The sequence below is a fragment of the Enhydra lutris genome, unplaced genomic scaffold, assembly GCF_002288905.1.
Source record: "Enhydra lutris kenyoni isolate GAN:26980312 unplaced genomic scaffold, ASM228890v2 scaffoldscaffold22, whole genome shotgun sequence".
NCBI lineage: Eukaryota > Metazoa > Chordata > Mammalia > Carnivora > Mustelidae > Enhydra > Enhydra lutris.
In genome coordinates, this window is record NW_019154106.1 from 6,900,893 (window position 1) to 6,965,236 (window position 64,344).

Consider the following 64,344-nt stretch of genomic DNA (forward strand, 5'->3'; position numbering starts at 1 on the left):
AGACCCCACACGCAGAGTGGGCAGTGGGCTGGAGAACAGGAGGGCAGCCAGCAGGGACAGAGGCCCCAGGCTGTAAGCCAAACAGGGAGCCCTCTAAGGCCCCTGGGACAAAGCCTCAATCACAGCACGGCGCTCCCCGAGGTGCAGGGAGCCCACCATTAAAACTACACCACGTGAGACAAAATTAAGATTCATCCGAGATAAAGCTTGGCAAACCAGGAACAGAAGGGAACTTCCTCGACCTGATGACGGTGTCTCTGAAAAACCTGCAGCCAATATACTAACTTAGAGCAAGAATGAATGTAATTCCTTCCGAGGTCAGGAGCACATCCAGATGTCTGCCCACACCTGCGCAGCACAGTGTTAGAAGCCCAAGAGAGTGCAATTAGGCCAGACAGACACAGGCACACAGACTGGAAAGCCAGAACACGACTGTCCCTGTTCAGTGATGACACAACTGTCTACAGAGAAAACCCCAAAGAATCTGCAGCAAAACTGTTAGAATCAGTGAGTGAGTTTAACAAAGTGACAGGACGTATCAGTATGTAGGTAACAAAATCAGCGGCATGTCTACATATCACAACGAACAACTGAAAATTGAAATGAGAAGTCACGGTGTTCCTCGCTTCCTGTTGTCTAGCATGTAGATGTGATGGCTGGAGTTGAAGCAGCTATCCTGGACCATGAGGTGAATTTTTTTTTTTTTTTTAAGATTTTATTTATTTGACAGAGAGAGACAGCCAGAGAGGGAACACAAGCAGGGGGGTGGGAGAGGGAGAAGCAGGCTTGCCCCAGAACTGGGATCCCGACATGAGTTCAATCCTATGACCCTGGGATCATACGACCTGAGCTGAAAGCAGACTCTTCAACGACTGAGCCACCCAGGCAGCCCCATGAGGTGAATTTAAGAGTAAGAGAATATGCATTGCAGGCAATAAGATTAAAGGATTCTGAGGTCACAATAACAGATCTGGACTAGACCGCCTACCCATAATGTTATGTGAGAGAAGAATACAGTTTTATGTCACTAAAAAACAAATAAATAAAAATAAATTTTAAAAAGTGCCATCTATGGTAGCACCACAAAGAGAAAGAAAGCAAAGCAAAGCAATACTTAGGGGTAAGTAAAATAGAAGACATTCAGTATCTGTATGCTGACAACTATAAAATGTTAGTGAAAAAAATCAAAGACAAATGGAGACACACAAATCAATGGCCTAGAAGACTTACGATGTCAGCTGTCTCCAAATTAATCTACAGATTCAATGTAATCTTAATCTAAATCCCGGGAGGCTTTTTCCGGGAATGGTAAAAATCAAGACGTTTATCTTAAAATTTAAATGGAAATGCAAAGGAATGAGAATAGTCAAAAACAATTTGAAAAAGAACAAAGTTCTGGAAATCATACTACCTGATTTCAAGACTTACTATGAAGTTTCAGTGATCAATACAGTAGTATTAGGGAAAAACAAACACAGAGATCAAGGGCACAGAACGGATAGTCCAGAGACAGACCCACACACCTCAGCCAACTGAACTGCAACAGAGACACAAGGGCGATTTAATGAAGAGAGGGTAGGCTTTTCAACAAACAACACTGGAACAGAAAGAGAAAAGAGAAAGAATCTTGAGCACCTATCACGCTTCACATAGAAAAGCAACTTGAAATGGACCACAGACTTAAAATTATAAAACATCTAGTTTCTGAAATTTTATTAAGAATTATGAGGGCATCAGTTAAGCATCTGCCTTCAGCTCAGTTAATGATCTCCAGATCCTGGGATCGAGCCCCATGTCAGGCTTCTTGCTCAGTAGGGAGTTTGCTTTTCTCTCTCTCTCTGCCTCTGCCCCTTCCCACCGCTTGTGCGCCATGTGCACACGCGTGCGCTCTCTCTCTCTCAAATAAATAAAATCTTTTTATTTATTAAGTATTAATAGTATAAATTAATATTAATATTTTTTAATATTTGTAATAGTACTGTATTATTCTTATTAATTTAAAAGATCCTTTTATCTTATTAAAAAGATTTTACTTATTTATTAGAGAGACAAAGTGAGCGCATGAGAGAACACAAGCAGGGGGAGAGGGAGAGGGAAAAGCAGGCTCCCTACTGAGCAGGGAGCCCAATGCAGGGCTTAATCCCAGGACCCCAGGATCATGACCTGAGCTGGAGGCAGACACTTAACCAACTGAGCCACCCAGGTGCCCCAAATCTTTTTTTTTAAAGATTTTATTTATTTATTTGACAGAGCTCGAGAGAGCGAGAGCACAAGCAGGGGGAGCAGCAGAGGCAGAGGGAGAAGCAGACTCCCTACTGAGCAGGGAGCCGGATGCAGGACTGGACCCCAGGACCCTGGGATCATGACCTGAGCCAAAAGCAGAGTAACCGACTGAGGCACCCAGCTGCCCATAAATTAAAAAAAAAAAAAAAAAAAAAAACTAAAAAACTTCTAGAAAAAAACAAAGAGTATCTTTGTGACTTGGGGTTAGGCAAAGGCTTCCGAGGAAGCCAAAAGCACAAACCCTAAGAGGGAAAAAAAAAAACAACAACAACTGATAAAATGGACTCCATCATAATTAAAAACAGCTCTTCAAAAAAATTAAGAAAATGAAAAGTCGAATCGCAGACTGAAAGATTTGCAAAACGTATCTGATAAAGGATGCCAGATACAGAATGAGCGCTCCCAACTCGGGAAGAAAAGCACCCAGTGAAAACACGGCCCGGTGCCCTGAGCAGACGCTCTGCTGGAGACGATGTCTGGACGGTGAATAAGCTCACGGAAAGGTGCTCGACATCATGGGTCACGAGGACAAGGGCATGGAAGTGGCAGTGGCAGGTCACCTCCTGGCATCTGTGGGACTGGCAGACCAGACTGGCACAGACCACGTGCTGGGCAAGGGTGCGGAGCGCCTGGAGCTCCCGGGGTTGGGGTGGTGGGGAAATGCCAACAAAAGCCATGCAGACACTGGGGGGCAATGCAAGTAACCCCAATAAAAAACTGACAAAAGGTGTGAACAGACACGTCGCGGCTGGGAAGATATTAGCAAATCCGCTGTTCTCCGCCCGACTGTGCCACAGGCATGTTAATGCATCAGAACAGACTCTTAACATGGCTGTAAATTACACCTCAATGAAACGGGCTGAAAAATAAAGGACAAAAACATGAGGTGGCACGACTCTCCCTTCAGAGCGGCTACAATGGGCCAGGCTGGGGAGCGGACACGGGGCAGGGCGCTCGCATCCGCATGACTGCTGGGGACAGCTGGCCGTGTCTGCCCCAGTGAGCACGTGCTGACCTGCTGGCCCGGCCCTTCCACTCCCGGGTGTCCACCCACGCACGCGCACCCAGGACACGCGTGACCGTGATCGTGGCAGCATTGCTGGCAACGGTCCCACACCGGAAACCCAAGTGTCCCTCAGTGATGGGATGCGAGAGCGGTGAATTGGATGCTGGCACACCAGAGAGCACCTCAAAAGGTCGAGCTGCTACTACCTGCGGCGAGGATGGAGCAGAACGGAGCAGACAGAAGAGAACACATTGCGGCTAGAACCTGCTGCTAGAAGGTTCAAACCAGGTGGAACAACTCAAGAGTGAAACAAGGATGTTTCAGGATGGGGTGTCCCTTGGCGGGGAGGCCTGGGAGGGGGCTCAAGAGGTTTCTGGGGTCCTGGTTCTATTTTGCAACCTGAAAGGTGTTACATGGGTTTATTTTGGGAAAACTTGATTTGGAAGACTTAGGATTTGGCCACTTGCCTCTATGTATAATTCAATAAAACATTTACTTTTAAAAAGGGATCTAGGGCACCTGGGCGGCTTGGTTAATTGTCTGCCTTTGACTCAGGTCATGATCTCAGGGTCCTGGGGTCGAGCCCCGCATCGGGCTCCCAGCTCAGTGGGGAGCCTGCTTCTCTCTCTCCCTTACCACCCTGCTCATTCCTTCTCTCTCTCTCAAATAAATAAATTAAATATTAAAAATAAAAATAAAAAAGAGGTCTAGCCTAGTGATGTAGAAGTTAAGGAGTCATCAGCAGAAAGGTGGAACCAGCCAAGGATCAGAGCTGAGAGAGGGAAGAGCTCAGGGACGCTAGGGCAGTGGGTCACAGGAGCCATGGCAGGGGACAGGAGGGTCCAAGAGCTCATGGTCAAGCTGAGAGGGGATGGAGGACAGAGGCGTGTGCACTCTGACAAAGCAGGGGCCACTGGGCTTACGGCTGGGAGGTGCAGGGGTGCGGACTGGCTGCAGAGGGGTGCCGAGGGGGAGGGGAGGGTCCAGAGACCCCAGATGGCGGCTGGGGCGGAGGTGTGTTTTTGGGGACAGGAGTCCCGACCCATGTCAGTGCCGAGATGAAAGGACGAAGTGTGGGAGGGAGGCCTGTGCCATGAACGGGGCTGGGAGCAGGAGGGGCAGGGGCGAGGGTTGGGTGAGCGGAGTGAAACACAGGCACAGTGGGGCCTTCGCCCTGCCATGCCCGCTCCTCCTCCCAACTCCCAGGGGGCCTTGAGGACAGGAAGCCAGTGCGAGCTGGTCACATAGCACCGGGAAGCCCAGGCCTTCTGACTCTCAACAGTGGCCCCAGCTCAGCGGATGTCAGCTCCCCGGGTCCCCAGGCCCTCAGCAGCTGGCTCACCCGCTGTGGGCCAGCCTGGAGCCTCCAACAGTCTGGGGCGCCCTGAGCCCCGGCCACCCAACCCCTACCCGTGCAGGCGACACCCACTACCTGCTTGGAGTAGATCTTGAGCAGCTTGTTGACCGGTGTGCCCTCGTTGTCCCCATCGAACTCCAGCCACAGGACAGACTCCTCCTCCTCGGGGGACGTGTGGTCCCAGGACAGCTCCTGGAAGCGCAGGCCCAGCAGGACGTGCTGCCCAGAGGGAGACGCAGGGCTTGGATTCAGCTGAGCAGAATCCCCTCCTCTCCCCATCCTGCTCAGGGGCCACCAGGAGGGGACAACCGGCCAGGCTATTTACCTCTGAGGCTGACTCTAAATTCCTATATGAGTTTCTCGAGGTGCCCGTGCTCTCATCAGACCCTCACGGGGTAGGGGGATTGCGGTCTGGGGAGGCCTAACCCACAGCACTTCTCACCCATGGGCCAAGGCCAAGCCCAGGGACAGCTGGGAGGGTCAAGTGCAGGAAGATGTGGGTGGGAGGGGCGACCTTTTCCAGGAGCCCAGCTGGGTAGCATCTCAGCAGGAGGCCGAGCTGGGCTCTGGGCCCAGCACCAGCATAGAGAGGTGCTGGGGTCCCATTGTGGAGACAAGCAGCAGTCACCCCACACCTTCCTGCTGGTTTGGAGACTCCTGCCCGAGTACAAAGAAATCACCCCACGGGGTGGGATGCTGACACGACCTATGCAGGGAACCAAGAGACAGCCTGTGCCAAACACGGAGGGTGGGGGGTGGCGGGGAGAAGCGGGACTCAGGAGAGCTTCTGGTCCTGAGGCTCTTCTGGAAAACCCAAACTAGTCTCCAGCCACTGGTCCAACAGAGCGGCCAGACCATGCCGGACTCCCTCCACTCAGAGGTTTAATCCAAGCCGCAGCCTCCCCCCTCCCGCTAGCCAGAGAGGCTGATCTAGAGCAGACCCCAAGGAAGCTCCCGGATGCCCCCAAAAGCCCCAGGTACATCGGAGGACAGGAGGCCAGGCCAACCATGGGCCCAGGGGAACCGCGAAGGCCTGGGTAAAGGCCCCACTCCCTCTCCAGGGAGGCCCCTTGCCCCCCAACCCAGTTCCCACCCTGGGTGAGCTAGAGGTACCTTCTCCCTGCTGTCAATGACGTGCACGCCCTCCAGGCTGATGGCCACGTCCACTGGTTTCCGCCCGCCCCGGTGCAAAAAGCCCTGGGCCGGCTTGTCAACCTCACCGTGGAAGAAGGCGCACCTGGGGAGGGGAACCGCTGTTAGCCTGTCACCTCAGGCACCAGGAAAAGACGGTCCAGGGTCTGGGCTCTGCTGCCATGGTACTCTGGCCAGGCCCATGTCCCGGGCACATGAGACGTTTAAGCTGTTTTGGTAACTGAAGTTTCAGTGAAAACAGTGTGCGGCGGGAGGGAGGCTTCCTGGAGGTGGCGGCATCGGAGCTGGTCATGCAGGACAGAAAGGTGTGAATGGGCAGGGGAGGAACTGCGGGGCACAGGGGAGGGTGCGTGCCGCAGACAGAAGGAAGAGCGTGAATGTGGATGTGGGGTAGCCAGTTATGTCCGGGGCACGGCCAGGAGCCCCGGGACTCGGGCTGAGGCTGCAGGAGGCGGCCAGGCCATGGTAGGGTGGGGAGAGCCCTGCGGCCCACTGTCAGGCCAAGACCCTTCAGCAGCAGTGGGGTCCGGCTGCACCGGTGTGGGGGGCCCATGAGGGGACAGCAGCCACCCTGGGAGGCCTTGGGGCTCAACACTGGGAAGGGTACGGTGTAGGGGCCCTGACATGCCATCTCACCAAGCTGTCGCCCTCTCCCCGGTCCTGTCATGTCCTTCACCCTCCCACGGCTGCCTGGCCCGTTGCCCCCTTGCACCAGGCTCAGCCAGAGCCCTCGCCGAGTCCCGCTGTCTGACTGCCTGCACCCCTGCACCCAGGCGGGCCTGGACACAAGCACGTGCCGCCTCTGATTCCCCTGAAGAGCCTCACTCCTGTCCCTGCTCCTGCAACACCTCAACAAGGTCCGCAAATGGCCGAGATGCCGACATCACAGATCACTGAACTGGCCCAGAGCAGCCGCTCGCCTGCCCTCGTCTACCCCACTCTCACCCGCCATCGCTGTCTGCACACATGCATCTCACCCACCATAAAAACTAAAGACCTTCTCTCCCACTCCAGCCACAAACGCTGTATCTCTTGCCTCCATTCCATGGCGCTGACCCCTGAAGGCGCTGGTCACACTTGCTGTCTCCGGTCTGTTCTCACTCTTCCTCCACCCCCTGCTACCCCGTGATGCTGGAGCCAAGGTCCACTACTGGCCGCACAGGGGATGTTGAACTTGACAGGGAAGCAGCAGCACGGGACGCCTGGTCACTTCCTCCTGCCCTGCCATTCCCCTTGGCCTGGCTTATAGAGACCCGCCTGCCCGCCTCGCTGGCCCGGGACCTCCTTGTGCCTGGTTCACACCCACCTCCTCGGTCAAATCCTGGGGCTCTGGGTTTAAAGCACCCAGATGCTGATACCCAGCAATTATGACCCGACTCTAGACTCAGAAACCTAACGTCCGCTCAGAATGGCCACCGAGTATGTAGCGAGCATCTCCAGATCAACACATCCACAACCAAACCCGCGACCTTCCCCAGCCTGTGCCCTGGCCCAGGCCATCTCAGCTGGCGACACCATCCTCTAGTTGCACAAACTAGACCCCCCTGGAGTCCCGTCTCCTTGTCTTCATTCGTTCCACCGCATGTCTGTCCAGCAAATTCTGCCTACTCTGCCCGCAGCGTTTTTGGCACCTGACCGTGTCTCCCCGCCGACGTCCCCGCCGCCTGGCCTGAGCCGCAGCTCCCTAGTGGAGTACTGTCACGCTGTCCTCACCGGTCACCCGGCTGTGGCCCCTGCCATCCTGTAGTCTGTTCCTACCTCTGCTGCCGTCTCCTGTCCCACCGGAACGTCAGCCTCACCAGACACGAGCCAGGCCTCTCTGCTACTGAGTTACTGGTAGCGCCGAGAAGGCCACCAGTAGGTACACGAAAGCCACCGAGCCACTGTGGACAGCGTGAGGGCAGAACTGGCTCAACGGAAGGTCAGCAGGTCCGCCCACCCTGCGGCTGTGGCAGGTGGAGGCAGAGGACCTGTCTGGGGGCCTGGCCTGCGATGGGAGTGAGGGGAGGACAGGCGTCCAGCTTGGTACCCGCGGGGCCCAAGGTGCTGGCATGAAGACACACCTCACGTGACAACAGAGCTTGGATGGCACAGGGACAGGCACCCTGGCAGGCTGTGCTGGCCCAGGCCAAGAGAGCATGCTGGGCTGTCAAGGGAAGGGGACAGCAGAAGCCCAGGGCTGCGGTGGCCTGTGACAACGTGAGAGGGAGTCGCTCACCCATAAAAGGGCAGCTCGTGGCTCTTGAGGAGGTAAGCGCGGTAGTGGGGGCTCAGGGAGGCCCCGTGCTCGCCGTCACTGCCGGCCGCCTCCTTCACTTGGCAGTAGGCGCTCAGCAGTCCCTGCTCGCCTGTGCCCGCCTTGGCCCCTCGGCCCCGGAGGGCAGCAAAGAGCCCGTGGCCCCGCTTGCAGAGGTGGGCGGGGAGGAAGGAGTCCAGCTTCTCCCTGCAGAGGAAGGAAGATGGGTGCCCGGCATGAGGAGGGGCTCCGGGGCTGAGGGCCTCAGGGTGGCCTGCTCCTGGGCAAGGGCAAGCGAGGCCCCGGATCAGGACCGCCCCGGACCAGCACCTCCGCCCAGCAAGCACGCCCGGTGGGTTACCGGCCTAAAGGGAAGGCCAGGAGACCAAAAGGGGAGCTGCAACCAGCCCCCCTGCCCAGACAGCCTGTGGCTGGAGGGTTTCAGCACAGCGCCCGGCCACTGAGTCAGGAAGGTTTAGATTTCTGAGTTAGTGGAACTTTGACAAAGAAAAAACCGTAAGGCAAGTGACCTACAGCTTTCCACGTATTTTCTGCCAAACACGGATATATTAAAAACAAAACCAAAACCCACCACCAACTCACAATCTGTCAGCACAGGTTTGAGAAGGAAAAGAGGTTTCCGGTAACGCAACCGTGAAGCAGGCAGCCTGGGGTAACCGCGCGGCTCCCAGGCAGGCGGTGCGGGTGGTGCGCTGGCCACGAGGCCGACTCAGCCAGAGCTCTGTCTTGGAGCAGCGAGCACCTTCTCGGAGGTTCTCCATGGATCAAATAAGGATGCTAACCGCTACTTGCATGGAAGGGCACTGGCCTGGGCCTGGCACCGAGTGTCGCGGAAGATGCCATTCTCACCTCCGAGGGGAGGGGGCTCTGCTGTGCCTTCTGGATAACCAAACGCCCCAGGCCACCAGCAAAGGCGGCTGGGCCGGAGGAAGGGTTGAGGTAGGGCGGTATGAGGAGGGGTGTCTAGGGGGCCATCACCCTTCTCGGGGCTCCCGGGAGCACTTTTGTTGCTTGTGCCCCCACATCCCTTCTTCCAGCAACAACTCTCACCTGTCATCTAGAAACCCAGCCTTCCCCACTCCCATCCACGGGTCTGTGAGGCTCAGGGCCCGCCCATCACCATTCTGGCCACGGTGTCCCCTTTGGGTGGACCTGAGGCTCAGCCAGGGGAAGAGGACGTAGGAGTGAGTCTGAGGAGTCTGGTGTGTGAGGGGACAGACCTCTCCCGCCAATACGTAATTGCTGTGGCTCCCTGGCCTGCCTGAGCGCGAGCCGGCCCTGAGTGCATGGGGCTGTGCCACGGGAACAAGGCATCTGGGGACCCAACTGGAGCCCACTACACCTGGACCACCTCTGGACCTTTCCGTTACTCAGGTTGACAAAGTCCCTCAAATAGACACACGTTGGGCTGCGTTGGCCATCAGGGGCAATAGCAGCAGACACGCCCCAGGGTTAGGCTTCCTCTGGCCACAGGCCCCTGCCTGGGAGCCCTCAGGCTCGGTGAGCAGGGTGGTCCGTGCAGGGCCCCGGCTGCCAGTCCCCTGGCACAGGGCCCTGTCTCTGCACATCACCTTCTCCAACACTGTTCCCTGCAGTGCTGGGGGTGGGGGGAGCCTAGGAGCAGACTGTGCTGAAGTTCCTCTCCACTGGGCTTATCTGTGACCCTCAGGATCATGGTTCACGGAGATCTGAGAACGGCCTGGTCTGCTCCCAGGGCATCGTCAATTTGCACAGTAAGGAGCGTGGCTGAGGGAGGGGGAAGCGCAGAGCCAGCGTGCTGGTGTCTGAGGAATGGAGCCTCTTCCCTGGAGTTTGGGATGAAGCTGGCAAAGAGGCTCAGAGAGGTGGGGTGACTTGCCCAAGGCCACACAGTGTCAGGGCCAGCCCTAGGGCCGAGGTCTCCTGACTCCGGATCTTGGAAGATCACCTGGAAGTAGGGTTCCAGGGCAGCCCTCCCCGCCACGGGCCCCTGCCTCGGGTCACACCAGCCCTCACCTCAGGGCGCAGGCCGTGGGCTGGCCCGGCTGGTAGGGCCCGAGCTGCACGCGGCACACCAGGGCGCCCAGGGCCTCACAGTCCTCCACGTCGCACGGGTACCGTGCGGCCAGCACGTTGCCTTTGGCCTCCTCATAGAGCAGCCGCAGGACCTCCTCATCGTGGATCTGTGGGCCGGTGGGGTGGGGAGGGGCCGCTCAGCTGGGCCGCCGCACCCGTGTCCAGGGGTCTAGGGACACAGGGCCCCGGAGACGGGTGGTCCCACCTGGGGCTCACGGCCTCACCTGGAGCTCCCGCCGCTTTGGGAAAAACACGTTCCTTCGGAACTGCAGGGAAGGCTCATCTGAGGAGAGAGGCTGGGGGTCACTGCCTGGCCCCCCAGTCCGGCCCAGCCCTCTCCCCGCACAGACCCAGTGCCACCCTCCCGCACCATGACTGCCAGAACCTGAGGGCCATCCCGAGAGTGGGAAACCTGGCTTATCTCGACGTGCTTGCTGTCATCCCACGCCACCCTCCCCTGGCTTCCCCCCAAGGAACCCGTAAAAGCTGGTAACTGAGGCCCAGGGGCCCGAGGGGCTGCCCTCTCCCCGCCCCTGGCAGAGCCTGGGCCTCCCCGCTCCCCGGGCCCGATCTCAGGCATCAAGGAGCCTCGGGTGCCCAGAGCGGCTGTGGCTGCCGGGGGAGGCCCAGGTGGGCCCAGCACTAACCTGCAGCCACGTCGTCGTCGGGTGCGTCAGTGAAGCGCAACAGCAACTCAGGCCACTGGCGGCCCAGCTTGTAGGGCCGGTGCCGGGGCTTCAGCTGCACCTCTGCGGAGAGGGAGGAAGCGGCTCGTCTGTGCCTCCATGCGGGACGACGGCCACAGGAGGACACAGCAACGTGGTGGTGGCAGTCGTGGTCGGTGGCTTTCTTTTGTTTTAAGATTTATTTATCTACTATTTGAGTGACAGAGAGAGGGGGAAAGAGCCTGTGCGCGCACATGTAGGGGGTGCGGGGAGGGTCAGAGGGAGAGAGAGAATCTCAAGCAGATCGCCCCCCACCACCACTTGCCACTGAGTACGGAGCCCGATGCGGGGCTCGATCTCACGACCTGAGCCGAAACCAAGTGTGGGTCACTCAACTGACTAAACCCCCCTGCCCCGGTGCCCCAGTCATGACCAGCATTAACTGAGCAGGTAGAAGCTTCCAGAAGGACTTCAAGTAGATGACGTGCATCTGCCCTGTGGTAACACTATCCTCATTTCATGCGTAGGGAGAAATGAGGCTCAGAGAGGTTAAGTTACTTGTCCGAAGTCACACAAGGGAGAGAGGGTCAGGCTCCAGGCAGCGCCAGCCTCTGACCGTTCCCTCCGGCACAGAGGGTCAGCTGGAGCGGAGAGGCTATGGCTGACGGAAGGTGCCAGGGATGGAGGTACAGATGAACCCCCCTGGGCCATTAGGAAGCAGAACACAAAGCTGGTAACCAAGGCCCCGGGGGGCCACTCTCCCTTGCCCCTGGCAGAGCCTGGGCTTCCCCCTCAGCAGGCCCCACGTCCAGCATCTCCCCCCGGAGCTCCAGATGTCCATTCCATGCCATCCAGCTCTCCAGCTCATCTCCTTCTCGTTCTCTCTCCCACTCTGCTCCTGTCATATAGGCCTCCCTTCAGTCACCTGAACCTTCCCAGTTCGTCGGTGCCTCAGGGCCTTCGCACTTGCTGTTCCTCCTGCCTCAGACTCTCTTCCCCCTAGACCCACATGTGGCTGGCTGGCTTAGGTCTTGGTTCTAGTGTCTCCTTCTCCAGACCCTTTACCAAGGCAGCCCCCCCCCATCACCTTCCACGCCAAGTGCACACTGATTTGGTTAATTTTACGGTATTTACCACTATCTGATGTCACCCCCCGTCACTGCCCCACTAGCCAGTGAATCCTCAGGTCACTTCAACAAGAGTGGCTCTGTCCCATTCACTGCTGTACCCCTGGCCCGTCACAGGCCCTCATGGAGGTGGGCAGAATGGCCAAGTGCACCCAGCCCCTTGACTCTGGGCAGCCAGCTGGCCCAAGACTCAACGGTAACAAGAAAGGGCTTTCATCTCCTCTCCCAGTGACCATGGCCTTTGAGAAGTCAGAGGTCATTTCCAAGCTATCAGTGATGAATGAGCATGGCTTCCGGAGGTCAAGGAGCAGAGAATGGCAACATCTATGCCATCACTGATTTCCCCTGCCTTCCGACCTCGCTTCTGACCCCTAGCTCCCCTCTTGACCCCCCAGCAGAGGGCCCAGTGCCTTATCCCACCAGCTTAAAGCCAAGAGTCCCCATCTCTGTTCTTTGGACTTCCATCTGGTCCCTGATGTTAACCCAAAACAAGAGCCACAACCCCCACACTGGCCTCCCTCCTGCCCGTAGCCTCTCCCACCCACCCCTGCAATCAGCTTCCTCACATCCCTTTCTCCGTTTCTTCCATTCAGACTCCCCAGTGGCTCCTCAACTCTCATTTCCAACGTGGATCCTTGACCACAACCACGTGTCCCCACCCCTGCCTCACCCCTCCCCAGAAGGGGCACTGGCCAAGCACCCCCAGCAGCAGCGTCCTCTCCCCTCCAGGAGAGGCTCCCTCTGCAATCCCACTGACCCGGTCACTCAGTGGGGCCGCCGTAGGCTCTCTGCCTGGACGCTCCCAGGACACCAGAGCTGGACGGCACAGAGACCATCCAAGGACAGGTGGAAAACTGAAAGCCAAAGAGGGACAGTGCCCACCCAAGCCCCCAAGAGTCAGCGGCTAAACCAGGACCCGAGCTCCTGTACCAGACTTTAGACTGCGAGGACCCTGAGAGTGGGACACCTTTAGTCCTGCTCCCAGTGTCCCCAGCGCTTAGAGTGCCAGCCAGCGTGATGGTGGTGGTGGTGGTGGTGGTGGTGGTGGTGTGTGTGTGTGTGTGTGTGTCTGTGTGGTTCTACACATACTTGTGAAGTGAACAGGGTACTTGACCAGCTGGGACCCCTGAAGACACTGAGGAGGGGAGTGGACCCGGGATGACGGTGCCCTTCCTTCTGCCCATGGCCCAGCACTGACCCCAACCCCAGCAGCTCAGAGCACTCCCAGGATCACAGCACGACACTGGCCCCGCGGTACCACATGCTTTCCGATGGGGCCTTCCCATCTGGAGACGTTCACCCAAAGGAAACTGATGGTCCCTAGAACCGGTTCCATACAGAGCGACGAGGGCACGGAGAAGGACAAACTCCCGGAACGTCCAGCTTGCGGTGCGGCTCCAGCCAACAGCGCCTGCCCCTGCCCTAGAGCCCTGGGCCATCTGTCACTGCTTACCCCACTGAGTCAGGGGCAGCCAAGGGTTCCGAGGGACCTGAGTCAGCGCTGAAATGGCCTCTCGGCCTTCCTGAAACCCAGCCTGGGAACCAAGTGGGCGCTGACTTCATGCCGGGGCCTCTAGCCACCCTCATCCCCAACAGGGCGGTGGCCCAGAGTGACCCTGCTGGCCACACAGGCAGCCCATTCATGTTCTTGCGGGGTGGGGGGAGCAGGAATGCGATGAGGAGGGAGTAGACAAGAGGCCCAGCTGCGGGGACAGGGAGCCTGAGGCAGCACAGGGGCGAGCCACCCCCGGCTTCCCAAAGATACAAATCAAGGGGCCCACCGTTTGGGCCAAGACTGGGAGGCTGAGAAAGGGGCAGCTGAGCTGGGTGCGGAAGGGATGGAGAAGACGTGTCAGCAGGAAGAGGGTGGGTGAGAGCAGCAGCTGTACAGGAAGCTTCCATGGTGTGGGGGCACGGACAGGATGGAGACACATGGGAGGGGCATTCTCTCCCCGACTAGGCTGGGAGAGATCCTCCCTGTAGGGCAGAGACACAAATCCCATTGGTCTCAAGAAAGAAGTAACCGCTCGGGGCCCTGAGGGACCAGTCACCCACTTCCAGCCCCTGTTCCTCTATAAGAAAGGAGAGGATTTCAGCTCAGCAGACATGCGCGGCCCTGGCGCCTCCTGGGGCATCCTCTCTTCTGTCCCCAGGGACCTCCCCTGCCCCCCACTCCTGCTCCACCACCCCCCGCCCCGCCTTGGGATGTCAGCCTGAAAGGCAGGGACACAGGTGGTCCTGGACCAGAAGCCAAGCAGGGCTGCAGAAAAGCCGGGTTCTTGCCTGTCCCGCCCTCCCCACCTACGGGGGTGGCTGCTTCCTGGACCAGGTCCCACCTTCCTCCCTGCCCTCAAGCAGAATTCAGTTCAAAGAGGCTGGCCGAGGGGGGCCAACCAGGCTTCCACTCTGATCTGAGTCCTACTACTCACGGAAGCCATCACTCCAAACCACACCTTCTTCATCTGCAGCACAGAGCAGGGCCATGAGGATAAGGAGGGATTTCGCTCAAGAAATGCCCACTCAGGCTGTGGCACAGACCACATGCTCCACGAACACAGATCCCTTCCCTCCCTGTCCCCTAGTCCTGCTCCGCCTGATGTCCCAGGCTCCAGCACCACGGAGGCTGAGGGCCAGGATTGACCCTTCCTCGGCCACCAGCAGAGAGAAAGAAGGGGGGGCGCAGAAGAGCCAGGCGTCCTCTCAGGGATCTGGGGCCTAAAAGTGGGGGCTAGCTGTAGGTCCCACCTAGGTCCCACCTTCTCCTGATGCACAGCGGCCGGAGGTTTCGGAAGCGGCCCCCTCCCCAGCCCCTGGTCACTGCCCTTCTGACCCTCCAGCCTGGGCTTCTCATTGCCAAGCCTTACCCAGCAGAGGGGACACAAGCCAGAGGGCGAAGACATCCAGGGCGATGTCCGGGAGCTGCAGAACCTCACGGACAGCCCGGTGCAGCTCGTGGGCACTGAGCGAGGGCAGGTTGTCCGCGGCCAGGGGCAGCACTGTGTCATCCGCCAGGTACACAAGCACGTCAGCTGCTGCAATGGAGGCTAGGTGGGTTCAGCCGGGCCTGCTCCCTAGGTGGAACCCCTATATCCCTCACTGGGGCTGGAGGCCTCTCCCTGCACCTTGGGGTGACCAAGGCTACACCCAGAGACACAGCCCCAGCAGCCCCAAAGGACCCTGTGAAGAGTGCTGTTAGGACTTACTTGAGACCCTCAAACCACCCAGAAACCCTGCAACTCTGGCCCAGGAACCAACCTAGCCCCACCCTAACTCCCAAAGGTTCAAACGAAGGCTGGCCACTGCACTCTCACACACTCTCCTGGCAGCCCCAAGGACTCTGCTGGGCTCCTTTCTTGACAGAGAACATTCCACAGGTGGGGACTGAGGCAGAGACAGGCTGAACCCATCCTAAGATTATAGGAGTTGGCATATCAGGCTGGGAAGCAGGAGAGCTGCCAACCCACTGTTATCCTTAGGCGAGTGGCTGTCTCTCTCTGGCTCAGCCTTAGATGGAATTGAGGATTCCTAAGGCTGCCCTGGGGTAAAGCAATTTCCAGGGCTCAGCTTCCACAGGATTCTTCATGCCTCAGGATTCAATACCATAGCCTTTCAGGACTGTCTAAAGAGGCCAGGAGAGGGGCGCCTGGGTGGCTCAGTGGGTTGAGCCTCTGCCTTCGGCTCAGGTCATGATCTCGGGGTCCTGGGATCGAGCCCCGCATCGGGATCTGTGCTCAGCGGGAAGCCTGCTTCCCCCCAACCCACCCTGCCTGCTGCTCTGCCTACTTGTGATCTCTCTCTGTCAAATAAATACATAAAATCTTAAAAAAAAAAAAAAAAAGAGGCCAGGGCAAATACAGTCTAAAAAGTTGGGTTTTACTTGTGACAGCCCATAGCATTCTTATTCGGAAGCTGGTGCCAAAGGGAGATCCTTGGAAGAGCAGCCAGATTCAAATTCCCCATCCTTGGAGCTGAGGGACTGTGGGAGAGACGGAGCTTGGAGGCCTATACACTTGGGTCCCAGTCCTAGCCTGGGCCCTGGCTAGCAGGCTGACTTCAGCAATGTCAGTTGTCTCATCTGTAAAGCAGGGCGAACACCCCTCTCTCAAAGGATGGCTGTGGGTCAAATGGGGGTGAAGCCTATGAAAGGCAAAGGTATAGTTTATCATTGACACAAGTGAAAGTGTATTTTGGATTTCCAGTCTGTTCCAGCCATAACCGCTACTTTCTTGACGGACCATAAAGTCATCTCGAGGAGGCTGTGATTCAGACTCACTTTTCAGGTAGGGACAACTGAGGCAGGACAGGCTCCAGGACCTAGTGACTTAATAACCTCTCTAGGGCCCAATTTCCTTCCTTATAAAATGAAAATAATGATCCCTGCTTTCAAACCGCTGTTTGCGAGAAAGAAATCAAAGAACCTGAACGCATCCCTTTCCATTCATGAGATTTCGTTTGAATTTCACAGCTCGGCAAGACTTGCTCCTTTTACAAATGAGAAACGGGAATTTCAAGAACAGAACCCACCTTGGCCAACAGCCTAGTGACAAAGCCTGGCAGCTCTGACTGTCTTCTATCACTTCTCCACACCTCCGTAGACCTTATTTGTTAATGAATACATAAAATTCTCTCTAATGAAAGAGATGACAAGCCAGGGCCACTTCCCCAAGGCTAGGGCCCCAGCTCCATATAGATGGGAGGGGATGGGGACAGGGACCCACCTCGGGTTCCCACGGAGGACACGCTGCTACGATGGGACCGCTCAGCGGGGCCCGGCTGCCCAGCATTGCCTTCTGTTCCGTCCATCTGCAGAGAGAAAGAGAAAGAACGGTTACTTGGGGGTCCAGGGATTGAGGGTTGGGGAGCTCCTCAAGCTCCCACTGAAGAAGGGCGGAGTCCCGGCTGATCTGCGAAGGTGAACAGCATTAGCTAGAGGCACCGGTGGGCAGAGCAGTGGGTCTTCAGCCCCCTCGAGGTCGAGGCTGGTGGGAGGAGTCAGGGCGCTGATGGTCAGGAGTGGGGTCGAAGCTCGGCCGGCCGGGACGCCGGCTCAGGCAGGGCACGGCGCCCTCCCTCCCACCTGGGGCGGGAACCTGCGCAGGGCGCCGCCGTAAACTCACCTCGCGGGGAGTCAGTGCCCGCCGCTTCAGCCCACGCTCCGGGTCTGAGCCCGACCCCCAGCTCTGGCTCCCGCCCCGAAGTGGGCGAAGACTCCGGGACCCGATCCGGCACCAGCTCCCGGGGCTGCGACGCGGAAACTGGGGCGGAGGAAGCGCGACGCGCACGGCCCCGCCTCCCAATCCGCAGGAGCCAATGGGAGCCCGGGGCTGCGGCGCACGCGCCCTGCGCGGCGCCCGCGCGCTCACTCCTCCCACCGGCGCCGGCAAGCCTGGGTGCCCCCGCTAGGTGGCTTCACGGGTTTGCTCACGCCCGTGGTCAACAGGTGGCCTCCCACAGAGCTGCCCGCTGGCCCGTAACAAGGTGTAGCGAAGGTTCGAGGAAATCGAGAACGGAGACTCACTCGCGTGTGGTGTGGGGCCGGTCCCCTCACCGGTGAAAGGGAGATGCTTCCTGGGACTTGTCAGGGATCCCCCTCGTTTCGGGTAGTGGGTAGAGGTGGCTCAGGCAGCAGCTGTACTGCAGCGCCCCTGGGCCATGACGGGTGATGGACTCTTCGCTGGGGTCAGAAGACTGGATCCCTGGCCCGGCTCAGCCTGGACAAGCCCCTTCTCCTCCGGGCCCCAGTTTCCTATCCTGTAAAATGAAGAAGTTGAACTCAACGACCTCCAGTGACTCTCAAATTATATGCTAGAAACTCAGGCCAAGCACACTTGATTTTCCAAGAAGCAGTCACATGAGTCCTCTCTATCTTAGTCTGGAGACCTTGAGCTCTTCCCAGGCTGGAAAGAGACAGACAGGAAAACCACCTATTCCAAGGTCACATCACCAACATGTCCTGGCAACACCAGCATGTGTACCCAACATGTCCTGGCAACACCAGCATGTGTACGTGCTGCTTCCACCCCTGCCCCCTTTCTCTTGCAGCTGACTTGTTTGTGCCTCACTCTTCTCCTGTGTGCCATCGGGAAGCGGCATGTATGTCTGATGTGTAGATCTCAGGGAGAAAAACAGGTCCATGGGGCACCTTCCTGAGCCAGAAGAACCAGAAGTCATTCTAGCCACAACAATGGGCTGGATGACTAGGGATGGGGGTGCAGAGCAAAAGGGGGAGTGGGCTCACTCTGCCCGCGTTCCGCGGCATTGGAAGGCAGCCCCATCTCCTAACCCAGCCCAAGTTTCCTTAGTATAAACGGCTCTTTCCCTGCCCTCCAGGATCCACGCTACCCCATACTTGAACCCATTGCAACATGTCTTCCTTGCGTGAACTAAGGACTCAAGGAAGTTCGATGTGAGCTGGAGAGAAGAGTGAGCAATAATCAGCATCTCCTCCAGGGGCACCTGGGTGGCTCAGCCAGTTAAGTGTCTGCCTTTGGCTCAGGTCATGATCCCAGAGTCCTGGGACCGAGCCCCACATTGGGCTCCCTGCTCAGCAGGGTGGAGGGAGTCTGCTTCTCCCTCTCCCTTGCAGATCCCTGGGTTTGCGTGCCCCCCCACCCCACTCTCTCCCTTTCTCTCTCAAAAAAACAAACAAGCATCTCTTTCCAGGTTCTAAGCTCTGAGACCCTCAGACCAGGACACGATGGCTTGGTGGGCTCCCTTAACCAGCCAGATCACAGTGGGAGCACAGTTCAGTGTCACTGAGTGCTTACTGGGTGTGGGGTCTGGGCTAGGGCAGGAGGTGAGGCACTGCCTTGCCCTCAGCAAGCTCAATTATGGTTTAATTAGAGGTAGAGAGGGGGAAGAAGGAAGCCCAGGAGAGATGCGTATTTCTTTTCTTTAAGTAATTTCTTTTATTTTTTAAAAAGATTTTATTTGTTTATTTGACAGAGAGAGAGAGAGATCACAAGTAGGCAGAGCAGCAGGCAGAGATAGAGGGGGGAAGAAGGCTCCCTGCTAAGCAGAGAGCCCGATGTGGGGCTCAATCCCAGGACCCTGAGATCATGACCTGAGCCGAAGGCAGAGGCTTAATCCACTGAGCCACCCAGGTGCTCCAAGTAATTTCTTTTAAAGATTTTATTTATTTATTTGAGAGAAAGAGAGACACAGAATGAGTGGGAGGAACAAAGCGGGAGGAAAGAGAGAACCTCAAGCAGACTTCACCCTGAGCGTGGATGCAGGACTCGATCCCAGGACCCTGAGATCATGACCTGAGCCAAAACCAAGAGCCAGTTGCTTACCTGACTGTGCCACCCAGGTGCCCTGAGAAACATGTGTTTACAACTACGTACGATGACAGAATTGCCTTCAACGCTACGGAAAACTATAAGCAAGCAGAGATGGGTCCTCACTTCTGGAGCCCTACTGAGTGCCAGACCCTTTCGTTTCCTCAGGTCATCCTCGGGGCCCCTGTGGGTAGAAGTGAGAGTAATAGTAGCTGCTGTTCGTGGTGTGGGTACAATGCACCAGACTCTTTTCTAAGTGCTTTAATTCTTGTATCACACCAGGAGGTGCGTAGTCGAGAAAACAGGATCAGAAAAGGCAAACCACAAAGCCGACGTCTGGCAGTGTGCACAGTGCAGTAAGGAGCCTGGAACAGGTCCAGTGCGGGGAAGGAGGGCACTGAAGGGATTCCCGAAGGCGTTCCCAGTTGCAGGAACTGTGGGAGCGTGGTGAGGACCCCAGGGAAGCCCGGGGTAGTCAGAGCACAGCAGGCAAGGCTGGAAGATGGGGTGGCACCTGGGGGCGGGGGTTTGTGTGTGGTGGGTTTGGCAGGTGATGAGGAGTTTTGGGCGGTTGTGAGCTAGAGTGGGACGAAGTCAGAGCTCTGCCTGGCCAGGAAGAAGACAGGCCTGGTTGGATTTCCAGGAGAAGAGTCCAGCCAGGGCTGGGGCTGCCCTTTGGCAAGGCTCCAGAGAGGGGTCATGGGTCTGCCTTGAACTGGGGGGGTGGGGTGGGATGGAAGAAGAGAGCGGGGCCCATTCTGATGTGAAGGCTGCCAGTCCTTTAGAGCCAAGTGGCCTGAGACTCCGCAATCAGCTGGGCTGCTTTCCTGCTTTTATAAGCAGGAAAAGACCCCCCCCCCCTCCACCCACCAAGGGCCACAGAAGGGATTGCCCACTTGGGAGAGCGCGACCAGCAGAATGAGGACAGCAGCCCAGTCCTCGGCAAGGAAGGGCACTGGGGCAGCCCAAAGAACCCCGGGCAGCTCTAGGTGGAGGACGTCAGAGATGAGCCCTGCTTCCTAAAACCCGTCTACCCGTGAGGAAGTAGCGGTGAGTGGGTTCTACTTTGGCCACAGCGGGAAGGCAGAAGGGTGAGTGGGACTGGTTCTTGGGTATCTGACAGGGAACAAAGAGTTGCATGATCTGGAGGGGCAGGTAGGGATACTGTTGGGGCTTCGCATTCTTTGGGGCCCTTTGGAGATGGGGAGAGAAGTGGAGACCCAGGGCAGGCTGCGGGGCTGCCCACTAATGCTGTCCCCCCCTCCTCGCCGTTCACTCCTTCATTCTTGTGCCAAATATGTATTAAGCACCTGTCCTCTGCTACGTGCTGTGCTGAGCCTTCGGGATAACATCAGTGAACAAACAGCCAGAGGTCCCAGCCCAGACAGACAACAAGTTAATCACTGGTGCATCAGAAAGTCACGGGTGCCGTGGAAGAACGAAGAGGAAGAGCCAGGGAAGGGGCACCAGGAGTGCCCGGCAGGTGATAAGTCTGAGTCCAGGCTAGACCAGGCCAACAGGGAGAGGGAACAGCCAGTGCCAAAGGCCTGGAGGCAGGAGCCCATTGGATGAAGAGAAGGAGGCCTGGGAGGCTGGGACAGAGTGACCAGGGCGTGGCCAGAGATGAGGTTGAAGGAATGTGGGGCTGAATGTTGAGGGGTCCTAGAGCCTAGGAAGGACTTCCGTTTTCAGTCTGAGCAGGAAGGGACCCTTGCAAGGTATGGAGCAAAGCGCAGACACGGTCTGATTTAAATTTCAGCTGAATCCCTTTGGCTACTAGGCAGAGAACAGACTGGAAGTGGGCAGGGGAGGAGGCAGGGAGACCAGGAGACCATGTGGAGGCCTTGGTGGCTTTGGGCCAGGGCGCTAGCAGAGGAGGAGGAGAGGAAGGGTGGGATTTGGGTCCTGCTTTGAAGGCAATATTAACACAATTTCCTTATGGGATGGTGGGGGGTTGTGAGACAGAGGGAGGAGGCAAGGGGGACTCCAAAATTTGGCACCCACATTTGGAGACTTCACGGATTTCTATGGGTGGTGACTCCAGCGCCTTGGATCTGTGTGCCCTGAAAAGAGGACCTTGCCCTGGCCCCACTTCTCAACAGACCTACGAATAGGATCTGACAATATCCCATGGCCCAGGATGTGAACAATACGTTACATCAGCACCCCCCACCCTGTAAACTCTGTTCATGTCAGACACTCATGCTCGACAGCAGCCTCAGCACTTGGGTTGTCCATGTCCCTGGGTCTGCCCTGATGCTCTGCCCTCTGCCCTGACCCCCACCATGTGCATCCACGTCCATCTGTGTCCTGCCTCCAGGTCCGCGGGACTGCCGCTGCCTCCCTCGCCCTGCTGACAGAAATAACTGAAATGTCAGGGAGCCGCGATCCTGAACGTGACCACCACCACCCCCCCCGCCCCACCCTGGAAGCCCCCCTTGGATGACCTCCAGAGCATCCCAAAGGACATGGGAGACAGAGCCTCAGGAAGCATGGGCCTTGCCACAGATCAGCTGAGACGGGAACCCCAGTCTGGATGACATGGAAGCCCCTGCTGCACCCCCCTCAGGCAGAGAGAGAGGATGGGAGCAGGAAAAATAAAGGTACCAGGCAGGCATGGGAAACACAAGGCGGGAGCCATCATCTGATTGGTAAAGAGATGCAACGAATTTTTAAGTGATGTAAAATATCGCTTTCAAAACAACAGCGAGGGGCATCTCGGTGACTCAGTGGGTGAAGCCTTTGCCTTCGGCTCAGGTCATGATCTCAGGGTCTTGGGATTGAGTCCCGCACCGGGCTCTCTGCTTAGGAGGGAGCCTGCTTCCCCCTCTCTCTCTGTCTGCCTCTCTGCCTACTTGTCATCTCGCTCTCTTTGTCAAATAAATAAATAAAATCTTTAAAAAAACCCCAAAAACATGGGGCGCCTGGGTGGCTCAGTGGGTTAAGCCTCTGCCTTCAGCTCAGGTCATGATCCCAGGGTCCTGGGATCGAACCCCGCATCAGGCTCTCTGCTTAGTGGAGAGCCTGCTTCCTCCTCTCTCTCACTGCCTGCCTCTCTGCCTACTTGTGATCTCTCTCTGTCAAATAAATAAATAAAATCTTTAAAAAAAGTAAACAAGAACAAAAACAAAAACAGCGAGGAGTGAGCGTGTTTAAGCAGACCCACCTTGTAAGAAGCCGGCGGGGGAGCGGAATCCAAAGCGTGCTAGAACGTGCTTGGTGTATTGGCCGCAGGGAGGGTTGGAAGGAAGGAAGCAGAGAGGAGGAGAGAGGGATGCAGGTCTCCCTGCGTGTCACTTTAGATTGTTGTCCAAAGAAAAATGGGCATTCATAACCCCAGCGCTGAGACACCAGCCACCCTTGATAACACCCGAATCCCCAGCTTGCCCCCCGGGAGGGAGGCCCGGAGAAGAGAAGGATGTGTACGAGGGAGGCTGTGTATGACTCAGGCAAGGGAGCCGGGGAAGCCGCACACCTCCCTGGGAGGAGGTAGGGCTTCAGGCTAGGGAGTCACTCCTCTCCGGGTTGTGCCCACCCTGTCCGCTCTGGGGTTCCCAGGGCACTGGGACCGAGCTGGGCCTGCCCCATGGTGGCCATGCTCTATCTCCGCCGGCCTGGCCACCGGTTCCCAGGGTGTTGGGCTGGCTAGGCCAGGCCGGGCAGGCAGGGCCTTGCCCTGGACAGGCTCATTGAGGCCTTGCAGGCTGGGGCAGCCCTGGAGGCTGCGGCCTGGCTGCCGTGCCTGGTCCCGCAGCAAGGCTGCGAGGCCATCGTGGGCCGGCAGGGGGCGGGCCACCGCCACGATCCCTGCTCTGAGATTTCACACTCCGCACAGGCCTTCTCCACCGTCAGGGCCACCCAAGGTGGCTTCCTCCCCTCCTGGTGCAGAGGTCTGGGCGCTGGGCCACCGCTCACCCTCCCGGCTGAGTTAAACATTAGTGGGAGGTTATCGGGCGGGCAACGGGGAGGGAGATCAGGGACGGCCAGACGCTCCTTAGCGTCTCCTGTCTGGAGCCACCGGTTCCCGCCCCTGCCAGACAATGCCTGTGGAGGAGTTTGTGGCCGGATGGATCTCTGGTGAGACGTTTTTCTTCCTTCTGCTACATTCCCCCTAGCGGTCCGTCACTGCCAGGGGACATAGAAGGAACAGAGACCAAAGTCTTGGTGGCTTTGGAGCCCGGGGACCAGCTCCCAGAGCCTCCCGGCAGCTGCCTTGGGGGCGCGGGGAGGGAGGTGCGGGTCTCTAAGCTACAAAGCCCTCACCTCCAGGGCCGCGGTGAGCCCCCTCCCAGACACACCTGCAGACCTTCACCGAGAACCCCACTCTCTAGGCCCACCCTGTGGGGCTCAGAAAGGAATTTCACCTTTCACCCCAGCAGCTGTCCTGCCTTCCCCTCTGGGCCTCTGCCCTAGTTTCCGGCACCGAGGCCAGCTGTGTCGAGGGCCCAGCCCAGCTTCTGGGTGTCCCTCAGCAGAAAGAGAGGGACATTCCGAACCTGCCTCCGGGGGCTGTGACCTCGCCCAAGAATCCAGGGCCAGCATCTGCTCTGGGGGGCAAGATCGGAACGTGGGGAGGTGGCCTGGGGGCTGGGCTCTCCTCCCCCCGGGGGGGGCAGCAAGACGCCGTAGGGTCTGGACCAAGACCCCGTACTCCACAGCAGGCGTGAGTGGAAGGGAAAAAGGGGTCAGTCTGGCAGGGACGTGGGGCCCTGGAGAATCTGTCCTGTGGCCCCACAGTTAGATAAGCAAGCAGGACGGTCAGTGTTGGACACTGTGAGGACACGGTGTCTGTGGCGGGCTCCTCCCTTCTGCCTGGGTGTCCTCTGGGAACGGCATTGCCCCTGGTCCCCACACCTCCCTAGCCCAGAGCTTGGCTTGGAGGAGGAGGCAAAGGGGACTGTGGGAGTTCTTTTGGAGTCTGGCCGGAAGGCCTGGCCCCATCTTCTCCTGCCCGAGCTCCCCTCCCCTTGGTTAGGTGCAAGGGGCCCCCCCTCATAGCATCTTCTTATCATGCAGGAGCTCTGGGCTTGGTCCTGGGATACCCTTTTGACACGGTAAAGGTGAGTCGAGGGGAGGCATCTCAGGAATGAAGGCTGTCACCAGAACCAGATGTCACCATGCCTTGAGAGCAGGGCCTGGCTGATGGGGAGCTTTCCTATCAGTGCTGCGCTGCTGGCATCCTGCCGGGCAGAGCGGGAGGAGCGGGGGGCTGGAGCCATCCCTGCCCAGCCCTCCTGGGCTGCCTGCTCTGTCCTCCTCGCACAGGTGCGGCTGCAGACCCAGACCACATACCGGGGCATCTTCGACTGCTTGGTTAAGACTTACCGCCATGAGTCGGTGGGTGTCTCGCCTCTCTGGGGCTTCGGCAGGGGGAGGCCTCTGGGTGGTCGGCAGTAGCTTTCTTCTGCCCCTGAAAGAGAGGAGACCAAAGTTGGGGGTTCCTGGGAGCTGGCTGTGCCCCAAGACTGTTCCCAGCCTCAGCCAGCCTCAGCCTCTCTTCGGCAGGACTCAGGACTGGTTTCTGGCCAGAGGGGACCCTGTCAGAGTGGGAAGGGCAAAGAGGAGACCCCCCCTTCCCCCACTTGGTCCTAATGTCGCCTTGTCTTTCTACAGCTTCTGGGCTTTTTCAAGGGAATGAGCTTCCCCATTGCGAGCATAGCCGTGGTCAACTCCGTGCTGTTCGGGGTCTACAGCAACACGCTGCTGGCGCTCACAGCGACTTCCCACCAGGAGCGGCGGGCCCAGCCTCCCAGCTACGCGCATGTCTTCCTAGCTGGCTGCACGGGAGGTTTCGTGCAGGTGAGAGGGAGGGGAGGGGCACGTACACACAGGTGCTTGCAAGCACGCACGCGCAGGTGTGAGCGTGCACACGTGTACCTCCAGAGCCGTCTGCCGGGCTCAGTGCTGTGGGAAGACCTCTCTCCCGGGGGGATCCCTTGCCCTGGAGAACTGATAGCCTTGCCAGAGCCCCGAGCCCAACTCCTCCAGCCCCGGCGTGGTCCTGGCAGCCCTCCAGCCCATGCCCCGCTCAGCCCTTTTGCCTGAAGCTTCAACCAGGCCCCAGTCCATAGATCTCGCTGGAAGAGGCCTGGGTATTAATCATTAAAGAGCTCCCATCATTTAGTTTTGGTCTTTGTTCTCAGCATTTAAGGATTAGGCTTTTGATTAGTGGGGTGGAGGAAAGAGGGGCCTCCAGACATGGGGGCGGGGGCAGCTGGTTGGGGGTGTGAGCATAGAGGCAGAGGGACCCGTGCCTGACTCTACCCCACACCCCAGCCTGAGGCGCCTGAGGTCACCATCTATTCGGCACCTGCCCTCATGCCCCTAACACACTTTCTGGGGCAGAGACCGAGGACAAAGGATAGAATTAGGTGGCTCAAGCCAGTGAATTAATGATTCATGAGATGCCCGCAGGTCCTGGCTTTCCTTCTGTCCCTTCTTGTGCGGAGCACGTGCCTGCATATTTCCCAAGCCCTGAGACCGGCACGCCACCAAAACAAGGAAGAGAAGCGAGACTCCACGCTAGCGGCTAACCCAGCCAGGCCTAGCTCCTAAGTCGCCCTCCTCTCCAGCTCTTTGCAAAGCCGAGTGGATAGCAGAACTGGGGACTGTAGGCTCATGGATGGGGACCGGGTTCAAGGTCCAACAGGAACCCTGTTTGCCATCAAGCCCATGGATTCAGCTTCCCTGGGTCTTGGAGTAGAAACTAGATTTTAGCGTGGCCTGGGATGGGGAGCAGAGGGGCCCTAACCGGCCCCTACTCACTACCCTACCTTTGGCTCAGCCATTTCCGCACCGTCAGGAGCCCAGGACTCAGGGGCGCATCCCCTGGAGAAGCCCTGAGCTTGGCACTGCCCGCAGGCTCTGAAAGGATGACATCAGGGTCCCGCCTTAGGGAGAGGGAGTCCAGTCTACCTTCCTGTACGGGAGGAAGTGAACAAAGTCGGTCTGGCATTGTCCGAACAGCGCTGCCAGAACCCCCTTCCAGGGCTGAGGAACCAAGCTCATGTACTTTCCACGAAAGAAACAAAACCCACAGAAACCCCTCATGACATGCTAACCTCAGCCTGACCTCAGATCTCATCTGGACTTTTTTTTTTTTTTAAAGATTTTTATTTATTTATTTGACAGAGAGAGAGAGATCACAAGTAGGCAGAGCAGCAGGCAGAGAGAGAGGGGGAGGCAGGCTCCCTGCTAAGCAGAGAGCCCGATGCGGGACTCGATCCCAGGATCCTGAGACCATGACCTGAACCGAAGACAGAGGCTTTAACCCACTGAGCCACCCAGGCACATCTCATCTGGACTTTAACAGCTGACCTTGACCTACTGCATCCTTGACCCTCACATTAGCCCCCGGCCCCAGCTTCCCTCCATATTCACCCAGAAGTCCTAACAGTGCCCCAAATGTTTGTCCCTTCTGCCTCTGCCGGGTGATGAGAGTCCTAGGACCTACAGAGCCCACCATCGCCCAGCTTCTGTTGGGACCCTAGTGGTTGGGGGTTTGCAGGAGGCAGGAAAGACTGGCCCAGCGCTTGACCCCCTCCCGGGCCTCTGAGAGGTGTCCCGTGGGAAGTACGGGGAGCAAGAATCTAGGAATTGATTCTTAAGGCCGGAAGTGACCTCCGTTAGTCTGGGGAGGGGTCAGACCTGTCTCAGGGACCCAGACTGAATGCTTCCTTCAGACCCCATCACTGCAGGTGCCTGCTTCCCCCCCCCCCAGCTTTTGGGAGGGGAGAAACAATCCAGGATTGTCTCTGAGCATGTGCCAGGCAAGTTCGGTGCCGTTGTCCGAGGAGATGGCAGTGCCGCCGGCTGTCCGGGGCCAATGCTAAGGGTGGCGCCCAGCCTGTGCCCAGCCCTGCCGGCAGCGGGAGTGGCGAGTCCGATGGGCAGACGCGGCCCTACTCTGCTCACCACCGTCCTCTTGTTAGGATCCTCCTCGCTCGGAGCCCCACCCAGGCTCTCGGTGCTTCCTTTCCTCCAGGTCTACTGCTTGGCCCCTTTTGACCTCATCAAAGTCCGGCTACAAAACCAGACAGAGCCAAGGGCACGGCCAGGCAGCCCCCCGCCCCGGTACCGGGGACCCGTGCACTGCGCAGTCTCCATCTGCCAAGAGGAGGGGCCCCGGGGCCTCTTCCGGGGAGCCTGGGCCCTTATGCTGAGGGACACCCCGACGCTGGGCATCTATTTTGTCACCTACGAGTGGCTCTGCCGCCAGTCCACGCCAGAAGGACAGAACCCCAGTAAGTGGACTGCGTGAGCGGGAGGGGGACGGAGAGGAGTGGGGGAGGGGAGCTAGCCTTGGCCGCGGAGGAGGGGAGGGACCCCAGGGACTGGGTGGGGGGGTCCCTGCTCCTCGGTCTGACACCCACCTGGGCTTCCTCTGCCCCAGGCTCAGCCTCGGTGTTGGTGGCAGGGGGCTTCGCAGGCATCGTCTCCTGGGCGGTGGCCACCCCCTTGGACGTGATCAAGTCCCGGATGCAGATGGCGGGGCTGAAGCACAGGGTGTACCGGGGGGTGCTGGACTGCATGGCGAGCAGTGTCCGGCAGGAAGGCCTGGGGGTCTTCTTCCGGGGGCTGACGATCAACAGCGCCCGCGCCTTTCCTGTCAACGCCGTCACCTTCCTCAGCTACGAGTACCTCCTGCGCTGGTGGGGCTGAGCGTGGCCACGTAGTGTCCCCAGCTCCCCAGCCAGACCCCCGCCCCACCGCCCAGATGCGAGGTCAGGGGGAGCGCACCTGTTTCCTTCTCCAATTGGAGAGGCCGGGCCTTTCCTCATGGGCAGGCAGGGGCGGAGGGCCGGGCCTCCGGCTCCTGGACTCCGGAACCCAGGGCAGGCTTCAGGCTCCCAGCACCACTTGCCTTGGCTCCCGTGCTCCCCAGGGCTGTGAAACACACTCAGTGGCCCCTGGTGCCCGTGACATTTGGCCCGACCTGTGACTTCACCCCTCAGAGAGCTCTCAGAGCCGGCTCTCCTGGGCGCTAACGATCCCCTGGATTCCAGCACCGCATCCTCACCCATCCCCCACCTGCTCCCCCAAACTGGAGAGCAGCCTTCTCTCCCCTGCTGGTCCAGAATCCTTCAGTGGCTCCCTTGGCCAGTGGGGAAAAGCCCCACCTCCCCCACCTCTTGGGCCCTCTCCTCTCTGGGGCTTGGGTGGCCCTTGATCCCTCCTGGCCAGCAGAGGGCAGCGCGCGCCTTGGCTAAGCCTGCTCCTTGGCCCAGGCAGAGCACTGTCTGCCAGAGTCCTTCCTGACAGGCAAGGAAGTTCCCCCTTGCTCCCCACTGGCTGTGGGGTTTTCATACCACCCCCAACCCCCTCCTTTATTCCCCAACCCTCGCCCTGCCCCCGATCCCTCCCACATCCCACCACATGCCTCTATCACAGGCCCCGGTTTCTGATTCGCTCCTCAACCTGGCCCCATGACACAGGGAGCTCCGTGAGATCAGGGGTCAGACTTCTATTCTGCTCCCCCACTCCGGCCATCGCACCGGCTTCCTTCGTCCTGTCCCCCCGTCTTAGGTTTTGCCTGCCTGGCCCCTCTCGGAGTGGTCCCAGAAGTCAGGGGCCACTCCTCCCCAGGGTGTCTCCCGTCCCACCCTCATTGATGGCACTTGTGTTCTTTACTTGTCTCAGTTGCTAAGTGGCAATGACAAGAAGGTTTGCTTGATTGGCAATAAAGCTGAGCAGAGTTTGTACCCACTAATGTCTCGATCTGGTCTGAGATCCACCTGGGCCCACCTTATGGTGACCTGAATGCCCAGAATTCTTGCCATTTACTGGGGGCTCCCTCTCAAAACCATCACAATAGGGGCACCTGGCCGGCTCTTTCGGTGGAACGTGAGACTGGTGATCTCGAGGTTGTAAGTTCGAGCCCCACACTGAGAGCAGAGATTACTTAAAAAAAAAAAAAAAAAAAACAACAACAAAACCCATCACCATATTATCACAGTTCACAACATTATAATGATCATCACAGTCAGCTCAGAGACAGTGTTTAACTTGTCTGAGGTCACACAGCCAGAATGCCTCACATCCCGCTGGGGCACATCCGAGCCTCCAGCCCCAGAGCCCAGTTACTTGGCTGCTCTGTGCTCCCTGGGGCCGGAGACCATCACCCACCAAAGTTCAAGCTCACCGGGGTTCGGCTTAATGGCATTAGGTCTCCTTTACTGGATCCTGGGTTGCCGATGGCGGGTGGCCCCCCAACTGCCCCCCACCCCACACCCCCTGCCTTTCTCTGCTGTCACAGTGTAGCCTCAGGGCTCGAGGCCCGGGAGCCACCTCCACTTCCTCACCTCCCTCAGAGCTCAGCGGGCCCCATGCTTGGACTTTGGCTTGAGAAATGTGTAATGTGTGCAAACTGCTCGTCTCTTGGCTTCGAGGAGATGCCTCACTCTTGGCCCAAAGTGTTGACCCCCGAAGGCCCCACTGGGGAGGCAGGAGGCACCCCATTGGCCAGGAGCCTGGGTGCAGGGGAGCACAGCCTTTTACACATGTTAAAGTTTAAGAAATGGCGTCTAGGTGCTCCTCCCGGCCGACACATGCTGCCCTTCCGAGCTGAGGGAGTCGTCAGTCCAGCAGACATGAGCTGAACTCCCAGCGTCAGAGGTCTCCCCTCCTGCCCGGACTCAGGGAGCCTGTGCTTCTGGGATGGAAGAACGGGGTCTGTCTCAGCCACTCACTGCCCTTTCTGTGCCTTAGTTTCCCCTGATGTCGGGTCAGTCTGTGAGCCCCAGTGGCTGTCCAGCTCCGCCGCGGGGCCAGGCCTTTGGGGCTGGACGTGGCAGGGGTAGTCCGACAGTTGTTGGGGGCATGGGGCGGGGGGCAGTGGGTGCCTGGGAAATGGGCTTATAATGGGCAGGAAGGGAGCAGGCGGTCAGGGTGGTCCTCTGTAGCTTGTCATGCATCATGTTACCAGTCAGCAAGAGAATAACAGTTTAAAAATCCTTTTTTGATTTGGTTTTAGTTAAATCCTCTTTGGGGGTAGTAATGACGCCTGTAAGACTGTCTCTGTACTGTCCGTTTTCCCTATCTGGTTTTTTCTAGAGGTGTCTCTGGGGGCTGGAGCTCCTCTCCTCTAGCTTCTCACTCACAACCAGAGAGAAGGCAGGCCTCCCATGGGGCTGCTCCTTCCACTGCCAGGACGAGGGTGATGAGGGACAAGGGACAATGGTGTCTAGCCCAGCGGCTAGAACAGAACCGGGATTAGCGAGAAAACAACTCATTCCTCTTTCAGAGGCCCAGGGAAGGGGCACAAGAGTGTTAGAAAGGAGGGTGGAGGGGTGCCTGGGTGGCTCAGTGGGTTAAGCCTCTGCCTTAAGCTCAGGTCATGATCTCAGGGTCCTGGGATCAAGCCCCGCATTGGGCTCTCTGCTTGGCGGGGAGCCTGCTTCCCCCTCTCTCTCTGCGCCTGCCTCTCTGCCTACTTGTGATCTCTCTCTGTTAAATAAAAAAAATCTTTAAAAAAAAAAAAAAGAAAAGAAAGGAGGGTGGAAAGACAAAGATCAGGCAGGAAATGAACAAGGATTTTCTTTCTTTCTTTCTTTCTTTCTTTTTTTAAAAAAAAAAAAACTAGGCTCCACACCCAGCATGGAACCCAGCTTGGGGCTTGAACTCACAACCCTGAGATCAAGACCTGAGTAGAGGGGCACCTGGGTGGCTCATTCAGTTAAGTGTCTCTGCCTTTGGCTCTAGGTCATGATCCCAGGGTCCTGGGATTGAGCACCACATTGACCTCCTGCTTAGCGGGGAGTCTGCTTCCCCCTCTGCTGCTCCCCTTGCTTGTGCTCTCTCTCTGTCTCTCGCTCACTCTCTCTCTTTCTCAAATAAAATAAAGTTAAAAAAAAAAAGAAAGAGCTGAGCTGAGATTGAGAGTCAAACGCTTAACCAATCGAACCACCCAGGCGCCCTATGGCCAAGGGTATTTTTAAAAGCCACGTGTTTTCACATGAGCAGAGTCTCGTGATATTCATGTTTAACTTCCTCAAGGAGGGGTGCCTGGGTGGCTCAGTAGGTTAAAGCCTCTGCCTTTGGCTCGGGTCATGATCCCAGGTCCTGGGATCGAGCCCTCATCGGGCTCTCTGCTCAGCGGGGAGCCTGCTTCCTCCTCTCTCTCTGTCTGCCTCTCTGCCTACTTGTGATCTCTGTCTGTCAAATAAATAAAATATTAAAAAAAAAATAAATTCCTCAAGGAATTACCATGTTGTGAGAGGTCATCATTCTTTTTGAGAGCTCGCTGAGCTCGAAGGAATCCCTAAGAACCAAACAGCAAGCGCACCTGCTTTGAGCTTGGCATTGGGGCTGGTGTCCGAGCCTTGCGTATAAGCAGCCTGTGACTTGGACAAACGTAAATAGCATCTCGTTGGTTTCTGTGATGTCAAATGTGACACTTACCTTTACAGCAGTGATCACGGTAGGAGACATTAGAGGAGGCTAACTGGCATGGACTGCATGCGCACAGGGAGGAATGACACACTGTGGGACGCTTCGTGCTTACTTCACTTCTCCCGCACTTACTCGACAGCTGAGCCATGGGGATGCGGTTTTTGAATGTGCTTCTATGGTGTTTCCAGCCTGACTACTGTCCCGAGCCCTAGGTCCACACTACTGGCTGTCTCTGTTCACGCATTCTTGAGCATCCCAAAGTGCCACGTTCCCCCTCCAGCCTGCTCCTCCTGCAGTGCTCTGTGGCCCAAAAATGTCCTCAGGCCAGAGGTCTCAGAGAAGCTCCCCTCCTCCCACATCGAAGGAGTCCCCAGCTCCTGCCAACCCTGCTCCTAAAGTTTTCTAGGACTCACTCTCTCTTTCTCAGTCCTAAAACCACAGCCCCAGTCCTGTCCTGAAGCTGGACAAATAACTCAACTTTTTCCTACTCTCCTTGTTCCCCTTGATGGCTTTCCATTGCTCTGAGGAATCAGGACAAGCTCCTTCTACAAACTTCAAGGTTCTCAGACATTCATGTTCTCTTGGTTTCTTAAACAACCACGTTCCCTCTCACCACAGGACATTTGCATGTACAGTTCTCACTGGCTGTGCGCCTCCCACTCATCCTTCTGCTATCATCACCACTTCCTTAGGAAAACTCCTCAGTCCCACTGTCTAGGTCAAGTTCCTTTGGCTTATGCCAGTGGTTTAGAATCACCTGGGGGACTTGTTCAAATACAGATTACTGGGTCCCATGCTGGGGTTTCTGAATCAGTGGGTTTGAGGAGACTCCAAGAATTTGTGCTTTCCTAAGTTCCTACTGATGCTGCCAGCATGGGCCACAGTCTGAGAACCACTAGCTTGTGCTCTCATGTAATCCCCATTTTATCTGGAATCACAGGCTTTTGTGTGTATGATTCTTTTATGATTATTGTCCTTCCTCTAAGCTATGAGCTCTGTGAAGCCGAGACCTTGCCTGTTTTTGTTCATCATCAAAATGCTAGCGGACACACAAGAGTTGTTCAATAAAGAGCTTTGAACAAATGAATGAATGAGTAAATGAAAAAAAAAAAAAACAACCAACAAATCCGGTCTTCCCAATATCCCTTCTGGCAGACTGGTGCTCTAGACTTTACCTAGAGCCCTCCTTCTACAAGGCAGCTGGATTCCAGATCTGTTATTACAAACACGATCTTAAAACTGTTGCTAACTTTTCAAGAAGTAAGAGAACTTCCCAAGGGCAAATCGGGATATTGGAACTAGAGCTGCCCTTGGGGCTCACACTAATGCTGAGACCTTGGAGGTAAAGAACTTCCCGGAGCTGAAGACTAGACATTGAGTGACAGAGCGGCGCTGAACCCAAGACTCATAAATTAAACCAAGATTCTGGAAAAGGATACACCTTTAGCGAAAGGGTAAACCAGAAAACCTCCACCCACCAGCAAAGGGAATCTACAAAGAAACCTACCTCTCCCTTGTGGTGGACAGAAATTAAGAGTAAGAGTCCCCTCTGTGAACCAGGAACCACACGCCCACTCACGGTACTTCAGGTCTGAAACAGCTTTCTCCGGAGAAATTAATTTATCGTGGCAGTAGCGCCCTCTCGTGCCTGGTAGGAGTAATTACACATTCTTCTGAAAGTGCACCCTAAATCAGACCTTCAAGTTTTCCAGAGATTAAAAAAAAAAAAAAAAAAACCTAATAAGATATTTTAAAAAATTATTTCCACATCCAGAAATTAAAATACACACAAAGAAAAAAGCTACCATGAGTTGAAGCATCAGTAGAAACAAAAGCAACAGATCTAGTGTCCCCCCCATCCACAGGCTATATACAGGTCACTTCCTAGTTCTCTGGCTGGTTCCTTAGGTACAGGGACTGTGTTTTATTCACCTCTGCCGCCCTCTGAGCAGAGGGTGCTCATCACAGGCTTGTAGGTAAACAGAAACAACGCCTGCACTTTGTCTTGCCCTCACTGTGCGGTGGTGATGTCTGCAGGGCGGGAAGGGACACCGGACCTTGGTAAGAGCTCGGCTCTGTTGGGCACAGCAGGTGTCCTCTTCCTTCCTCTCCTTCCTCTGCAGCTCTCGCCCTGCCCATCAGGTCTCACCGAATGCAGTAGCTTCCTAAGGTCCTTGATTTTCCTGTTTCCACGTGTGCTCCCCTCCACTTCCCATATGAGCTTCACACAGTGACTAGAATCTGATTTTCTAAAACATAACGTGTGTTCCTCCGTTATCCAAATCAGGCTCCCACCAAGACCACCCCTCCAAACTGCTTGTCTCACTTGAGATGACCGTGAACAGTGTGACCCCGAGGCCCCTGTCTTCCTCTCCTCTCCACCCTCCTCCTCTGCTTGACCCCCCACGCCCCCACTCTCTACCATAGGACAGTTGCTTCCCGCCTGTGATGTTTGCACCTGCTGCTCCCTGGGCAGAGAACACTTCCTTACCATTTGCAACTCAGCCCAAAGGCCTTCTCCCTAACTCCCCTCTCCCAGCCCCTCTCGACAACATCATTATTTTATTCTCATCTTGGCACGGATTTCCCTCTAAAATGACCACGTTTATTGGTTTGCTCGTCTCTTCTTTATCTCCCTCTGCCAGAAAGTAAGGGCTTGGAGAGGAGGGATCCTTTCTGTCTTATTCTCTCTGAGCTGGAGGGTCCTGGAACAGCGCCTGACCCACCAGCAAAGAAGTCAGTAAATACTGTTTGAATGAGCCAAGAAAGTCGCTTGCAGGGGCGCCTGGGTGGCTCAGTGGGTTAAGCCGCTGCCTTCGGCTCAGGTCATGATCCCAGGTCCTGGGTTCAAGCCCCACATCGGGCTTTCTGCTCAGCAGGGAGCCTGCTTCCTCCTCTCTCTCTGCCTGCCTCTCTGCCTACTTGTGATTTCTCTCTGTCAAATAAATAAATAAAATCTTAAAAAAAAAAAAAAAAGAAAAAAGAAAGTCGCTTGCAAACAAGCCAAGAATGTTACAGGACAGCAGCGCATGAAAGGAAATGGTTCCTTGTGGCTTTAAAAGAAAAGCTCTGGGAGGAAGGCAGAAATATGGCCGTCAGGCTGAGCTGCTCTAACCTGAATACAGCACCCAGGACAGAGGGCTGGTGTGTCCCCTCCTTGTTACTTTGATCAGGTCTTTAGAGGTCGTATAATTCTGGTTTTAATGTTTAAGGAGATAGGTCAGAACTGGGATGATTTCAGAAAAGGGACAATGGAAGATAGGTAGGAAAACTGGAATCTGTGAGGAAAGCCTACAGGATTTGGGGCTTGGAAGACCAGCAGGCAGGCTCAGCATGGTTTAAAAGTGAGCTGTCCCGGCCGCCTGGGTGGCTCAGTTGGTTAAGTGTCTGACTCTTGATTTGGTCTCAGGTCATGATCCCAGGGTGGCTGCGTAAGGGTCCACACTCAACACAGAGTCTGCTTAAGACTCTTCCTCTCCCTCTGCCCCTCCCCCTGCTTGCGTGGCTGTCGTGGGCACTGAGTCCTGGACCGCAGTGGCCCTAAACCCAAAAGCTACCCCGCACTGACTTGTGATGGCCTACTGCCTTTTAGGCCACAAGGAGATTTTGGCCAGAGCTGGACTCCTCAGCAGCCCGGGTCTGTGCCCATGGCCCATGGCCTTTCCAGGTAAATCCATCCTCTTCAAGTCCTACTTCCTGATCTGGCTCAGGCTGCCCATCTCCCACCTAGACCACTGGGACTCTGTCTGCCAGTGGCTCTCACATCTTTGACCCACTCTCCATATCTCAGTTATTCTAGAACCCCCACGAATGACCTGTCCCCATCCCGACTGAGAAACTTTGGGGTGCCCCCTCACCAGGTCTGGTGAGCTAAACAGCCCTCCTGCTCCCCAGGCCTCCCCATGTGCTCTGGAGGGGCCTCCTGCCTCCGCCCACCACACTGTGCTCCTTCCCTCCCAGTCGGCCTCCGCGCCCGCCACCCCTTGTGTTGGACTGGCCTTACGGGCCAAGCTGCAGCTCAGAGGGCACAACCCCTCCAGGAGTCTCCCCGGGCTCTGCAGGGCCACAGGACGGTGCACGTGCCTGGGTGACAGCCTTTAATCAGGATGCACCTCTGCTGTCACAAGGTCCTGCTCAGCGGGGACACCATTTATGCAGCCTCACCACGCAGGCTTGCTGGAGAGATGCTGTGAAATGGACGGTTGAACACGTGACTCTTCCCAGTTCTGGCTCCTTCTGGTTTCCCTAGACTGTCCCCAGCCTGACCCCTCCTTCCTAACACCACCTGCCAGCCTCGATCTGAGAGCAGAGTCCGAAAGCTGCAGAACTCGGGATCTATCAGCGGGTGAGGATTCCCCATTCCCTGGGAGCCCTTCCTGCTGGACTGCTGGAAGAGAGGGCGTCCCGCTGGTCACCTGCCGGCACAGCCCAGACAGCTGAGGTGCGGCAAGCCTCAGTAGCCAATTGAAAGAATCTTAGTCGATTCTCCCAGGAAATGAACACCCTGACCTCTTTTCTGATTACAAATTTTATTTCCAGAAGCAGAACTGTTTCAAACACAGAGTTCAAGGGATTGGCCTGTTTGTAATGCCCCAATTCCATCTTCCCGAGGCCCAGCCTCCCTAGAGGTTTGGAAACTAGGCGCTAGCTTCACCCCGCTGTGCGCCCCATCTTTCAACCCCTCTTCTCAAGGCTTGGACAACTTTCTCTCAGAGCTTAGACTGGGTCTCCCAGCGTGTCTCCCTTGCACACCTTTCACAAGAGCTCCATTTCCACGGGAAAGAGACCAGCCTCCCGTCTGCCTTCTAGAGAGGGCGTTTCCATGGGAAACAGGAGAGGAGAGGCTCCAGTGAGCCACGAGGGGCCCTTCACAGGCAGCAGAGCCGCTCTACCTCCTCCTCGCAGGCGTAGAATTTTTCAAAGAGCGCAGGGGAGGGGCTGTTGCACTCCAGCCACCTCCGGAGTGTGCCCAGAGCCCGGAGGGCGTCAGCTTTGGTGGGCAGGGGCTGGAAGCCGTCCTCCCCAACTCCCTCCTCGGCCTCGGCACCTGACTCCTCTTTGCACACTCCAGACGAGGGCTCCTCGCCTTCCAGGTCCACAAAGCGGGCAAACTCCTGGAGGCTCATCCCGCTGGGGACCAGAGGCAGCTCGGAGGCTTCGCTGGGGGCCGGGGGCAGCTGGCAGGGAGCCAGCCCTTCCTGGATGAAGCCGCTGACGATGAGCTGCGGGGGCACCTTGGCCCAGGCCGCCGCTGCCAGGTGCAGCGCATCCAGCACCGTGAGGCCTGCCCCGGCCTCTGCCAGCGAGACACCGGCCCTCCTGCTCTGCACGGCGGCCAGCTTGCCCAGCAGCCGGTGCCGGTAATGTGTCTTGAAGGCCCGGACCACGGAGCTGGGCAGGGCCGGCGTGCTGGGGGCGGCCGTGGTGGCGGCCAGGGGCAGGAGCCTCACGTGGCGGAGTCCGGGCAGGCTGGCCAGCTCCTCCAGCACCCGGGCCGCCAGCAGCAGGGTGACCTGTCGCCCCTGCCGGCCCATGTCCCTGTCGAACTGGGCCAGCCACTCGGACCAGGGGATGCCCAGGTCAGGGTGGTAGGAGGCAGGCAGGGCCTCGCTGCTGACTCCGAAGAAGCACCTGGGCGAGGCCTGGAGTCCACTGACCAGCAGCCGCCGCTTCTCCGTGCCCCTGCTGTTGGCGCACAGCAGCACCCGCACGCGCTCACAGGGCCCCCGGCTGCCGGGCACGGCCCGGTACAGCAGAGGCACTTCGGCACAGCCGAAAACGTCCTCTGGGGAGAAGTCTTTAAGGGAAAGAGGAGGCTGGGCCCCGGACGTGGGGTCTGGGGGAGGGGGCTCTGGGGGGAAGGAGGGCGCAAGTACGTGGCGGCCCCCAAAGCCTACGTTGTTCCGGCGCTTCCAGCGGACCAGCCAGCCGATGCTGGGCACAAAATCCTGGCCCATGATGTCAGCCAGTTCCTTGGCTTTGTGGAGCAGCATGGGCCCCGTGACGTCCCAGGCCTTGGCCCGGGCGATGTGGTACCAGCAGAGCAGAGCCTCGTCGATCCCGCTGTACTTGGACTCCCGCTTGCGCTTGCGCTCCCGGTTGGCCGTGCCGCTGCACCAGTCGGCCAGCAGCTTCTCCTTGTTCTTGCAGATGCGTGAGATCTGGGGCTGGGAGACCTGGAAGCGCCGGGCCACCTCTGACTGGGACATCTTGGACTCATCCAGGAGTTCCAGCACCTGGATCTTCTCGGCCAGGGACAGGGCGTGAAGCTTCTTCTTGCTGCTCAGCTCCATGGCTTCTCCGCGGCCCCTGTGGGGGCAAGAAACAGTGAGTGGGGTCCGGAGGGCCGAGGCCAGGAGGACAGGAAAGGAGCACAGGGAGGCAGAGAGAATATACGAGGACAGGGAAAGAGGCTGCTGTGTGGCAGAGACTAGGGAAGACTGGGCCAGCTGGGAGAGCGTGAGAGGGTGCACTGGGCAGGTGTTCAGGGGGCTGGGCGGGGCGGAAGGGAATGGTGAGGCTGAGGGAGCAGTGAGCTGGGCACAGACCCAGAGGAATGCCAGAGCAGAGCTGGGGAGGGGGTTGGCTTACTGGTCAGAGGGAGAAGGGGTCTGGCCTGGGGTTGAGGGGAGAAGGATGAATAAAGCCAAAGGGACAGCTGCAGAGACAACAAAGGAGTGTGGATAGGGGAGGACAGGGGGCCAGGGCTGAGTGGGGCAGGTGTAGGGGATAATCAGGGACGGGGCTGGGTAGTCCCTGGGAGGGGGAGAGGGATGATGGCCTGGGCTGGATTTAAATGAAGATGCTGGGGGCGGGGTGGCGAGTGGATGAGCAGAGTTGAGGTGACAAGTGTACAGACCACAAAGAGCGACAGTTGGGGCAGGAGGAGCGAGGCTAATTTGGTGCTGGGTCCAGAGGAGGTAAGACTGGGCGGGGGTCCGGCCTGGAGAGCGAAGGGAGTGGGAGCACGGGGACGAGATGGCAGGTGCACAGGCGACAAACAGCAAGAGGGGTGAGGAGGCCGCGGGCAGCGAGAGGGATGGGGTGTCCCCAGAGGGGAGGGAGGTGGCCTGGGAGAGGTACTAGGAGCGCGGGCACGAGCGCTTGGGACCAAGGCAGGCCCGGAGCCGGGCTCCGCCACCTGGCCGGCCTCTCCCCACCTCGACGCGGGGTCCGTCGGCGGGGAGTACCCAGGCGCCCGCCCGCCCTCCCAGCCGCCCGGCCTCCCGCTCCGCACCCACCTCAGGCGCTCGTCCCGCGGCTCCCGCCCCTGCCCCGGCTCCGCTCAGCGCCCCTGTCCCGGCGGCGACGGGAGAGCAGGGGAGGGACGGGCGCCACGACCCGGAGGGCCGAGTGGGCCGACGGGCTGCGCAGGTGGCGGGCGGCGGGCAGCGGGCGCGCGCTCAGGAAGGCCCCGTGCGCGCCGCCCGCGCCGGGCTCTCTCCCGGCTGGGAAGACCGGGGTGCAGCCGCTCGGCTCCCACCCGCCGCAGCCCCGCCCATGCCCCATCAGATTGGCCCTCAATGACGTCCCGTCCCGCCCCCAGCTAAGTCTCATTGGGCGTCGCGGAAGAGGCGGGGCCCTCTTGGGGGCGGGGCTTCCAGCGCGAGCGGCAGTGAGGCGGAGCCAAGAGCCCGCGGGAGTCCCGGAGGCATAGCCAGCCGCTGGGGCCTGAGGAGCCTCGGGGCAGCGCGGGGGCCGGCGAGCAGATCTGGCGTCTCAAGGCCTTCTTGCCGCAGCTTTCTCATCTACCAAACAGGGCTAATACCGGTCACGGACTGGTTGTGTGAAAAATGGATGAAAGCTTCAAGCCACACAAAAGCTGTTACCATGGACAGCGCTGGCTCAGGTTGATCGGTCCATCTGGGGATATAACTTGCTTTGCGCCAGTTTGTTGTTTTGTTTGTTTGTTTGAATTTTATTTATTCATTTGACAGACAGAGATCACAAGTAGGCAGAGAGGCAGGCAGAGAGGAAGGGAAGCAGGCTCTCTGCTGAGCAGAGAGCCCCACGCGGGGCTCGATCCGAGAACCCTGAGATCATGACCTGAGCCAAAGGCAGAGGCTTTAACCCACTGAGCCACCCAGGCGCCCCTGTTTTGGTTTTAAAAGTAGGCTCCATGCCCAACGTGGGCTCCCACTCACAACCTCGAGATCAAGAGTTGCATGCTCTAATGACTGAGCCCACCAGGTGCCCCATGGCCAGTTCTGATTTAGGGCAAATAAGGATTAATTTTTATTAGTTTTGATAGTGGTTGGCAAGATTCAAGTTTCTTTTTTTTTAAGAGTGCAGAGCCGACTCCAGGGTCTGCGTAGGGCTGGATCTCACTACCCTGAGATTGTGAGGGTCATCGCCGAAATTAAGAGTCCAACGCTTAACCGATTGAGCCACTCAGGCGCCGAAGATTCAAGATTTTAAACTTAAGGTCTAATACCAGTCCTTTTCTTAGTAATCTTCAGTCCTGCCTGTTCTTAGCAACTGAAGGTACGACCCGTGGTCGCGTGTTCCCATCCTCAACTTCAGCCTGCTTTCCCTCCCCCACTCCCAGCTCTGATGGGAAGCCCGGCCACGGATGAGTCCCCGTCTCTCTGCCTCACAGGCAAACCCCCCCCAACCCAATCTATGCCTGATCCTTTCTCCATCCTTCTATGTCCCATGCCAAACCCCACCTTCTGCAAACCTTTTCCAAATATCTTCTCTTAGGCTGCTACAGCTTTTATCCCCCCCCATTTCTTTTCCTTCTGTTTCTTTTCTAACTCCTACTCAGCCACCAAGGATCATTGCTTTACTCCCTCTGCTTCTGTCCTATTTCCGTGTAAAAGCCTGAGGACAGGGGATGTGCTCTATTACTAACACAATTCCCGGCTCAGAGCACCCAGCTTACTTACTGAACGCAATGGCCTAGGCCACTGGCTTTCCAGTGGGTCAGTGGTTTTCAGTGTGTGTGCTGCCGAAGTGAGCACGGTCAGTGGTTTTCAGACTGTTTCAAAAAGCCCTAAGGATACCTCAGGGGGTTCATAACTGATCGATGGAAATCTTAAAAAGTTTAAGAGCTACAAAACACTTTCAAGTGAGATACAGAAGATTATGGAAGCCGTCAACAACAACAAAATGTTGGCTACAAGGAAAGGCATCATTTTTCATGCACATAAACATTCCCCAAGGAAGGTGGCCGTGCGGGCAGAGTTCACGCTCATGGCGGGTAAAGGAAGGAATGCCAGGCATGCGTAGTCGAGGTGCCTCTATGCTTGTGAACAAAGCTTGCACATGTCCCACTATGATGTTCTTTTCTTCTGTCATTCTTTTGTATTTATGATTCAGCTTCTGAACCCACTTTAAGTATCTAAAATCCCAAGATTAACCTTTAGAAGACTGTCACCACTTGCATATACAAGTCTAGCAGAATTACCTTCAAACAAACCAAAGCATAGACCCAGGATGCTAACGTTGATTTTAACCCAAGTTTTGTATTAATCAAAACAACCTCTCTGTCTTGTCTAGCAATGAATCGTTAGAACATGAACTTACATGAAGAAATTAGAACTAACAGGGGCACCTGTGTGGCTCAGTCTCTTGAGCCTCAGACGCTTGATTTTGGCTCAGGTCATGATCTCAGGGTCATAGATCAAGCCGTGTTGGGCTCTGTGCTGGGTACAGAGTCTGTCTGAGATTCTCTCCCCTTCCCTATCCTCCAACCCCCACTCATGCTCTCTCAACAGATAAAATCTTAAAAACAGGGGCACCTGGGTAGCTCAGTGGGTTGGGCCTCTGCCTTCGGCTCAGGTCACGATCTCAGGGTCCTGGGATCAAGCCCCGAGTCGGGCTCTCTGCTCCGCGGGAAGCCTGCTTCCCCCTCTCTCTCTGCCTGCCTCTCTGCCTACTTGTGATCTCTGTCAAATAAATAAGTAAAATCTTAAAAAAAAAAAATCTTAAAAACAGGAAAAGATATCAGAACAAAGTACTCAATTTTATATCTGCTTTACATACTGGGCTTTAGCAAAATTTTAATTTGGGATTAAAAGCTGTTATTTCAAAACACTTCTAAACCACTGACCTGCGGAAGAGAAGTTTTAGGCTGAAATGACTTTCTCAACCAGGAAAGGGAGTCGAGATAAACCATCCAGCAGGGAGTTCTGTGTAAAAACGTTTATTTGTACTAATGTTTAGAATACAGGAACTAAAGAAAGAAAGACACCTCAACTCCAAAGGGACAGTGAATTAGGGCCTGCCCACAGCTAAGGGGAAGGCCACTCCAGGGGGTTCTGGCACGGACTATCTCCCTCCACTACTTCATGTCAGTGTCACCAGGCAAAAAACTGAGGAATCAGGATGTGAAGACCTTACCAGCTGCTAGCGAGTGTGCAAGGGAAGAGAGGGATGTCTATGTGGCTTTCCTGTGACCCAGGGGCCAGGACACAGAGAGCAGGAGGCAGAGGATCCCAATTCAGTCAAGGGCAGGAGCTGGATGTCCAGGTCCAGGAAGAACAAAAAGGGGATTCTGGAGGTAGGCTTTTTTCATCGAGTTAAAAAACAGGCACATTATCCAACGTCTCCCTGTGGCCCCCAAGCTGCTGGCCTGGCCCCCTGATTCTTCCCCTCTCCCCACAAAACCAAAGGGAATAGGAGGGGAGGCAGAAGACAGGAAATTCCAAGGGCGGGGAATGCTTCGGTCATTGAGACCACCTGTGAGCGAGCCAGGTGCGCACAAGGAAGAATCAGGTGAAGCTGCGACTCCCCCTGGGGTGGGGTGGGGTGGGTCAGGGCAGAGCAGGGAGAGTGACCAAGAGCATCCTGGCTTGGGCGAAGGATCCTGGGTAGCAGGAAGAGAGAGAGCTGCAGAGAGCCGCTCTGGGGGAAGGAGGGAGCGAAGCTAAGCAGCACCAAGGGCCTGGAAAGCTCCTTGCAAGCGCCTCCTCGGCTTGCTCTGTCGCTCACTCCCAGCTGCTCCTGGCAGAGGCCCTGGTCTGGCTCGCCTCCAGGGGAAGGGAAAACCCTGGGGACCAGAGTGGAGGCAGAGCTGAGAGAAAAGTGAGCTGCTCTCCTACTCGTACTCAGAGGACACGGTTTGAACCCTGTGATCGCCAGGGCTGGGGCCCAAGGCAGGCAGAGTGAAAGCACTTCACGGAGAGCAGTGAGAAGCTGGGCCGCAGGTATGCCCTGGGGCAGTGTGCTGCTCCGTTCTCCCTGAGGGCCTAGGGCCAGAGGCGGTCAGAGCTGCCGCCTGAGCTTGCTGCTGCCAAAGGCAGATTGGCACGACCACCCGAGGTTCTCTGGACTTGTGAAAGAGGAGGAGGGGAAAGGTGGGTATGAAAAACAAGAGAGGAAGAGAGAAACAGCCCTAGATGTACGGCGGGGGGAAGGGGAGCGGGGCGGGGCACATCAAGAGGAGTTCTGGTTCTGGTAGATGGAAGCTTTCTCCTTCAACAGGTCCAGACACAAATGGCAGCTCCAACTTCCTGCAGAGAAGCAGAAAGGGGTCAGGATGGGTCCCATATTGCCCTAAGGTGCTGTCCTGCCACTCCCCACACCTCACTTCCAGGAGCAGGACCAGCTACAGAAGGCCGGGAGATGTTCTGCGGTAGCAAAGTTCCATGGTTATCCTGAGCTAAAAGAAACCTCCCGGGCTTCAAATATCAGGAAAAATAATTCCCAGCGGTGATGAAAGAAATAATCACGTGGAGGACTATTCCCAAATACAGACTCCTAGGCCCTCCTGGCCCTCTTAAATCCGAAATCTCTAGGAGCACGTGGGCAGACTACATTTTTAAAGCATCCAGCTTTACACTTGTGATTGGAGAAGAACCAGACTTTGTTCTCAGGGCCCCAAAGGTCAGGATGAAGATCATAATAGTGGTTCTAGAGAAACAGTTTTGACTCCACATAAGACAGCTTTCTGGGAAAACCATGGAAAGATGAGATGGGCTCACCACCAGGTGTTTAAGAGGCCGAGGAGCAGTGACAGGAAAAGGGGGTAACTGTGATGTTACGATCTATCTCTTAGAATAGATGGGGGAAAACGTCCCTTGCCAGAAAAGTAAGTGTTTCAAATTTTGCTTATTAGTATTTACTATGGTTGTGTTCTTCTGTGTGTGTCTGTGTGTTCTTCTTTGTGTTTTTTTAGCAACAAAATTAGTCCTTAATGCCTCAAAATTAGTGTCAATGTTTATCTGTGGATGTGGATGTGTATGGGGGAAAGAATCCACACCTTTTATAAGCTCTGCAGAGACATGGGGCGCTCCGAACCTAAGAAGGGCCTTTCTAACCCAAAGGTCAATAGCGCGGGGGCTGGACGGCTTCTCTGTAAACAGCCAACCAGAATGGTAAATAGTTTAGGCTTTGCGAGCCACATATAGTCTTGGTCCCATGTTCTTTTTTTAAATCACCTTTAAAAATGTGAAAACCGTTCTTAGCTTAGAAGCTATACACATGCGGGCTGCGGCTGGGCCTGGCTGCCGATGAGCTGCAGCTTGCGGACCCCATGACCTAAGAGCCTAGCCCCCCTTGCGGCTTCTAGAGAATTCTCCCTCGGCTCCCGGCAGCTCCTCACTACCTCAGCCTCTGACAGTACTCCAGTACGAAGGCCCCTCTACAGCTCATGTGGAATTCTGCCTGTAAACTGGTATTTCACGGTTAAAAAAAATAAAAGATGGAACACGCTACTTCTCCCCTAAGTGGATTTAGAAGCTGCGCATGACAGACGACAACAGCGGTGTGCTCCCCTGCAGCTGCCAAAGGACTTGCAGACTTTGTTCGTGTCCCCTTCCCTAGGGGGGTGACAGCAGTGTGACCTACATTACAGGTTAGCCTAACCACAGTGAGGCGCTTTCTCCTGTCTGTGTTGCTGGCCCACAGTCTTTGTGCACAATAAAAGCCACTGGGCATGCGCAGCCTCCTGAGTAAGCTCCCGGATTTCTGTGAAGGAGGGGTTTAGGCACAGAGATCTGGCAGGAGGGGGACCTGCAGAGAGACAGCCGCTTTCTGGTGCCACCACCGGTTTGGCTGAAAAGCTTGTGCAAACTCGGGAGCATTATTAAGCAAACTGCGGGAGGGATGGATAGACGGACCCATTCAGGCTCCAGGTTCAATACCATTCCAGGCTGGGCAAGGGAAGAGGGAGGAAACGCACACTCAAACCTATCACATGCGAAGAGCTGATACCAAAGCCTCGCATCAGACAAACCACGAACTGAGCTCCCTGGACTGCCTGGAGGAAAGCAAAAGCACTCCTTCCGGTGACTCCGCTCAGCCCCAGATCTCTCTTTGGTTGCTGATTTTCTGCATTTCTAAATGTACCTGGTGATAATGTGCGAACGTTAAACCCTCAAAGCGGAAATGCTAGGAAAGCATTCTAAGTGAAGGCCAAGTGTCTACTCCCTATCTGGAAGAACACACAGGAGAACTCACTTATTGTACAATTATTTTCCGGGTCACTAATAAAATACTTGTTCCGCATGAGAGGTCAGGACAACCTACCTTCAGGAGGCTCAGACATAGACGGGGTGAGACAGTACATATGGTAGCCGCGGTCACAGTCGTCGCAGAAGAGTAGCTGGTCCTAGAGGAGGCAGGATGGAGGGGGAAGGGGCAGGTGAGTGGCCAGCGGGGGCGGACAGGGACGGGAGCTTCTGCAGACACTGCTGCTTCTTCCTAGGACGGCGGGGCAGCTGGCGGGGAAGAGCAGACTCGCAGAATTTCTGGAGAGGAAATTCTCCACCCAGACTGAGTGAGTCACTGTCATACCGCCTGAACCCTACCAGCTTCCGAACTCAGCCCACGGCCTCCACTCTTGTCCCCTACGTGCTAGTCTTCACAGAGGAAACTTCTCTTTTAAAAATGTTAAGACAGAGCACATCACTCCCAATTAAATCCTCAGACCCGACGCCTGCCCTCTGATCCCTTCTCCGACTGCGCTCCTGCTCCAGGGAGGCCCCCACCAGCCCAACTGCCTCGGTCCACTGGGCCCGTCTGCCCAAATGCCCCTGGCCTCGTTGCTCCTGTCCTGGGCACGTTGTGCCTGCAAACCTTCCCGGACTGACCCCTCTGAATTAACCGAATCTCTACCCCAGCACTGCCTCCTTGGAGAAGGCAGCTCTGACCACCAACGCCGGGTACCCAAGCGGCCTGGACCACCACAGCTGCCGCTCTCTTCCCGGCATGCCGGAAAACCGCGGCGCCTTTCCTCGCTCACTGCCTGTTCCCCACAAGGAGGGCAAGTCCACGGTGGGGGGTCGGGGGGGAACCCTGCCGTCTTGTTTAGCGCCAAGTGCCCGCAACGGTGTCTGACACCAGGCTAGTGCCCCAGGGAAGGTCTGCTGCTCCCCGGGAGGCAGCTGTGGGCTGGGGGAGTGGGGGGCCGCGGGGTGGCGCGGGGACACGCACGTCATTCTCGGAGGTGCCGCAGATGTTGCAGCACTTGCACTCGATGCACTGCCAGCGGTAGGTCTTCACGGCCGCCATCATCACGGGGGTGAACTGCAGGCAAGACGGGTGCCCTGCGGGTGGGAGGAGGGGTGTGTCACACAGGCGGTGGCGGCGGAGGGCGGGGGTTGGGGGGGACCCTTGGCCCCGGGCGGGGGGGGGTACCTGAGCGACCGCAGTCCGAGCAGGACACCAGCTCCTCAGGCTGCCCCGTCTTCTTGTTGATCTTGGAGTCCCCGAGGCAGAAGTCGCAGTAGTTGTTGGGCAGGGCCAGGCCGTCAGGACCCTTCTTGGCTACAGAGAGGGAAAGTGCTCCGAGTGGGCTCCCGGGGGCCTTGAGGCACCCAGCAGCCCTGCAGGGAGGCCTTCCCGGGGGCAGGCTGACTCCCCCTGCCCCACCTCCGGCGCGCCAGCTTACACTTCTGCTCCTCCGACCTCTGGGAAACCGGGGTGGGGGGCTGCGAGTCTTCCTTGTCCTCGCCCTCCTCCTCCGCCAGGTGGGAGTGGGCGTAGTGGTAACTGAGGCCTGGTCGGTTCTTGTAACGTTTTCCACAAACTGGGTGGGGACAAGACGACAGAGGAAGGTGTTGGGATCCGAGAGAGCCACATCCCCGCCCCCTCGCCCCCCTCTCCCCGCCAGCTGCGGGGCTCCAGCTGAGGCAGAGGCAACCACCCCTGCCCCCGTCGGCTCTGTCTGCGACAGGCCTTCAGTGACGGCCACCTGCCTCCGGCGAGGAGCATCAGGCCCTGGGGTTCTCTAGTTTCCATGGCTCTGGCCTCTGTTACACCCCAGCCCACGGCCACCTCTGCTCTTCCACACTGGCTGTCTGGGAGGCTGAACCCTGGCCCCGTTACCACTTGCCCTGGGACTAGTCTGGGGGAGGGAGCTCCAGGTCAGGAAGGGAAGGGAATCTCTAAAATTTTGTAATCTGGCAGGAAGGAAAAAAGGTAAGGAAGAGACTCCAGACTTTTTTACCTCTCAATAACCATGGGAAGCTCAAGCTCTCCACGTATACCACAGAGCTCACCCCTGCCCAATGAGGATATAGGAGTAGGGAGTGGATCCCTTGGGAAATCACCTATCAATAAGTCTGTTGGGGTATCTGGCCCCCAAGGCAGCTGGAAGACGCTCCCAGGTCAGTGCCCTGCCCACCCCCCACCGATCAGCAAGGAAAGCAGGTCCCCACGAGGCATCTTGTACTCTTAAGCAGTGATACCAAAAAGAGCAAGGGCACTGGCAGGAGGGAACGGGGAAAGGATGGGAGGAGGCGGCAGGATGGTGAAAAACATTAGCTGACCACCAAGTGTCTGTCCCGGGGAAGGGGAAGCAGAGGGATCTGTCTGGAGTGGGTTCCCGAGAACCCTTCTGAAGCCACCCCATGCAGCGGGGCCGAGCAGCCCTAGGAGCAAGTCTGTGGGAGACAAGCGGTGGTAAAGGCAGCTTCCAGGACCGTGAGGAGTGGAGTACAACCGAAAGCCCACTGCTCCTATCCCCATGCCATTCCAGAGACGTTTACACTAGCATCGCAGGAGATGAGAAAGGTGGGAGAAACAAGGGAGGAGGGAAGAGGGATAGGAAAACCAAAAGTCTGAAAAGTTGAGAGAGCTACCTCTCTGGGGCGCTTTCGAGGTATGCTTTTGTTTGAAACTATCTGAAAGACAGAAAGAAAAGTCATGAGAAGAAGGCCTTGATACACTTGAGACAGGAGCGGCAGCAGCAGGAAAGCGGAGCAAACGAGAGAGAAACCAGCGGCGATGGTGCTCCCAGGACGGAGGGACAGAAGTGGGGCGAGTCAGAGAAAAGGGGGAGAGCAGACATTGAAAAATTCGGTGCTGGACTCTGGGGGGCCCTGGCTTGACTGGGGCCAGCAGACCTGGATGTGGTCGACAGAGGGGCCAATTCTGCCTGCTGTGTGCGCCCCCGGCCCCAGCACCCCACCCCAGGGACAGTAGAAACCTCTCCCAGAGCATGCAGGTCCCACCCATTGGGTAGCAGAGGCTGGGACCTCCCAAGGGTCTCAGAGGGAACCAGTCAGCAGGCAGGAGAAAGCATTCAGGCCTTTTGTTACCACTCTGAGCAAGAACACAACCCTCCCTCCTCTCAGATCCTAAGCAGGGGCTGGGTCCAAGGCAGGGACCACCCACCCACTCGTGAGGCACTCACTGTCACAGGCATAGGGCTTGTCCCGATCCTCCAAGATGGAAGCGTCCAGCTTCTTACGAGCACTGCCCACACCTTTACCCTGCCAGAAACGAAACGAAACAAAACGAAACAAAACCAACAGAAAGATCCCCTTATTAAGATGCCTAGGCCTAGCGTGCCTGGGTGGTCTGCCTTCGGCTCAGGTCGTGATCCCGGGTTCTGGGACGGAGCCCCGCATGGGGCTCCCTGCTCTGTGGGAAGCCAGTTTCTCCCTCTCTTGCTCCCCCTGCTTGTGTTCCCTCTCCGTGTCAAATAAATTAACAAAATCTTTAAAAAAACAAAACAAAACGAAAAAAAGATGTCTAGGCCTGAGGAGTAAACTCCCCGGGGAAGTGACTGCTAATTTCACTCAAGAGAAAACATGGCACAAGCAACAGCACAGGGGGCGCTGCAGGCGCCCCCACAGGCAGGGCTCTGCCTCCTCACCTTGGACTTCCCCTTGCCCCGACGCTTGGGAGTGTCTTCTTCATAGTCCTCGTCATCCAGGTCATCTAGGAAGTCCTCTGGTTCTAGGATCCGCTAAGTGGACAGAAGGATTACGATGGGCAGATACAATGTACCTCCAGAAGGTCCCCCACAATGGGCCCAGCCAGGCCACCCAGAACCTCCTCCGTGGGCGGAGGCCCTCTGCTGGCCCCTCCAGTCTGGCCTCATTCCTCACGGCTGCCCTGTAACACCCTAGAATCCCATTCCTTTTCCTTTCCATGCTTTGGTCTTTCCTTCCTTTTCGATTCTTTTCCTGTTGCTCCCCTAGAGTGCCTTCCCCACCCTCTCCAAGGGGCCGACTCAAATGCCATGTTTTCATGAAGTCTTCCCTGCTACCCCAAGTAGCCATGCTCTCTCCTGCCTCTGATCTGCTGCCCTAGGAACATACTATCAGTGGTTCCCTTCTGACAGCTCACTTCTTAGATTAATTTTTTTAAGTCTATTTTATTTTTTTAGTAATCTCCACACCCAGGCTGGGACTTGAACTCATGACCTTGAAGTCAAGAGTAGCATGTTCTACAGACTGAGCCACTTCTTAGATTTCAATCAAGAGCTCTGGGGGTGCCAGGGAGGCTCAGTCGGTTAAATGTCTGCCTTCCGCTCAGGTCATGATCCCAGAGTGCCGGAATCGAGTCCTGAGGTGGGCTCAGGACTTCTCCATCTTCTGCTCCCCCTAGTTGTGGGCGCTCTGTCAAATAAATAAAATCTTAAAAAAAAAAAAGACCTTTGCTGCTTACTTGTGTGGGCTTATAGGAAGTTTTTTTTCCCTAACCGCTCTGCTTCAGCTTCCCTGTATGTGAAACTGGGGCCATGGTACCTACTTCCTACTGCTGTAGAGACTAGAGAAAATGATGGACAAGAACTAAGCACAGTGCCTGCCATAGTTTTAACTCTTTTTATTTATGGGCATAGTTTTATCTTCTTCGCTGGTATGGACCAGGCCTGCTTCACCCATGTAACCTCAGGCACCAGAAAACATCTGTGACAAAAGACGATGAATGAGGGAGAGTCTGTACTTAGAAGAAAAGGAACAGGAGAAACTGGATACTAATAGCAAAGCCAGTCAGTACCCAATGCTAATTAGGGAATGAGCAGGACTAGAACCCCAGGGGCCTGCCTCCTGGCCCAAAGCTTCTGCTTCCATTCTGAATACGGGGTGGCCTCCGATAAAGAGGAGGCTGGTTTCCAACAGAGCTCCCTTAGCCACGGGGTTCATCTTATACCTTCCGTGCTCGACTGTTGGTCACAGGAAACTCGCCCAGGCTGTCATCATCCACTCGGGGGTCGGGGGCACCTCGCTTCTCCAGGGGGTCTGTGCGCAACAGAGCCTCCAAACTACTGCCATCTTGAGAGATCAGCCCCTCTTTCTTCAGGGTCTGGTCTGTGTCTGCAGGCAAGGTCAGGATGAGGCGAGGCTCAGAAGGGCTGAAAGCAGACCGCTCTGGGTCTACACAGTGCTAGGCCAGCGATGGGCCAGTCACTGTCTTTTGGTCTCTGGCTACCCAGGAACCAAGACACCCCAGTTTACTTGGTACCGTAACTTATCCATTTCCTTGTCTCCTCTATCAGACTGAGGTCTGTAAAGGAGGGAATGGCATCTCACTCACTCTAGCATCTTCAGGATCTAGCACTGGGCCTGGTATGTAACAGGTGATTGATTACCAGCCTTACAAGCAGCAGGCCACACCCCAGCTCAAGAAGGGGTGTGCTTTACCTGGTTTAATAGATGGGAAAGAAAGTCTTGGGTCCTCAGGAGGGTGGGCTCGCCGCTTTTTCCGCCAGCGCCGGGCAGGGTAGGAGTATAGCTGCCCAGAGGCCAATCCTGTGGGAAAGAAGAAAGAGAGAAAAGTCAAGGCCTAACGCAGTCCTGGGCAATAACATCAAACACCTTCTAGAGGAGTAGCACCCCTGCCCACCAAGTTCTACAGTGAGGGAGCAATATGGCCAGTGAGGGCCTGGGGGAAGGAGAAGTGACAGTTTATGGAAAAGAAAAACAGACGGAAGCTCGGGGGCCTTGGCTAACACAGAGCTCCCCAGAAGCCCAATGCCAGCGTCAGTAGGGCAGCCCTGCAGAAAACAAAGATGCTGGTACGAACCCGCCTGCTTCATCTTCCCTGGGCCTCTAACCCAGGCAAGACCGTATTCACGCACGTGTGGAAGCAGTGAGGAAAACCCTCTCAGCTGGCTCATCACGTAAGATGAAGAAGCTTCTGCCTTCCCTGTGCTCCCAAGTCTGAACCCTCACCTCACCTGGACCCCGGTGTCGTTTCTCCATCCAGATGTAACAGTTGCTCTGGGCCACTCCAGTCTGTGAGTCCAAGAAAGGCAGGCGCACGCTGCGCTCAGCGCAGAGGCGGGCATTGTAGTTGTGGCACTGCTCCATGGCGTCTTTGTAGTACTGCTCCCCAAGGCTGCAGCGGACACACAGATCAGGTGCGCATGTGCTGGGGCAGGGCAGAGCACAGGGTGCCGAGCGGCCCCGTTCCCCTGCCATCTGCTTATTTAGAAGGCTCAAAGGACCGGGAGACTGCAGCTCTGGTCCTATTTGCCTCCGTTTCCACCTCATGGGACACCACACCCCTTCACTAAGCCACTATGAGGAAAGGCACTTCATAAATTACCATCAGGAACACATGATCTCTCATGTGTCTACTCAGGCCTAAGCTTCGCCCACAAAGATGGGGAGAAACTAACGTTCATTCTGTGCCTCTCTATGTTCTAATATAATGTTCTAGCCCTGTGCTAGTCCAGACACCGCTTCTCTTAACCCTCCAGACTCTGAGAAGCACAGGTTAGCTTCTTTTCACAATCGAGGAAGAGTTCAACAAGGTCTAGAGCCCTTACTAAAATATAGTTAACGAACTACAGCACGTCTACACAACGAATTTTTATTAAGCCGTAAAAAAGAAGGAAACTCTTCATGTGCTGGTATCAAACCATCTCCAAGATGACTAGAAAAAAAGCGAGGTACAGTGCTGAGAAGTGTTCCAGGATGCTACCATTTATGTAACAAGAAGTAGAGAAGAAACTGTAGGCCTCCAGAGAGAAAAACTGGGTGACTTGCTGGGGTTCTCCTATATGCCATTTTAGATCTTTTGAATTTGTACTAGGTGCGAGTTTCCCCCACTATCTGATGGTGTACTTTCTGCCACTTCACTTTTATAAAAGACCTACAACAGTACCTGTTTTCACTAACTGGAAGAGATCTAGAGAGGATTTTCATTTTTAAGAAGTGGCAATTGCTTTTTTGCTTTATGCCATGTCGGCTTATGTACAGTTTCTTAAGAACACTCTACTTTGAATAGTGGGGTGGGGGGAACCTGTACTGAGTGAACTAATTAATTCCATGTGCTAATTTTATTTTATTTAAAGATTTTACTTATTTATTTGACAGAGTGAGAGAGATCACAAGTAGGCAGAGAGACAGGCAGAGAGAGAGAGAGAGGAGGAAGCAGGCTTCCTGCTGAGCAGAGAGCCCGATGCGGGGCTCGATCCCAGGACCCTGGGATCATGACCCGAGCCGAAGGCAGAGGCTTTAACCCACTGAGCCACCCAGGCGCCCCGCATGTGCTAATTTTAAAGTCACTGGAAAACATGTGAAAAACACCTGAACTTCTTCGAATCCTACTTTTTTCCTGAGTGCCATTAGAGTGATATAAAACCTGTTTGCTCACACAGGCCCATCTGAGGCTCTTTTCCATTCTCAAACCATCAAATTATACAGGAAAGAACCTTCTTTCACTCAGAAGACTCAGTTTGAAATCTAAATAAGGGTAAAACTTTAAGTGCTTTAAAAAGCTGGACAACCACACAGTGCCAGGAGTTACCTGGTTCTAAGAAGCATGTATACAGAACCAACCTTGTTCTCATCCTCAGGGCGTAACAAACGCGTTAGTACTGGAACGACAGTGACCCGTCTTTACATATTCGATCCACTGTAAATAAACTGAGGGCAGAGGTGGTTTCTTTCCCACAGTATCCCTAGTATCCACGAAGGTGTCTGGGACATCTTGACCTGGGAGTAAAAAGACCTTGCACGGCTGCAAGTCACCACACGAATGTGGACATTCAGTCAGCCCGTGTGGAGCTCAGCTTCCTCTGCTGGCCTTGGGAAGCCAGACTACATAAGCTCTAACATATTCTACTCGAGGGAGACCCCTCGCATGCGAAGCTGGACAGAGTGCGTCTCTGTTGTTTATGTCCACAACTCAAGCTCCACCGACAAACCAGGCTCTGGAATCTGAGGGGCTTTCACAGAGCCGTCACAATAGGCCACGCAGGCTCAGCTTAGTATGTTCCCAAGGAACTGAAGACACACCACACACGAGGCGACAGCAACACAAGATTGCCTGACTTGATTCAATGAGTGGTAATAACTGTAATTTGAGGTAGTAAGCACGAATCTTGTGTTGGGGAGTGAAAGAAAAAGGGAACAGGCTCACATTAGCCGGCCTTTAGGAGGCAGCCATGTCCTCACCACACAGAGGAAAATTGGATAAACAAGGCCGAGCGCAGCAGCTCCTTTGTTTCTGCTGATGGCAATGGATACTGACGCTGGAAGTCAAATGGAAGGAAGGGTGAGATGTGCTGAAGGCTGCAGAGTCAGAACACCGAAGCTACAACTGGTTTTGGGGGGATAATAAGAGAGTCTATCACAGCACTTGGGAGTTAAGTGGGATTTCAGAAGGTGGTGCAAACTGCCTTGTGAGAGAACTGGGAATGAAACACCTAAGTCAGGGGGAGAGGGGATCTGATGAAGAGAGACTAAGAGAGAACGAGAGGGAATTTATAAATGGGAAAATTCTTCTCCCAGAACCAGATGCAAGTCAGAAAATAAGAGCTAGTAGTCCTGACCTCCATGTATAACCTCAGCTGTTCAAAAAGCAGGCATACCATGATCAAGAGAAGTTCCAGAAAAGTATCTCCTGGGTGAGGACGGTACTGGAAGAAAGGAAGCCCCTTCTTCCAGGGCAAGGTCTGTAGGGAAATGTATTAATTGCAGTGAACAGCCATCTGCAGCTAGACCTAAGAAAGTTGGTTTCTCATTACTAGCACTCAGGAACCAGGGGCTGGTAACCCTCACAATCTCTGTAGCAACTTTAAGAGAAATGAGTCGTGCTCTGTTGAAATGGGCAACTCCTCCCTTCTAGGACTACATGAAAGGGTTGGCAGCTCTATTTCCCTGAAGAAAGTCTTCCAACATAAAATCTCATTACCTATTAACTCTTAAAATCTAGGGAAGTCTGACAATCCCCCAGTACAGTAAGATTTCCAAGGCAGGAGCTCTGATTTCTTTCCAGGAAGCGTGAAACCTGTGTAAAACCTCCCTTTACAGTGGGCTTGGGGTGTGTGTGTGTGGGGGGGGTTAGTCAACAAAGAGAAAGGCAGGGAAACAAAGAAAGAACATCTGAGTCAGGAAGAATAACTATATAAATGGTAGATCAAGAGCGACATTTCTAAATTGAGGGAAATGTCAGCCTGAAGAAAGAGCTGGGGGAAACTGGAGTGGGCAGATCAGAGAGAAAGATAATAGTGTTGGGAGGAGGGGCAGCTGAACGAGGAGGCAGGATGGAGCTGAAAGCAAGTTAAAAAAAAAAAAACACACACAAAAAAAACCACAGGAGGAGAAGAAGGCACTTAGCTTAATGGAAGTGGGAAGGCATTCTCAAAGAAAAGGCTCCAGGCCGGGAGGAGGGGAGGTAGGCAAAGCAATGTACTCTTTAAAAAGGCTCTTGGGAAGAGTGGGGGCTCAGCCACCACAAAGGCAGATGAGAAGCCGTGAGTCCCTCAGAACAGTTCTCAAACCTTTACCCTGTCATCCAGTCCAAATCCAAAAGCCCTGCCTGGATAACGAGTCGCCTCTCAGTTTTCCTACCTCTGCATCAAGCCCAATTTACCCACTGAAAAGAGCTTGCTCTATTGGCCCACTGGGCACGAACCCATCTCTTCAGGGAGGAGGCTAGGTTCAATCAAGTCCCAAAGAATCTTTAACTCACAGCCAACAGACCCCGCTCCATTTTCGCCAACAACCATTAACTTTAACTTTGCTCGAAACCTGACCAGCACAAGGCGATTGCACAGCGCGCAGCCTGCCGACCTAGATGCCCCTCCAGGCTGCAGAGGCGTCCTGGACCGCTTCCGTCCAGTTCCCGTGTTTTTTTTTTGGTGCCTGGACTGGCTGGTGCAAAGGCCCTCTCCCCTGAAGTTCCTTCCCTTCTGCACCGCCTTGCTCCTCAACACATTCTTCCCGATGATGCTTCTGGTCTTGGCAATCAGATCCTCAGACCCCCCCCCCCCACCCCGATCGTCAAGGGGCTGTTAAAACAAAACAGCCCCGCGGTGCTTAACCGCACAAGGGCTGCTGAGCCTGTTGCTCCAGGACCGGCCGCGGGCAGCGGATCCGGAGGGGTCGGCGCCCGGCTTCGTGGGGACACGGGTCGGTCCCGGGCCCGCCCTCGGCCCGGCCCCTCCGGACCGAGGCGTCTGGTCTCGGAAGCGCACCCGGACTGTGTCTCTCCTACGCAACGACGGCGCCATACTCGGGCCACCGTGAGCCCGAAGGAGCGCTCAGATCGCACGGCGCCGCAGGGAGGCTGCCCGTAAGGGGCTCCCGTGTGCCCCCCTCAGGGCCTCCACAAGTTTCCAAAGAAGCGCAACGTCTTCTTGGGAGTCTCCTGTTGCCCTCCCTACTAGGAGTCGCAACCAGGCCTTCTCGGGCACGTCCTTCCCTCCGCCTCGTCCCCTCCCGCACCGCCGCCTACTCCCAGGCCCCTTACAAGATCTCCCGGCCTAGGAGAGAAAGAAACGACTACTCACAGCTTCACTACATTTTCTACCACAGCCGCCATCTTCCCTGCTCCTCTCCCTCAGGCCGGGAGGCCCGGAGCCCTCAGCGCGCAGGCGCCGGGACCGCACCGGGGAACCGGTTTCCTCGTTCCTCTGCGCAGGCGCCGCTTGAAGGCGCGCGCCCGAGAACGAGGCCGGGAGAACGGGCTTCCTGACCGTCCACCCGGGTCGGGGAGTAGAGTCGAGGGAACCCAATGCGCAGGCGCGACGGAAACGGGCGCGCGCCCCGAGGTTCTTGGGGGAGCCTCGGGTCTTCCGTGTGGAGGGCGGGACGGGAGAGGGAGGGTCTGGCGTGGTGCAGAAACGAGAGGGTTGATGACGTGAAGATGGTGGAAACTTGAGACCCAGATTTGGGCTAGATGGAGCATTATGCGTTCTGCTGCCTCACCGACATTTATCCTTGTGGTTAACCCCTTGCCTTCACTAATGGGCGCGGGGAGGGAGTTGGTGGGTCGCAGAAAACAAGAGTAATGCACAATCCACTTGGGTCCCCAATCGTGTGCCTATTCAAGGAGGGGAAAATTGACGCCCGACTTTGGCCTGAACATTGGAGTCTTGGCAAAAGTTACCTCCCCTTTCTGCCACCAAACCCAGCCACCAACGTCAGTGATACCCTCCTCCCTTGCTTCCTACTTCTGTCCCTCCACTTAGGCTCTGAAGAATTTCCCTCCTGCAACTATGCGTGAATCTATTGTACCACTCATTATTCCTTCACTGTTGAATCGTGCAAATTCATATACAAACATGGCTTAATATTCTTTTAAAAATTCAGAGCCCTTCCTTCAGCCCGTGGTCGCCTTGGCTTATCACCCCATTTCTTCCTACCCTTTCACAGCGAGGTTTCTGTTTATACTCCCTATCTCTGTTGACTTATTTCCAAGTCCCTTTCGCCCAGTTTAATGACAATTTTGTTCCCATTGGTTCATTGAAACAGGTCCTAACAAAGACACCATGACATTCTGACCAGTTCCTCCTTTTTCTTTTTTCAAGATTTAATTAATTTTTTTTATTTGAGAGAGAGGGAGCACGTGCAGGGGTGGGGAGGAGAAGCAGAGGGAGAGGGATAAGCTGACTGTGGAGCCTGATGGGGGGCTGGGGGGGTCCACCCCACCGCCTTGAGATCATGATGTGAGTCAAAATTAAGAATCCACCGTTCAACCCACCCAACCACCCAGGCGCCCCGCATTCCCTCCTTTTTCAAGCCCTTTTCAGGGTCTCTGAGATGAACATTCTCCTGGCTGGCCTCTGAACACATTGACAGCAGTTCCTTCAGCCTCTTTTGCTGATTCTGTCCTTTGTCCCACTTTCAAATGTCACAGTCCTCGGGGTGTGGCCTTTGGTGTTTGCCATATACCTTCTGCCATCAACTCCAAGATGCACATATTCCCCGTGCCCCTCCCCTACTTTAATATTTCAGAATTGGGTGACATCTTACCATCACCGTGCCTTAAAATCACTTTTGGTAGATGGGGGTTGTGTGATATTGGACAGTGCCTACCCTGCGCTCAACTTGCATAGCAGGTGGCGGCCACTGGGAAGAAAAAACTCAGAAACAATACTGGTGCAGTCTTTTACCTCTAGGAACCGAACAACTGTGGGGACAAAGAGTATCAGAAGTGACTCCAAAGCAGGAGTCAAAAGTACATTGTGTGTTGTGGCCTGAATGTTTGTGATCCCCCCTCCCCCCATCCTCTGTTGAAGCATTAACCCCCAATATGATGGCATTTGGAGGTGAAGTCTTTGGGAAGTGATTAGGTTCAGATGAGGTCATGAGGGTGGGGCCCTCATGATGGCATTAGTGCCCTCCTAAGAAGAAGAAGACAGCTATCTCTTTCCCTGAGGAAAGGCCCTGTGATGTCACAGCAAGAAGGTCGCTGTCTGGAGCTAAAAACTCTGGAGAGTAGTTCTCTTCGGAGGAGAGTGACAAGAGGGGCCATAAGGTGGCTACTGAGGTGCTAGGTATGTTCTTTTTCCTTCTTCTGGGTAGTGGGTACATAGGTTGGTTCACTTTATAAAAATTTATTGAACTACCCAAAACTGGGGCACTTTGCTGCATGTATATGTCAATAAGAAAATTTAAAAATATTAGAAATAATATAGAGGGGTGCCTGGGTGGCTCAGTGGGTTAAAGCCTCTGCCTTCGGCTCAGGTCATGATCCCAGAGTCCTGGGATCGAACCCCACATCGGGCTCTCTGCTCCACGGGAAGCCTGCTTCCTCCTCTCTTTCTGCCTCTCTGCCTACTACTTGTGATCTCTGTCTGTCAAATAAATAAATAAAATATTAGGAAAAAAAAGAAATAATATACAGGCTAGTTCTGTGTAGATGGAAAGGTAGTTTGTGGGCCCAGAATCAATGCCTTTCACTTATTTTAGGATTCTTTCAAGAAATGCTACATCAGGGGCACCTGGGTGGCTCAGTGGGTTAAGCCTCTGCCTTTGGCTCAGGTCATGATCCCAGGGTCCTGGGATTGAGCCCCGCATCGGGCTTTCTGCTCGGCAGGGAGCCTGCTTCTCCCTCTCGCTCTGCCTGCCTCTCTGCCTACTTGTGATCTCTGTCTGTCAAATAAATAAATAAAATCTTAAAAAAAAAAAAAGAAAGAAATGCTACATCACTGAGCAACAGATGCTCTGACCCAGTAACCAGTATATACAGTGTTTCTCTTACAGGAAGGAGCCAAGGAGTGGAAGTGGGGTGCGGCCTTTTGCAATCTCAATGAAGGCCTCTTTTGCAAAGTGTTTCCTATTTCTGGGCCTCTGGGTTCCGCCTGACCTAAGGGAGGAATGCTTCCACGAGGGGGCACAATAATGATTTCCCTAAATTAGGAGCTCAGACTGCCAATGGGTTATTTTTTGTTCTGCTTCCCACTGGGCAAGAAAGGAAAAAGAGGTTATGCTTTTGGCTTGTGTGATTGATTCTTTTTTATTTTTTCTTTCTTAAGATTGAATTTATTTATTTGGGAGAGAGAGAGGATAACTGGACTGATATTTAGGAAGCTAAAACCCAAAGATATAAGCCCAGAATTTGAAGCAATTTTTGCCTTGGGGACATTTACTGATCTGGGAGATATAACTGTGAAACTGAGCTGTTGTTTGGTGGTTTTGGTGGGGAGGGTTAAAAATCAAAACCCAAAGCCAGCCCAAGGTAGGAGAATAGATACCCCACCATGGACACATACACACTTTAAGATGGGATCCTAACTTGTGTGAACTTGTAGCCCAGAATCATATCTGGGTGGTTCAGGGAAGCTTAAGCCTTGAGTTTGGAATAAAGTAGACCCATCTTTATACAGCCCCTGGTCACCTGGCAGAAGCAAGCATATCTGGTATTGAGTAATAGGTTTTATGAACGAATGTACTGTCATCCTAGTTCCCAAATTATTTCTACAAACATGTTTTTCAGATATGACATCCAACCCATCGTCAAAGACAATCAGGCACACAGAATAAAACGAAACCTTGTAGGACGCCTGGGTGGCTCAGTGGATTAAGCCTCTGCCTTCAGCTCAGGTCATGATCTCAGGGTCCTGGGATCGAGTCCCGCATCAGGCTCTCTGCTTGGCAGGGAGCCTGCTTCCTCCTCTCTGTCTCTCTGCCTGCCTCTCTTCCTGCTTGTGATCTCTGTCTGTCAAATAAATAAATAAAATAAAATCTTAAAAAAAAAAAAGAGCCTTGTACAAGAACCTATACAAAAACTATAAAACATAAATTGACCCACACAAAGATTTAACGCCCGGAATTTCTGATACTGACCATAAAATAACACTGCTTATTGTGTTTTAAGGAGTAAAAAAACAGTATAAAAACATCTGTGGGGGGATCACCTGGGTGGCTCAGTGTTAAGCTTCTGCCTTTGGCTCAGGTCATGAACCCAGGGTCCTGAGATCGAGCCCCACAACCAGCTCCCTGCTCGGTGGGGAGCCTACTTCCCCCTCTCCCTCTGCTTATCACTCCCCCTGCTTGTTCTCTCTCTCTCTCTGTAGAATAAATAAAATCTTACACACACACACAGACACACACACACACACCCCTGCAGTGGGCAAGTGGGATTAAGAAGTGCCACAACAGAATTTTAAAACAACAATATAGAACTTCTCCAACTGAACAGTAAGATAACCAAAATTAAGAACACAATGAATCCAGATTACTCATAACTGAAGAGAGAACATAGAAAACTAGAAGCTAGGTAGGCAGAACTTGTCCTTAATACTGCATAAAAGACAAAAGAACAGAAAATACAGAAGTAGAGCAGAAACATTGATATATAGAGAGATCTATATATACATATAGATCCATATATATACATATAGATCTATATGTATATATACATATAGATCTCACATACATTTAAAACATATGTTTTTATGAAGTTGGCTCCATGCCCAGTGTGCTGCCCAACGCAGGCCTTGAACTAGTGACCCTTGAGATCAAGACCCTGAGCTGAGACCAAAAGTCAGATGCTTAAACTGAATGAGCCACCCAGGTTCCCCCTCATATATATTTAATTGGAGTGTCAGAGGGTAAGGAGAGAGAAAGGAGCATAGGCAATGTTTAAAGAGAAAAATGATAATGCTGAAAGAGGTGTTTGTTTGTTTTAAGATTTTATTTGGGGCGCCTGGGTGGCTCAGCGGGTTAAGACTCTGCCTTCGGCTCAGGCATGATCTCAGGGTCCTGGGATTGAGCCCCGCATCGGGCTCTCTGCTCAGCAGGGAACCTGCTTCCCCCTCTCTCTCTGCCTGCTGCTCTGCCTACTTGTGATCTATTTCTCTGTCAAATAAATAAATTTTTTAAATTTTTTATTAAAGATTTTATTTATTTATTTGACAGACAGAGATCACAAGTAGGCAGAGAGGCAGGCAGAGAGGGCGGGGAGGCAGGTTCCCTGCTGAGCAGAGAGCCTGATGCGGGGCTCCATCCCAGCACCCTGGGATCATGACCTGAGCCGAAGGCAGAGGCTTTAACCCACTGAACCACCCAGGTGCCCCTAAATAAAATCTTTTAAAAAAAGGTTTTATTTATATGAGCAAGAGAGATTGAGAGAGCATGAGCAGGGGCGAGGAGCAGAGAGAGGGCGGAGCAGACTCCCCGATGAGCAGGGAGCACAGGAAGGGCTTGGTCCCAGGTCCCAGGGACCAAAGCCAGAGCTGAAGGCAGACTGGTAACCAACTGAGCCAGCCAGACACCCCTGAAAGATGTGAATCCATAGATTAAAGAAGCCAAATAAGACTAAAGTGAGCTAAATAAAGACGTCACGGGGATAAATGCTAGGGTATTTAGGATGAAGTGTTATAATGTCCACATCTTATTTTCAAAAGGTCAGGATGATAGTTTTTATAGGCAAAGAGATAAAGCAAATGAAGCAAAATGGTAAAAATGGGCAAATCTAGGTGAAGGTACATGGATGCACGTTGTACTCATCTTTCAGTATTTCTGTAGGTTTGAAATGTTTGAAAATAAAAGCTTTGGGGGAAATAGTCAATTCTATACAGGTAGATCTGCCATTCTTTAAAAATGGAAGTCTGGGGACGCCTGTGTGGCTTGGCTGGTTAAGCCTCTGCCTTCTGCTCAGGTCATGATCCTGGGGTCCTGGGATTGAGCCCCACATCGGGCTCCTCGCTCAGAGGGGAGCCTGCTTCTCTCTGCCTCTGCCTGCCACTCTGGCTGCTTGTGCTCTTGATATCTCTCTCTCTCTCTCTCTGACAATTAAATAAATAAATAAAATCTTTAAAAAAAAAAAAAAAGGAAGTCTGGGACGACCTGGTAAAGAACCCTGAACCACCAAGATGAAGGCTGAAGGCAAAGGGAAGGGGTCCTTGGCTGGCCCAGTTAGTAGAACGTCTGACTCTTGACGGTCGTGGGTTCAATCCCCAAGCTGGGGGTAGAGATTGCATTAAAAAAGATAAAATCCTCAAAAAAGAAAAAAAAGTAAAAGGAAGTCTTTGAAGGCAAAGGGAATACGAACTGGTTAGTAAAGGAGGGGAAGTTATTCATACCAGCTATGGTTTTGTAGAAAAAGTCTGTATAAAAAAAATATATTTCTCTTCTTGCTGTGGCAAGTATATTTTTACATATTTTCAATCTCCCATTCTTCTCTCCCTCTTTCCACTCTTGCGTCTAGGGTGTATTGGTGGTAATTAACTTTACAGCATAGTTCATAGTTTGCGAGACATTGAGATGGGCTAGTAAACAAAAAATTGCAGGAGGGACGAACATCCGAGAATCCTGGCCTTGCAAAGTGGGTGTGATCATTGACAGACGTTGAGTCGTCTCCCTTTGGAAGAAGAGTGAATATATTTTCGGCGGAAAGAGGAGTAGATGCTTTGTACTTGGGAGGCTTATACTATTTTACGATTACAGGAATGTGATTACGTGGCTGCCGGGCATCGCAAATGGTGGGACATCGGTCATTTCTTTGGCGGCCCAACAACTTCTCTTCCTGTTTTGGGGAATTCGTTTTTGTGGGTGGTGTCTGGAGGGCAGGGTGCCGGAACAGCATTATACAAGCCGACGAGGACAGACCCTTCTCTTCCCACGGCTGCCTTGGTACAAGAAAGGATTCCTAGTGGAGTTCATCTGACGTTTCAGGTGTCCTGTCTAGTTCCCCTTTTCCAGCCTGACCCAGCAACCCCACGTGCCCTCCCAGGGCCCTTGGGTGGGGGTGCCTGACGCAGGGTGGCTGGGGAGCAGCTCCAGGGCACCCAAGACAGGCATGGGCGCTCTGACCTCAGCTCAGGTCCAGGGCGAGGTGTGGCCTTCCAGGTGGGCAAAGCTCTAAGGAAGGTTTGCTTTTTTTCTTGTCTTCCCTTTCCAAGGCAGAAGGGACAAGCCTTTCAAGCACCAGGAGAGGGAGCCTGCTGGCAAGGAGCTGCTTACCTCTTCCCTACGAAGGCCTTTTGCCTTCGCACTTTACCAGGGTCTGGGGTGGCACCCGTATTGGGGGAGTGGGTTGCAGTCGGGTACAGGCTTTAGGGTCTCACAGACCTGGGTTAAAATCCCACCACTGACCGAGAAACCACTAATCTCTAATGATGGTAAAATTTTCAAATTAAGAAGACAAGGGGTGCCTGGATGGCTCAGTCTTTAGGTGTCTGCCTTCAGCTCAGGTCAGGATTCCAGGGCCCCACATCAGACTTCCTGCGCGGCGGGAAGCCTGCTTCTCCCTCTGCCACTCGCCATGCTTGTGTTCCCTCTCTCACTGTGTCTCTCTCTGTCAAATAAATAAAATCTTTAAAAAAAAAATTAAAAAGACAAAGTGTAGCAGGGATGAAACATGATGCAGGTTCTATGGAAAGTAGAGGGGTGATTCCTCAAGAAATTAAATATAGAATGACATAGTAGGACCCAGCGATTCCACTTGTACGTATATACCCAGAAGAATGGAAAGCAAGGACTCAGACTGATGTTTGTGCCCCAATGTTCACAGGAGCCTTGTTCTCGATGGCCCAGACGTAGAAGCAACCAGGCGTCCACTGATGGGTGAAAGGATACACGACATGTGGGATAGACAGACAATGGAATATTGTTCAGCCTTTAAAGAAGGACATTTCAACACACGTGGCAGCATGGATGAACCTCGAAGATGTCAGGCTAAATGAAATAAGCCAAAGGACAAATATGCTGTGACTCCACTTACATCTGGTCCCCAGAGCAGTCACGTTCAGAGAGACAGGAAGTAGATGGTGGTTGCCAGGGGCTGGGGGAAGGGAGAGCGGGGAGTTCGTGTTTTGTGGGTATGGAGTTTCACTTTGGGAAAAGAAGAAAGTTCTGGAATAGATGGTGGTGATTGTTGCAGAAGAACATGAATGTATTGATGCCACTAAATCGTACACTTAAACGTGGTTAAAGTGGTCAGTTTCATATTGTGTATATTTTAACACACACACACACACACAGCCCTGTGGCCAAGCAAAATGCCTCTGGGTCCCATTCAGCCCCGCTATGAAATCTGACACAGGGAATGGAGGCAGGAAAGGCTGGGGGCAAGGTTGGAATCTGGGATCCGCAGGGTCAGAAGGATGGAGAACCAGTGGTTAATGGAAGCAGGGGACAGCCAAGGCTTGAACTGGCCTCCAGCCATCCGTGTGGCCTGTACCGATCAGACACGAGCCCCACCTTAGCACTCTCCCTTCCTCTATCCCCACTGTCCCTTCCCCGTCCAAGTCTCCTCACCCTGCAGTGGCTTCTTCCTCTCTGACCTTTGGTCCATCTTCCATTGGCTCGGGCAGTGAATTGCTAAAACCTGGATCTGACCACGTGTCTCTCCTGCTTAAAATCCTTCTGCAGCTCCCCATTGCCTCTGCTCAGCCTTGCAAGCAAAGCCATTCCCAGTGGACTCCAAGCTGTTTCCCCAGTCCTGCCTTTCCCGAGCCCCAAGTTCCTTTATGTCCATAGCCACTTTGGAGTACCTTCCATGTGGCAGTTCGTAAATCTTGTCCTTAATTTTTCCCACAACCCTGCGAGGTCAGGACCATTGACCCATTCTAGAGATGGAGAAACTGAATCTCACACAGACTAGGTCAGACCCAGAGATCCACGCTCTTTTCACCACTTGGCGGCTCCTCTGTCATTCACTCTGGTGCCTCAGTGCCTTTGTTTATGCATGAGTGTATCTTAGCCTTCAGGTTTGGGGCAGAATCATGTCTGACCATCCTAATGGGCCCTCTGCCCTAGGCATTCCCGATCTTGTTTTCTTGACGGTTGTTCAACATGGTGGGAAATCCTCTTACCTGCTTACAAATTCAATATTCTTTTTCCACTAGAATGTAAGCTACAGGAGAGCAGGGATCGCGCCCGTCTGACACCCCCGGCACCGGGAACGCGC

The 64,344-nt window shown here is 55.0% G+C and overlaps 4 protein-coding genes across 7 annotated transcripts in view; 1 reads left to right on the forward strand and 3 right to left on the reverse strand.

Moving 5' to 3' along the window:
* Positions 1–17,134, reverse strand: part of LOC111150063 (FERM domain containing 8) — a 21,760-nt gene extending 4,626 nt beyond the window's left edge. The window contains 9 exon segments of the mRNA XM_022507396.1: positions 4,722–4,865; positions 5,760–5,883; positions 8,017–8,241; positions 10,051–10,217; positions 10,335–10,393; positions 10,758–10,859; positions 14,767–14,934; positions 16,621–16,705; positions 17,020–17,134. Of these exon segments, the coding sequence (XP_022363104.1) occupies positions 4,722–4,865; positions 5,760–5,883; positions 8,017–8,241; positions 10,051–10,217; positions 10,335–10,393; positions 10,758–10,859; positions 14,767–14,934; positions 16,621–16,705 (1,074 nt within the window). The 5' untranslated portion in view covers positions 17,020–17,134.
* A 6,088-nt stretch (positions 17,135–23,222) lies between these two features.
* Positions 23,223–28,260, forward strand: LOC111150088 (solute carrier family 25 member 45). 3 transcript variants are annotated; one of them, XM_022507429.1, is made up of 6 exons: positions 23,223–23,259; positions 24,199–24,242; positions 24,448–24,519; positions 24,796–24,981; positions 27,167–27,425; positions 27,575–28,260. In XM_022507429.1, exons 1-6 carry the CDS (start codon positions 23,223–23,225, stop codon positions 27,841–27,843), a joined length of 867 nt encoding a protein of 288 aa, XP_022363137.1. In that variant the 3' UTR covers positions 27,844–28,260. The 3 variants fall into 3 exon arrangements, with proteins under 3 accessions (XP_022363137.1, XP_022363139.1, XP_022363138.1); XM_022507431.1 differs by lacking the exon at positions 24,796–24,981; XM_022507430.1 differs by lacking the exon at positions 24,448–24,519.
* An 8,180-nt stretch (positions 28,261–36,440) lies between these two features.
* On the reverse strand, positions 36,441–37,865 carry LOC111149400 (tigger transposable element derived 3). Its single transcript, XM_022506425.1, has one exon. The coding sequence runs from the start codon at positions 37,863–37,865 to the stop codon at positions 36,441–36,443; it is 1,425 nt and encodes a 474-aa protein (XP_022362133.1).
* Positions 37,866–41,703: 3,838 nt separating this feature from the next.
* LOC111149666 (double PHD fingers 2) lies at positions 41,704–55,607 on the reverse strand. Of its 2 annotated transcripts, XM_022506873.1 has the most exons (12): positions 55,496–55,607; positions 50,930–51,090; positions 50,394–50,501; positions 49,903–50,066; positions 48,620–48,712; positions 48,155–48,233; positions 47,601–47,642; positions 46,409–46,546; positions 46,156–46,284; positions 45,952–46,064; positions 45,046–45,127; positions 41,704–43,028 (listed from the first exon to the last, which is right to left on the reverse strand). In XM_022506873.1, the coding sequence occupies exons 1-12, from the start codon at positions 55,525–55,527 to the stop codon at positions 42,952–42,954; spliced, it is 1,218 nt and encodes a 405-aa protein (XP_022362581.1). In that variant the 5' UTR covers positions 55,528–55,607; the 3' UTR covers positions 41,704–42,951. The 2 variants fall into 2 exon arrangements, with proteins under 2 accessions (XP_022362581.1, XP_022362582.1); XM_022506874.1 differs by lacking the exon at positions 47,601–47,642.
* Positions 55,608–64,344: the final 8,737 nt, after the last annotated feature.

Bases quoted from the DNA above. Each gene is read 5' to 3' on its own strand.
- LOC111150088 (XM_022507429.1), top strand. From the start codon at position 23,223: ATGCCTGTGGAGGAGTTTGTGGCCGGATGGATCTCTG. The intron at 23,260-24,198 runs GTGAGACGTTTT...CTTATCATGCAG, and splicing joins TGTGGCCGGATGGATCTCTG to GAGCTCTGGGCTTGGTCCTG. The intron at 24,520-24,795 runs GTGGGTGTCTCG...GTCTTTCTACAG, and splicing joins AGACTTACCGCCATGAGTCG to CTTCTGGGCTTTTTCAAGGG.
- LOC111149400 (XM_022506425.1), bottom strand. From the start codon at position 37,865: ATGGAGCTGAGCAGCAAGAAGAAGCTTCACGCCCTGTCCCTGGCCGAG.
- LOC111149666 (XM_022506873.1), bottom strand. From the start codon at position 55,527: ATGGCGGCTGTGGTAGAAAATGTAGTGAAGCT. The intron at 48,234-48,619 runs GTGAGGAGGCAG...CGTTTCTGGCAG, and splicing joins GGGGCAAGGGGAAGTCCAAG to GGTAAAGGTGTGGGCAGTGC. The intron at 45,128-45,951 runs GTGCGTGTCCCC...TGCCTCCTCTAG, and splicing joins GCGGCACCTCCGAGAATGAC to GACCAGCTACTCTTCTGCGA.